This window comes from Schistocerca nitens, chromosome 10 (assembly GCF_023898315.1).
Source record: "Schistocerca nitens isolate TAMUIC-IGC-003100 chromosome 10, iqSchNite1.1, whole genome shotgun sequence".
In the NCBI taxonomy this organism is placed as follows: Eukaryota; Metazoa; Arthropoda; class Insecta; order Orthoptera; family Acrididae; genus Schistocerca; species Schistocerca nitens.
The window spans coordinates 130,319,084-130,391,172 of NC_064623.1; the positions used below are offsets into that span (position 1 = coordinate 130,319,084).

Consider the following 72,089-nt stretch of genomic DNA (forward strand, 5'->3'; position numbering starts at 1 on the left):
ATACTGCATGTGATTCACAAAAGTTCCCATTAGCAACCATCTCTTCTCACAGGTAGGAAAAAATTCAGAATGTAGAATTGGCCATACAAACATCGCAAACAGTCTTGCCAGTCGGACTTTCGTAGTACATTGAAAAGCTGCTACATTCGAAGATGAACAATACGGAATTTGTATTTACTTCATTGGATAATGTATGAAAATGCAGTGGTCAAAATTCGGGTCAGAGAAAAAAGCTCGTCTTCTGCCTTTTTTTTTAAATTTATTTACTGACGCAGAGGTTTTGGCACCAGTATTTATCTTTGTGCCTGCAAAGCATGCCTGAGTAGTGCTACATATATTCGACGGCAGAAGTTAGTTGTGGCGGCACCTACGAACATATTTCAGAACTTCCGCTTACGTTGCACTCGATTCTAAGCCGCAGGTGGTTTTTTGGATTACAAAAACTGGAAAAAAAGTGCAGCTTAGAATCGAGTAAATACGGTATTCAACTGAAAGTGCAATATTTGAATTTCTTAATGAAATCTATACTAAACTGGATGTAAGTGAGTTTTTGACAGGCATATGTCTTGATTTATCTAAAGCTTTTGATGTCATTGGCCATAATGCCCTACTGCAGAAGCTTGACCAATTAGGAATTAGAGGTATATCCAATGAGTGGCTCAAGACATACCTATGTGGTCGCAAACAGGTGGTTGAAGTGCAATATACTGACCATAACAAAATCAGCTACTACTATTCAGGATATGCAAATGTGAAATACGGTGTCCCTCAAGGATCAGTATTAGGACCAATTCTGTTTCTCCTCTATGTCAATGATCTTATGTACAACAGGTATTGCCAAACTACCCTCCTATTCGCAGACGATACAAGCTTCCTTATTAGTGTTAAACCCAGAAGAAAAACTAAAAGACCCTGCTATTCAAACATTGAACAGTGTAGAACAGTGGTTCAGCTATTAACAAGCTAATTATAAACAAAGAAAAGACAGTAGCACTGAACTTCTATAATGTAAAAGGAAGACAGCACCCAAACATAGAAATAGAACTTAGGGACAGAGTTCTTGAAAGTGTCAACAGCACTAAATTTCTGGGACTCTGGCTCCAGAACAACACAAAATGGGAGGTACACATTGAATATTTGCAAAGAAAACTAAGTAAAACCTGTTACATGATACGGATCTTAAAAACTTGTTGCAGCAAAGCCAGCCTCTTACATTTATACTACTCCTATGTGCATTCTGTAATTAAATATGGCATAATCTTCTGGGGCAATACAACAACAAATATTAAACTTTTCAGAATGCAAAAGAGAATACTAAGAATTATTGAAGGGTTAAACAATACAAAATAATGCAGACCCGTATTTCTAAGAGCTGTCAGTTCTTCCTCTTCCTTGCAATTTTATCAATGAAACATCAGTTTTCATCAAACACTATACTGATAAACACCCAGATACCTTATTAAAAAATGAAGATATACATGCACACAATACAAGGCAAAAATCTGATCTTCATATGAAACAGGTGAGAACAACTTTGTACCAAAAAGGCACACTACATACTGGGATAAAGATTTTCAATAATCTACCTAACCGTATTAAATCAATAGGTAAACTCTGTAGTTTTAAGGCTGAAGTAAAGGCATATTTAATTGCTTCTACAGTCTGACAGAATACGTGAACACCAAACAACAAAAATAAAGATGAATTATGAATATGCTACTTTGTATGTTGCCTGTAATGTTTGTTGTATGTATGAATCTCTGCTAAATTACTTCAACATCTAGTCCTTAGGTTTGCAATACAAACGGTATTTTATCTTGTAAATACCTAACCATGGCCAATATCCTTGTATATATTCTATACATGTAGGATTTGGAGGACTAGATAAATAAACTGCTCATCCGTTTTAGTCTTAAAAAAACTACTTTTTGAAGACAGAGCCATTTACTGAATTCTAATGTCTCCCATCCATTGCCTCATTCATATTAATGATGATTATAGGCTTTTCATAAGACACGAGAAACATTGTACATGATATGTTAATGTAACATCACCATGCAGTGTAGGTAAGAAATTATTAATGAAGTACAAAGAGGTAATGTGCACTAAATTTATGAGTCCCACTGGTATGTCAGACAGGTATTGAGGAAGATGGTGGTGCGCGTTGATGTAGTAATAAATCGATCGGTAAACTAAGAGTATTTAGCGTCTACAAAGTACATATCGTGTCATAAGATAGTAAAAAGCGGTATTAGAACTTGCCCAGTGATGCATATGTGGTATCATCCACACTGCTTTGCGAAAGTAAATCTCTAAAACATATCGTGTGCTTGTGGAACAAAGTGCAACGGTTATCTAGATGCGACTGGAATGTATCATGAGAATCGCGAAACCAATGTATTAGAAACACTGCATAAAGAACTTCAAGCCACAAGACAACATGCTCTGCTACTGGAAAGCATGATCAAAAACCTTTCTGAACCGCCACATAAGGAAAAAGTTCAAAATTTGTACAGTGATGTTTTAAATATTTGTACTTACAAAAGTGACGCTCCATTGAAGAAGAGTGAACATGAAAAATGTGAAACAGTAAACAAAGATACCCTACAAAGTGCTTCTGAACACCTCTCGTGTAATTTAAAAATAGTTAAGAAAAATGACCGCAGTAAGTTGAAAACAAACACGAATATGAGTCAGCTTACAAATAACAAAAAACAGGTACTGTTACTTTCAGATAGTCACGGTAGGAACTGTGCAAAAGTACTGAACGAAATTTCAACAACCAGCTATAAATTTACATCTTTGATACAGCCAAATGCTATATTCAAAGGAACAACATGCAATATACAAAACAAAATGTCTAGTCTAGGACAATATGATTGTGTTGTCGTCTTAGCTGGTGCAAACGATATTCATGGATCAAAACGTGGTTTTATGAGATCACTAGATGAAACGATCGCAAAAACTAGGCGCACACAACTAATTCTATGCACAATACCGTATAGATATGACATGCCCAACGAAAACTGCAAAATCTACCAAATGAACAGTTACTTGATGCAAAAAGCATCTTACAGTGAACACATCAGAGTTTTAGATGTAAATGGCTTCCTCCAACGGAAATACTTCACCAGGCATGGGTTTCACTTACATAAAAATGGGAAAAAGAAACTGTGTGTTAATCTGCTGAATGCCATCAAAAGTCCACTGGTAACAAGAACTGCCATAAAACGTGTTACACCAGGACATCAAACATATTTGTGGTCCAATGAAGCTAATTTGGTGGACAATCTCAGAAGAATGAGCAATACTGCAGCTGAACCAACAGCAACACCAGGAGCTGAAGAGCCATCAGTAACAACAACAAAAGTGAATATGGCTCAAATGGTGCAAATGGCTCTGGGCACTATGGGACTCAACTGCTGTGGTCATCAGTCCCCTAGAACTTAGAACTACTTAAACCTAACTAACCTAAGGACATCACACACATCCATGCCCGAGGCAGGATTCGAACCTGCGACCGCAGCAGTCGCACGGTTCCGGACTGCGCGCCTAGAACCGCGAGACCACCGCGGCCGGCAAAAGTGAATATGCAGTCAGAGTCATCAAGGAAAGCACCAGAAACAGTTTTAGAAAAGAAGAAGGTATCCACAGTCAGCACTAAGTCACCACCAATATTCTATGCAAATATCTCGTCAAGTGCCACAAATCAGTCAGCCCACGACATCCAAGTGGAAACAGCAAAAAATGTGCAGCCACACTCCAAATCAGTACCACTGGAAACTGTGACAAGATTTTCAACACGAAAACGCAGACCTCCAGCCTACAGCCACGATTTTTTATGGGCAAGAACACCAGTAGCTCCCTGCTAGCAGCAAACCAAAGGAAAACAGGTGCAGGGCAAAATCTTCATGAACCAAAACTACAAGAAAACCCGGTGAGTGGTGTCAAAAATCATTCCATTGGGAATCAGTTACTATTATCCTTTAAAATATTACACCATAATGTGCAGTCAATGTTTAATAATTTACTAGAAATAGACTTCTTCCTAAAAACAAAGCCACACTTAGATGTTCTCTGTATTACTGAACACTGGTTAACAGAAGACAAAATTAAAAAAAACACCTCGTGGCGAATTTGCTCTAGCTGGTTATTCTTATCGGAACAAAAGTAAGGGAGGTGGTACAGCAATCTATGTCAAAAAATATTTAAGATACAAAAGCCTCACAAAGTACAATAATATGCAAATAGAAACAGACTTTGAATTCTCCTTAATTATCTTAACAGACTATAACCTATTGATACTGAATGTACATAGAGCCCCTGATGGGAACATCCAAACCTTCAAACACTCCCTCGAAGCACTAGTCACAAAAATTCACTCACTAAACAAAAATCTATTAATAAGTGGAGACTTTAATATTGACTTCCTCACACCTGGAAAAAACAAAGATGAATTGTTGAATATTACAGATTCATTCAACCTATCCCCAACTGTAAACACACCAACCAGGATCACAAAAAATTCAAAAACAGCTCTAGATCAGATTTTCATAAACGCAGACAAACTACACCACTCAATCGAAGTCCTCAGCACAGGTTACAGTGACCATGAATCCCAAATACTAACAACGAATTTAAATTACATAGGACAATATCCCACAATAACTAAAATGCAAAGGCAATTTAATGACAATATAAGGCTTTTTAACTATCTGTTAAGGGCTGAAAACTGGGCAGAGGTCTATAAAGAAAATGATGTAAACTACATATTTAATTCCTTCCATGAAACATTTCTCCACCACTTCAATACTGCATTTCCACTGAAATCCAGGAAAATCGGAAACAAACATACAAACTCATGGGTAACAAAAGGGATAAGGATTTCCAGCCAAAAAAAGTGTGACTTAAAAAATCACATGAAACACCATGACATCGATGATCAGTTTAGGTCATATTGTAAGACCTATTTTGCAATCTACAGAAAAGTTATCCAACAAGCAAAAAAATTATACAATGATAAATTTATAAAGGAATATAACAATAAAATGAAAGGCTTGTGGACAGTTGTAAAAAATGAAACAAACAGTAAGCAGCATGTTATAAACAAAACATTAAAACTAAACCTAAATGATGAAGTCACATCAGATCCCCAAAAAATAGTAAATGGTTTTAATGACTATTTTAGTAAAATAGCAGAAAACCTGATAAAGAACAACTGCCACAGACCAAATACTCAACACCAAACACTAATAGAAACCATACCAGTACAGGCATCAATGTTTCTTCACAAAGTGTCCAATACTGAAGTACTTACAGCTATAAAAGGACTAAAGAATAAGTACTCCAGTGGTAGTGACAACATTCCTGATTTAATTGTAAAGAAATGTGGATAATCCATTGTAGAACCCCTAACCCACATAATAAATGCATCCTTTACAAATGGAGTTTTCCCTGACCTACTAAAAACTTCTGAAATTACCCCACTTCACAAAAAGGGCTCTAAAAATGATGTAGTCAATTACAGGCCCATAGCATAACTCAGCTCATTCTCAAAAATATTTGAAAAATTATTTTACACCAGATTGGAAGACTTTACTAATAAACTATCCTTATTGACAAAACACCAGCATGGTTTTAGAAAGCAAAAGACAACTACAACAGCTATTTATGAGTATCTCAACAAAACCTTAAAAGCACTGCATAATAAGGAAATCACTACTGGTATCTTTTTAGATTTATCCAAAGCCTTTGATGTAGTTGACCATACCATACTCCTTAAGAAGTTAGCAAATAAAGGTATAAGAGGAATTGCAAACAAATGGTTAGAATCTTACCTGTCAAACAGATTTCAAAAAGTTGAAATTAATTTTGAAAACAAGAATACAACCACCCATCGATCTACTGTCCACTCCTCTGACACAATGCCCATTAGATATGGTGTGCCACAAGGCTCAATCCTGGGACCCATACTGTTTCTGTTATACATTGATGATATAAGCACAAAGCTTGCTACAGGACATACCACACTATTTGCCGATGACAAGTACACTAATAACGGGTACTGATACAGAGGACCACAACCAAACAATTAAACCGCGTATGTCGTCACTCAGCAAATGGTTCAACGACAACAAACTGATTATAAACATACAGAAAACAACGTACATCAACTTCAGACTCTCATCCCAAAAACAAGAAATGCCTGATGTGATTCTAAATAACCAAGAGCTTATGTGTGTGGACTCTGTCAAGTTTCTTGGCATATGGCTTGAAGGAAATCTTAAGTGGGAGACTCACACAAATTATATCTCAAAAAGCTCTCAACTGTGTGTTACATTTTAAGGATACTCAAAAAAATCAGTCACAAAATCTGTTCTAATACAAGTATTTTATGCTTACTTCGATTCTACATTACAGTATGGAATCATATTTTGGGGGGACTCACCTGGAGGTAAATATATTTTCAAAATGCAAAAAAAAAGGCAATAAGCATAATATGTAATCTAAGACATAATGAATCATGCAGACACCATTTCAAAACAAATGGCATTATGACACTGTCCTCTGGTTACATTTATAACATCGTCTCATTTGTCAAGTCATACCTGTTAAACAATGACTGCACACTAAAATTCAATGGAGATATTCATAACTATGCAACAAGGCAGCAATCTGACCAACATATGATTCAGTCCAGAACTACCTGCTACCAAAAAAGTGTTTTAATTGTTGGGATACAAATGTATAATAATTTACCAAATGAAATCAAAGCAACAAAGAAACCAAGAGCCTTCACACATAAGTTAAAAAAATATCTCTTGGACCATTGCTTTTATGCAGTTGATCTTTTTTTTTTTTTGAAAGGGGTTAAAAATGTAAACAATATGATAAATGTTCAATTAGGTCTGAAAATTATATACTGTGCATGTCTATGAAATATACTGGATTATTATATACTGTGCATGTCTATGAAATACACTGGACTACTTTACTATTACATTTGTATTGGCTGTTTGTATTTTACCATACAACATTTGTATTTACTGTTTTGTTAAAGATAGCTAACTTCCTCATTGCAAAATAATGTAAAATCTATTTATTAAATATTACTTGCAAATATGTTCCCTTGAGCTGTCCAATATCATATGTACAACCTGACAATTCTGTGATTTGTATTAACTGTTTTGTTTAAGATAGATAATTTCCTTGCTACAAAATAATGTAAAAATCAATTTGTAAAAATTAATTGTAAATAGCTCTCTTGACCTATCCAATATCATATGTACAGCTGTACAATACTATGATTGCCTGGATCAATAAAAATACAATACAATACAGATCAGTCTCAAACACTGTCTCACTGTGGTGGAGCGGAATTGGAGGTATGAAGCTACAAAGAATAAGCAGCAACTACTCGTTCAGTTAAACAGCCATATATCAAATAAGGCTAATATAGGTATTGTCAGTGACCAGCGTTGATTTGACAGTCCCACCACCCTCAGTACAGGTTTACAATAGTGCAGCAGAATGATAAAACTGCCCCTCTGTTTCTCGGGTTCCAAGCTCTCAGTTGTACATGCACACACACCCCAACAATAATGGTCATGTATCAAATGGGCCCAGCAAGCTGCAACATCAGCAATATAATCACATCTGCCAGTCACTGACTAGCCTGTCACAACTGTCTCCTTTTGTATCTCGTGTCCCACTTCTGAAATATGGGTTGCTTGTTAAAATGGTCTTTCACATTTACACCTCATCCTGAGTCCCAATGTCTGAATTATCAGTGCCTAACTTGAAATGTCACTTTCTGGTTCAGTTATTTTACTGAAAGAATAGGGGTACTGTTTGACGAGTAACTATCAATGATGCATTGAACACAATTATACTCTACCTGTGGAACACTGGTGCCCATGGATTCAAGGTGGATGTGGGATAAAGGTCCACAGGATGTGGACCTGTCTCGCTGAGTGCACTGTAAAGACATAAAAGTTGCTGATATTAATTTGAGACAGAAAATTCTATTTTCAACAGAAAATTCTATTTGGCAGTTGACACACTACAATTACATTTGAAGACTAGCACAGCATCAAGTATGAGTATTAGGTGGACAAGAAGAGATTTAATTATATCAAACATGAGTATACCGTACCTCACGAAAATTGGGGCCTCTGGATTCAGGAAGTATTTTTGTGTCTCTCTTGCACTGCAATTGAAATATTTGTGTTACATTAGGAAGTATCATTACAGCCAAAAATGGTGAAATGAACATATTTTAACATACAATCAAGCAACTACTTAAATCTGTAATAGGGAAACAAAGATAGCAAAGTCAACATAAATATAATAGCAATTCACACCATTGTCTCACATGCCATAGGATTTCAATAGTTGGACAGATACAGGTAGTTATAAAAATAGATACATGGTCGATGCATGGATATAAACATACAACTTCAGATTGTATGCAGACATTTCCTGCACCATTCATTATGCTGATAAGATAGCTGTAATCATTTCTGAGCATGCAGCTGTGTCATTATTTCTTGGACTTCATTAAGCAATACCTGAACAGAGAAGCATGGCTTCAACTATTACCTTTGATAAGGGGACCTTGAAGAACAACTGCATTGAAATGCCTTTTTGCCATACCCATATTTTGTGGTATCCATCACGTGTAAAATCATTCATTCAAGCTAACCAGCATCTAACAATTCCTTTTATCCAAAATCAGCTGATTTTTTGTCTACACAAGCAATTCCATGATTTGGAAAAATATCTATGCTGAGGTCCACACAAAATTGGACACAAACAAACCATTACATACGTGGGATGATTCCTCATTAACACCCTCAATTGTGCAAACCACAAAGTTAGATTATGCTGAAGCATATGCCATTAATGTATGCCTTTGTGTGGATGGAGTCCCATACCAACAGAAATGACCATCATGTTAGCAAATGTCACAACAGGAATGAAACTACATCAAGAGTGGGCAGACAACAACACACTAGGCTCAGTGCGTGGCACATTGACTAATATGAAATTACACAAATCCACAGTGACCATTCCTTCAGACAAGTTCAGAAGAACACACACACACACACACACACACACACACACACACACACACACACAAAACTGATTTGCCTCAATGGGCAATAGATAAACCACATGCAGTGTGAGATCTCCTTCGGGAATCGGAAAGTAATGAGCATGGAGGAAATGAACAGGGACTGTAGACAGGTGGCAGAAGGTAGGAAGAGGCGTGCCAAGATAGCTGCAATAAACATTGTGTCTGGGTGGCGCTGTGGTTCCCAACTTCGAATCCCAGGCCAGCACTCATATTCACTCATCACCATTGATGCCGCGCAGAGTCCTGATGCAGCACATGTCAATATTCCTCCCCCCCCCCCCCCCCGCCCCCCATTTCTCACCTCTCTCCTTGAATTCACATAATAAACATATAAGACACTGGATGACTCTATAAAATGAAGTTTGCTGATATAAGCACGAGGATTAAGAGAACTAACAGCCACAAAAACAGGCCATTTGTTCAGGGAAAACAGTTTACCTTAATACTGCAATTCAAAACAAATGAAGACCAGTTGAGGACTGTTTTGTACTCATAAAAACCACTATTGTACTATTTTGATCCGATTTTCTACAAAAGCAGCTTATGCATACGACATTGGAAAAGTCTACCGGTAAGTAGTTTACACAAGTGAAAGCAGTTTATGCGTACATTAATACTGCAAATAACACCTCATTCATGATGCGTGCCCACTGTACATTTCATAAAATTAGATATTTTCGAATGGTGTGAAAGCAGCGATGCTGCAAATCTGACGTGAGTGATGTATAATTTTCTTCTTTGCCTGGCAAAGTGGTGGTGATACGTTTTTTGAATATACTGTGCTTCCCTTCTACTTTTATTTTCCTTAATGTAGGTACATGGTAAAAGAGGAATACCAGAAATCTTTCAGTTTTACACAAGAGTAGTTTTTCATCCGAACTTGATTCTAACTGCCTTTGTTTTGCAGTTTGAATGTGCTCATAGCTGCTTTCAAGTTTCACAAAAGTGACCCCATATTAAACGTGAGAATGAAAGTAGGAACTGTATGCATGCTTCACGGTTTTCTCACTACACCAGTATTTTAATAAGCTGAACTGGCAAACACTGTACTATGGCAATCTTCTGAGACGGTGCACCTAAGGTTGAAAAAAAATTTTGGATATCTGCTGTGAAATAGAGTAAGTGTGGAAAAAAATCATGAACGGATGTATTTCATGCAGCATTAGATTTTCTCCCTTATGGATTTGGGAGGCACACTACAAACAATTCATTTTATCGCTACTAATCTGTTAAATTATAAATTAAATCAGCTTTGATTATGTGCTTCCAACAAAGAATGCCGTCATTGTGGTAAGGTGAGATTTCCTTTGACAATGAGTGCTTATGTTATATCTCTCTTACAGTTATACAGTTCAAGACTGTTGAAAACAGTGGACTTTCTCAGAACCTGCTGCTTATTTCCATTTTTATTAGTGTGGCAGCACCTATGGTAAGATCACCGTTACTTTCTGGTTGCTGCATAAGCAATACTGTAGTAGTGTGTGTAGGCCAAAATACTTTATTGTATTTTGTGTTCCAGTGCATCAGAGCCTGCTGTCCTCATCTGCCAACACTTCCTTGGTAAATGTTCTGTATTTTGTTCTTCCCAGACTTCTTTCACATGGCACACCAGATTTTGGGAATGGTTGAAGAGGCAGCAGAATCTGATTTTATGAAGAAATAGAAGCAGATCTGGATGTAAATGAGCAGTACCATACAGCTGTTTGAACAACAGTAAGCATCACTGGAGAGGAAACTCAATATATGTTGGGAAATGTAAAAACAAAATACATTCTTCAGTTGTACCTAATGAAATTCTTGTATATGTTGTGTTGTCGATCTTTACTGGCTATCAAATTATGCAGCAAAAGAAATTATTGGTCTGAGGATGATGACCTTTGTGTTCAAACAGTGAAAGATTCTTTGATTCGTAATAGGTATCTCTAACTAAAACCTGAATTACATTTCAATATGGGAAACATCTTATAAAGCAGTTTATCAGACTCACATCCACACACTTTGGATGCAAACCATGGGCCTTACATCTTACTATAGACTGGGAAGGACCAGAATGATGACAATGAGGATTTATTACTGAGTTCTAAAGTACTTTTGGATATGTTGTCCATTGTCACTAATTATTAGTCATGACCACATCCACCAGTAGGGACTAGGCTTCTGTGCATGTGCAACCATAACAGAAAGCAGAACAATAACGTCAACCTTATCACCAGATAAGGTAATGAAAAAGAAACGTGGGGAGGGGAGGTTCTCAGCTTGAATTTGATAGAGAAGGAAATCTTTGTCACAAAATGGAATGGTAAGAAGTATGTTGTACTAGGAACTGATTTTGACCCTGTACCCCCCCACAGTCAAAGTATAACGTAGAATTTCATCCCAGAAACAAAAGCTCAGTATTCCAAAACAACATGCACTGAACGCACAAGAATATCATGGATGTGCCAATCTTCATAGATGTCTAAAAGAGAAATATATAATTGCAATACATGGTTAATCGCAATACTGGTTCCTTTTTGTTTTTATAACTGTAGATATAATGGTTACAAATGCACAACTGGCTTCTAAGAGATGCAATGAAGGAACTTTTCCCGCTGAAAGGGTTCAGAAAACAAATTCCCAGAACATATCAAATGTCAACTAATGGAACACCTATGAATCCTGTGTCATGTCCCACCATGATACGACCAGAAACTGTGTGCCCAAGAAATGAGAAAAGTGAAGATTATGTCAGTCTGAGTATTGTAAAGGGAAGCCTAGAACATATTGTGGTGAGTGGAATGTTACACTCCCTACCAAATGCTTTACAAACATAGTATTTGGCCTTAAATTTTTGTTTTGGAAAGACGATGGGTTAAATCTTTTATAAACGCAAGTTATTGTAAAATAAACAATAACAGTGAAATGGTATCTGTAGTGTTGGCAGAAGTGCAAACACCGTGTTGCTAGAGGAGGCCGAAATGCACACGTTTAATTACACGCAGACTGGCGTGAGGTCTGGAACAGGACAATGTCTTGAGAATTGCAAATGAAGTACGTAGATGATGTAATACTTAACTTTAATCCATAATTGGAGTACATCGCTCTTGATGATACAAAAGTATAATAAGTTCAATATAACTGGTAATGGCGCCTTGCTAGGTCGTAGCAAATGACGTAGCTGAAGGCTATGTTAACTATCGTCTCGGCAAATGAGAGCGTGATTTGTCAGTGAACCATAGCTACGAACGTCGGCTGTACAACTGGGGCGAGTGCGAGGACGTCTCTAGACCTGCCGTGTGGCGGCGCTCGGTCTGCGATCACTGACAATGGCGACACGCGGGTCCGATGCATACTAATGGACCGCGGCCGATTTAAAGGCTACCACCTAGCAAGTGTGGTGTCTGGCGGTGACACCACAGTATCAGTTTATTATTTTCAATTTCCCTATACTACCCATTTTCCTACAAAGCAGTGTAAGGTGAAAACTGCCAAGCGCTCGTTATACATTACGACAAGGAACAGGTTTGATGTGCTACAAAAGGATGAAAATTGTGAACAACAACGCCCTGGGGTAAATAAAAACTTCATAGTTCAAGAAAACAGCATAAGTAGCAAGAAACATTCGTACAACAGACACAGCACTAACACAAAAAGTTCACCTAAACACAAAAAAAGAATAACAGTGTCTGCAGACAGCCATGGGCGATCAGTTGCTGCTAACTTAATGCATCAAAGTCATAATAATTTCGTAATCCAAGTAAATGCTATACCAGGTGCACCATTAACTTCAATACTTGAAAGCTGTAACAACTTACAAGATCTCACAATGAATGACACAGTTATAATCTGGGGTGGCACAAATGATGTAGCCAAAAAAGAAGCAGACAAGGCATTAAATGCTATAATATTAGCATTAATTAAGCTTCAGCACACAAATGTAATCATAGTAGGGATACCCCATAGATATGATCCTGATAGCTGGTCTTGTGTGAACAATGAAACCAGGCGAACAAATAGGAAAATAGCCAAAATAGGGAAATCTTTCCAAAACAGTTTGTAACAGTCCCTGAGAACAGAGACTGGTACACTTCTCACGGACTACACCTAAATGCTAATGGCAAGGAAGAGATGGCCAGAACTCTACTTGCAGCCATCTCTCCAAAAAATCAACTAAAGCCTGCAATATCACTTGAGTGGAAGGATCCAGATGGAACTGAGCAAATAATACCACAGCAAGAGAAAATTACAGTACCAGAAATCAACCACAATGTTGTCAAGAGGACAGTAACGAACAATGGAGTAGGAAGGTCAGTTTGCAGGAACAGGATATTCAAAAGTCCAGAAACACATTGTGCTCCTAGAAGATCCTCAAGACCAATAAAACCCAGAGTTCAAAGTGACATGTTTTTGTGGGAAAGTAAAGCAACTAACAAATTCCCAGGACTGGGTAAAAACAACTGACCAAGCCAGCTAGTTAAAACAACAGAAGCTGTTGCATCAACTGCAGACTCTTCAGCATCACTTAATCAAATGTGGTGGAGTATACAACTCCAGTTACTGCAACACCAGGCAGCTCGGCAACTCCTCAGACTGTACGGAGCAAGAAGGCACCTCAACAATTACCTTGACAACTAGACAGACAGAAGCCAGGTTGTGTAGTAGATTGAGAAATGCAAGATCGCCAAAGAACAGGAACACTTTTAGTGCCTGGATCCAGAACTTATGTAAGTGAACCAACTCAGTGCATTTTAAAGGAAGATAATCAGAGTGACCAGTTAAAAATACCACTAAGGCTCATGCACCTAAACATACATTACCTTAGAAATAAGCTTAATATATTACAGGTTTTTGTAAGTGAACAGTCACCTCATATAGTAGTGTTAACTGAGCATGGATTAAAATGTGATGAAATTATTTACTGTGAACTAGAGGGCTACTCCTTAGCAAATAGTTATTGTAGACAGCAACATAAGGGTGGTGGTGTGGCAGTTTACATTAGTGAGAATCTCGAGTACAAGAAAATAAACTATCTAGACCAGTACAACAAAGAAGGCTTGATTGAAGTGACAGGCATTGAAGTCCACACTAAAGAGTGTAGAGAGGTTATGAGAAAAAGTTATTGGGATTTACCATCCACCAAAGGCTGATGTAGTTAGCTTCATAGACATATTTAGTAGAGTAGTGGGACGTTGTGGTCCCAGTGACCTAACTATACTTGGTGATCTGAATATTGAGGCAAAATCTTCCAGTTTGTGTAATATGAGGTTAATAGATACTCTTAACTCACAATCTCATAAATGTAGTAAATAGTGATACCAGGGTAACAAAGTCCACATCTAGCAGAATTGATTACGTTATACTATGTAAACATATTAAAGACAGTGTTAGGTGCTGGAATATGGATTTTCACTACTCTGACCACAAATGCCAGCTTGTAGAGTATGTAAACACAAGCATCCCAAAAATGACAAAAGTTATCGAAAATAAAAGAATCCTAAAAGAGGGTAACATCCTTGCCCTAAGAAATAAATTAGCTATAGAGGACTGAGATCTGGTTTACCAGACTGAAGGATCTGAAAAATGGGCCAAATTCTATGATACTATGCTAAGACACTTTGACAGATGCTGCCCTGTTAAGAAAATACAAAGAGTGTTCACCCATAACCAAAGTGCAAAAACCAACAGACTGATACTTCCAGCAAATATGATAAAACTCGGGCAAAACATCCAGGACCTGGATGTGTTACACAAGTCAACAAACCTGCAGGTTTTTAAGGCCAGGTACAACGAAGCCAAGAAAATCTTTAAGAAAGAGCTTTCAAATGTAAGAAAACAGATATACAGCAGTGAAATAGCTCAATCAGACAATATAGCCAAGACCTCATGGAGAATTGTAAATCAATCAGTTGTGAGTAGTGAGGTAAAGCTCTGCCCCTTTGAAGAGCCACCTTTTGAATTCAAACAAGTAAGTGAAGAAGAAATAGGCAGGATAATAAATAACCTAAAGAATAAGTTCTCATCTGGATGGGATGGTTGGAGTAGTATCGTGATTAAAAAATGTAATAAGGAATTTGTTAAAATAATCACCCACCTGGTAAACTGCAGTATCAGAGAATATACATTTCCAAATGCATTGAAATGGAGCACAGTTAAACCAGTGCATAAAAGGAGCCAAGGAAGCGGTTTCAAATTTCAGGCCCATATCATTAGTACCTGTCATCAGCAAAGTATTTGAAGTTGTTCTGCTGACAACTTAGTGACTATGTCTTGAAATATAAGTTCCTAACAGAGACACAACACGGATTCCGAAAAGATTATAGTACTATCACAGCAATTATGGAATTTCTTCACAAAACGTATGGTGCCCTTGATCAAGGAATGCAAACCACTGGCATATTTCTAGACCTTACTAAAGCCTTTGACTCGGTAAACCAGGAGTTACTTTTAAGTAAACTTGAGTCATACAATGTAAATGCTGCATCCATGCAATTGCTGGCTACATATTTATTTAACCACACGCAGTGTACAAAGCTGACTTACAAGATCAATAACCAGATCATTAATTTCCAGTCCAAATATGAGACAGTCACACAAGGTGTACCCCAGGGCTCAATTTTGGGCCCTTTCCTTTTCCTAGTGTACATAAATGATATAGAGCAACCTTTCAACTCCCAATTGGTAACCTATGCAGACGATACCTCAATGCTATTTCTTGGTAAACAAAATGATGAGTTAACGTTGGTAGCAACTGAGGGACTACAGCAAATAACTATTTGTTTCCAAGATCAAGGTTTGAAAGTTAATATCAGTAAATCTCAGTTATTGCCATTTAAACTTACAAACTCTCACCAAACCTCTATCAGTAACATAGGTGGAATTGAAGTAGTGGACTCAGAAGGCTGCAGATTTCTAGGTATTCACCTAGATGAAAATCTAAGATGGGTAAACCATATCAAATTTTTATGCAATAAAATCAGCAGTTCATTACATCTAATCAGCCAGTTATCAAAAGTAGTTCCACATCACACATTAAAAACAATTTATTATGGAACCATTTTTGCACAGATTAATTACGGGATAGAGATATGGGGTTGTGCTGCCAACATACATATGAACAGAATATTAACCCTACAGAAAAGAGCAATCAGAATTATCCATGGATTAGGGTGTAGAGATTCATGCAGGGAAATCTTTGTTCATCATAAATACCTCACAGTCTACTCACTGTATCTTTACAAATTAATTATATTTTTTCTGACACATCAAAACAAAGTGCTCTGATATGCATGCCTATAATACAAGAAATAAAGACTGCTACTATAGACAAAGAACAAAATTAAAAACAACAGACCATAGTCCATGCATTAGTGGTCAATTATGGTACAACAGATTACCGAGCTCCATAAGGTGCCACAAAGGGAACTTATTCAAAGTGAAACTGAAACATTTCTTGATTGAAAAGTGTTTATATTTTTTAAGTGAATATTAATATTAAACTAATATATATATATATATATATATATATATATATATATATATATATATAAACAAAGATGATGTGACTTACCAAACGAAAGCGCTGGAATGTCGATAGACACACAAACATACACACAAAATTCAAGCTTTCGCAACAAACTGTTGCCTCCTCAGGAAAGAGGGAAGGAGAGGGAAAGACAAAAGGATGTGGGTTTTAAGGGAGAGGGTAAGGAGTCATTCCAATCCCGGGAGCGGAAAGACTTACCTTAGGGGGAAAAAAGGACGGGTATACACTCGCGCGCGCACACACACACATATCCATCCACACATATACAGACACAAGCTGACATATTTAAAGACAAAGAGTTGGACTAACAGCTGCAGATATAAAGTATTTATTGAAAACATTGCAGACTTCATTAGGATCTTTAATTGTGTTTCCTTCATGTCTTATAATTAAAATTTCAGTTTCTGGCTTCGGTGTGGCTTTGCGAAATTGATTTACAATTCTCCATGAGGTCTTGGCTATATTGTCTGATTGAGCTATTTCACTGCTGTATATCTGTTTTCTTACATTTGAAAGCTCTTTCTTAAAGATTTTCTTGGCTTCGTTGTACTTGGCCTTAAAAACCTGCAGGTTTGTTGACTTGTGTAACACATCCAGGTCCTGGATGTTTTGCCCGAGTTTTATCATATTTGCTGGAAGTATCAGTCTGTTGGTTTTTGCACTTTGGTTATGGGTGAACACTCTTTGTATTTTCTTAACAGGGCAGCATCTGTCAAAGTGTCTTAGCATAGTATCATAGAATTTGGCCCATTTTTCAGATCCTTCAGTCTGGTAAACCAGATCTCAGTCCTCTATAGCTAATTTATTTCTTAGGGCAAGGATGTTACCCTCTTTTAGGATTCTTTTATTTTCGATAACTTTTGTCATTTTTGGGATGCTTGTGTTTACATACTCTACAAGCTGGCATTTGTGGTCAGAGTAGTGAAAATCCATATTCCAGCACCTAACACTGTCTTTAATATGTTTACATAGTATAACGTAATCAATTCTGCTAGATGTGGACTTTGTTACCCTGGTATCACTATTTACTACATTTATGAGATTGTGAGTTAAGAGTATCTATTAACCTCATAATACACAAACTGGAAGATTTTGCCTCAATATTCAGATCACCAAGTATAGTTAGGTCACTGGGACCACAACGTCCCACTACTCTACTAAATATGTCTATGAAGCTAACTACATCAGCCTTTGGTGGATGGTAAATCCCAATAACTTTTTCTCATAACCTCTCTACACTCTTTGGTGTGGACTTCAATGCCTGTCACTTCAATCAAGCCTTCTTTGTTGTACTGGTCTAGATAGTTTATTTTCTTGTACTCGAGATTCTCACTAATGTAAACTGCCACACCACCACCCTTATGTTGCTGTCTACAATAACTATTTGCTAAGGAGTAGCCCTCTAGTTTACAGTAAATAATTTCATCACATTTTAATCCATGCTCAGTTAACACTACTATATGAGGTGACTGTTCACTTACAAAAACCTGTAATATATTAAGCTTATTTCTAAGGTAATGTATGTTGAGGTGCATGAGCCTTAGTGGTATTTTTAACTCGTCACTCTGATTATCTTCCTTTAAAATGCACTGAGTTGGTTCACTTACATAAGTTCTGGATCCAGGCACTAAAAGTGTTCCTGTTCTTTGGCGATCTTGCATTTCTCGATCTACTACCCAACCTGGCTTCTGTCTGTCTAGTTGTCAAGGTAGCTGTTGAGGTGCCTTCTTGCTCCGTACAGTCTGAGGAGTTGCCAAGCTGCCTGGTGTTGCAGTAACTGGAGTTTTATACTCCACCACATTTGATTAAGTGATGCTGAAGAGTCTGCAGTTGATGCAACAGCTTCTGTTGTTTTAACTAGCTGGCTTGGTCAGTTGTTTTTATCCAGTCCTGGGAATTTGTTAGTTGCTTTACTTTCCCACAAAAACATGTCACTTTGAACTCTGGGTTTTATTGGTCTTGAGGATCTTCTAGGAGCACAATGTGTTTCTGGACTTTTGAATATCCTGTTCCTGCAAACTGACCTTCCTACTCCATTGTTCGTTACTGTCCTCTTGACAACATTGTGGTTGATTTCTGGTACTGTAATTTTCTCTTGCTGTGGTATTATTTGCTCAGTTCCATCTGGATTCTTCCACTCAAGTGATATTGCAGGCTTTAGGTGATTTAGTTGACTTTGTCTTTAAATATGTCTGCTTGTGTCTGTATATGTGTGGATGGATGTGTGTGTGTGTGCGCGCGAGTGTATACCCGTCCTTTTTTCCCCCCTAAGGTAAGTCGTTCCGCTCCCGGGACTGGAATGACTCCTTACCCTCTCCCTTAAAACCCACATCCTTTCGTCTTTCCCTCTCCTTCCCTCTTTCCTGATGAGGCAACAGTTTGTTGCGAAAGCTTGAATTTTGTGTGTATGTTTATGTTTGTTTGTGTGTCTGTCGACCTGCCAGCACTTTCATTTGGTAAGTCACATCATCTTTGTTTTTAGATATATTTTTCCCACGTGGAATGTTTCCTTCTATTATATAAAAAGATGATGTGACTTACCAAACGAAAGCACTGGCAGGTCGATAGACACACAAACAAACACAAACATACACGCAAAATTTAAGCATTCGCAACAAACTGTTTCCTCATCAGGAAAGAGGGAAGGAGAGGGAAAGACGAAAGAATTTGGGTTTTAAGGGAGAGGGTAAGGAGTCATTCCAATCCCGGGAGTGGAAAGACTTACCTTAGGGGGAAACACACACACACACACACACACACACACACACACACACACACACACACACACACAAGAAGACACATACAGAGGCAAAGAGGTTGGACAGAGATGTCAGTCGAGGCGGAAGTGCAGAGGCAAAGATGTTGTTGAATGACAGGTGAGGTATGAGTGGCGGCAACTTGAAATTAGCGGAGATTGAGGCCTGGTGGATAACGGGAAGAGAGGATATATTGAAGAGCAAGTTCCCATCTCCGCAGTTCGGATAGGTTGGTGTTAGTGGGAAGTATCCAGATAACCGGGACAGTGTAACACTGTGCCAAGATGTGCTGGCAGTGCACCAAGGCATGCTTTGCCACAGGGTGGTCCTCATTACCAACAAACACTGTCTGGCTGTGTCCATTCATGCGAATGGACAGTTTGTTGCTGGTCATTCCCACATAGAATGCATCACAGTGTAGGGAGTCCAGTTGGTAGATCACGTGGGTGCTTTCACACGTGGCTCTGCCTTTGATCGTGTACACCTTCCGGGTTACAGGACTGGAGTAGGTGGTGGTGGGAGGGTGCATGGGACAGGTTTTACACCGGGCACGATTACAAGGGTAGGAGCCAGAGGGTAGGGAAGGTGGTTTGGGGATTTCATAGGGATGAACTAAGAGGTTACGAAGGTTAGGAGGACGGCAGAAAGACACTCTTGGTGGAGTGGGGAGGATTTCATGAAGGATGGATCTCATTTCAGGGCAGGATTTGAGGAAGTCGTATCCCTGCTGGAGAGCCACATTCAGAGTCTGATCCAGTCCTGGAAAGTATCCTGTCACAAGTGGGGCACTTTTGTGGTTCTTCTGTGGGAGGTTCTGGGTTTGAGAGGATGAGGAAATGGCTCTGGTTATTTGCTTCTGTACAAGGTCGGGAGGGTAGTTGCGGGATGCGAAAGCTGTTGTCAGGTTGTTTGTGTAATGGTTCATCCCTATGAAATCCCCAAACCACCTTCCCTACCCTCTGGCTCCTACCCTTGTAATCGCGCCCGGTGTAAAACCTGTCCCATGAACCCTCCCACCACCACCTACTCCAGTCCTGTAACCCGGAAGGTTTACACGATCAAAGGCAGAGCCACGTGTGAAAGCACCCACGTGATCTACCAACTGGCCTGCCTACACTGTGACGCATTCTATGTGGGAATGACCAGCAACAAACTGTCCATTCGCATTAATGGACACAGGCAGACAGTGTTTGTTGGTAATGAGGACCACCCTGTGGCTAAGCATGCCTTGGTGCACGGCCAGCACATCTTGGCACAGTGTTACATCATCCGGGTTATCTGGATACTTCCCACTAACACCAACCTATCCGAACTCCGGAGATGGGAACTTGCTCTTCAATATATCCTCTCTTCCCGTTATCCACCAGGCCTCAATCTCCGCTAATTTCAAGTTGCCGCCACTCATACCTCACCTGTCACTCATGATTATATATATATATATATATATATATATATATATATATATATATATATATATATATATATATGTTGTTGTGGTCTTCAGTCCTGAGACTGGTTTGATGCAGCTCTCCATGCTACTCTATCCTGTGCAAGCTTCTTCATCTCCCAGTACCTACTGCAACCTACATCCTTCTGAATCTGCTTAGTGTATTGATCTCTTGGTCTCCCTCTACGATTTTTACCCTCCACGCTGCCCTCCAATGCTAAATTTGTGATCCCTTGATGCCTCAAAACATGTCCTACCAACCGATCCCTTCTTCTAGTCAAGTTGTGCCACAAACTTCTCTTCTCTCCAATCCTATTCAATACCTCCTCATTAGTTACGTGATCTACCCACCTTATCTTCAGCATTCTTCTGTAGCACCACATTTCGAAAGCTTCTATTCTCTTCTTGTCCAAACTAGTTATCGTCCATGTCTCACTTCCATACATGGCTACACTCCATACAAATACTTTCAGAAACGACTTCCTGACACCTAAATCTATACTCGATGTTAACAAATTTCTCTTCTTGAGAAACGCTTTCCTTGCCATTGCCAGTCTACATTTTATATCCTCTCTACTTCGACCATCATCGGTTATTTTACTCCCTAAATAGCAAAACTCCTTTACTACTTTAAGTGTCTCATTTCCTAATCTAATTCCCTCAGCATCACCCGACTTAATTTGACTACATTCCATTATCCTCGTTTTGCTTTTGTTGATGTTCATCCTATATCCTCCTTTCAAGACACTGTCCATTCCGTTCAACTGCTCTTCCAAGTCCTTTGCTGTCTCTGACAGAATTACAATGTCATCGGCGAACCTCAAAGTTTTTACTTCTTCTCCATGAATTTTAATACCTACTCCGAATTTTTCTTTTGTTTCCTTTACTGCTTGCTCAATATACAGATTGAATAACATCGGGGAGAGGCTACAACCCTGTCTCACTCCTTTCCCAACCACTGCTTCCCTTTCATGCCCCTCGACTCTTATAACTGCCATCTGGTTTCTGTACAAATTGTAAATAGCCTTTCGCTCCCTGTATTTTACCCCTGCCACCTTCAGAATTTGAAAGAGAGTATTCCAGTCAACATTGTCAAAAGCTTTCTCTAAGTCTACAAATGCTAGAAACGTAGGTTTGCCTTTCCTTAATCTTTCTTCTAAGATAAGTCGTAAGGTTAGTATTGTCTCACGTGTTCCAACATTTCTACGGAATCCAAACTGATCTTCCCCGAGGTCCGCTTCTACCAGTTTTTCCATTCGTCTGTAAAGAATTCGCGTTAGTATTTTGCAGCTGTGACTTATTAAACTGATAGTTCGGTAATTTTCACATCTGTCAACACCTGCTTTCTTTGGGATTGGAATTATTATATTCTTCTTGAAGTCTGAGGGTATTTCGCCTGTCTCATACATCGTGCTCACCAGATGGTAGAGTTTTGTCATGACTGGCTCTCCCGAGGCCATCAGTAGTTCTAGTGGAATGTTGTCTACTCCCGGGGCCTTGTTTCGACTCAGGTCTTTCAGTGCTCTGTCAAACTCTTCACGCAGTATCTTATCTCCCATTTCGTCTTCATCTACATCCTCTTCCATTTCCATAATATTGTCCTCAAGTACATCTCCCTTGTATAAACCCTCTATATACTCCTTCCACCTTTCTACCTTCCCTTCTTTGCTTAGAACTGGGTTTCCATCTGAGCTCTTGATATTCATACAAGTGGTTCTCTTCTCTCCAAAGGTCTCTTTAATTTTCCTGTAGGCAGTATCTATCTTACCCCTAGTGAGACAAGCCTCTACATCCTTACATTTGTCCTCTAGCCATCCCTGCTTAGCCATTTTGCACTTCCTGTCGATCTCATTTTTGAGACGTTTGTATTCCTTTTTGCCTGCTTCATTTACTGTATTTTTATATTTTCTCCTTTCATCAATTAAATTCAATATTTCTTCTGTTACCCAAGGATTTCTATTAGCCCTCGTCTTTTTACCTACTTGATCGTCTGCTGCCTTCACCACTTCATCCCTCAGAGCTACCCATTCTTCTTCTACTGTATTTCTTTCCCCCATTCCTGTCAATTGTTCCCTTATGCTCTCCCTGAAACTCTCTACAACCTCTGGTTCTTTCAGTTTATCCAGGTCCCATCTCCTTAAATTCCCACGTTTTTGCAGTTTCTTCAGTTTCAATCTGCAGTTCATAACCAATAGATTGTGGTCAGAATCCACATCTGCCCCTGGAAATGTCTTACAATTTAAAACCTGGTTCCTAAATCTCTGTCTTACCATTATATAATCTATCTGAAACCTGTCAGTATCTCCTGGCTTCTTCCATGTATACAGCCTCCTTTCATGATTCTTGAACCAAGTGTTAGCTATGATTAAGTTATGCTCTGTGCAAAATTCTACAAGGCGGCTTCCTCTTTCATTCCTTCCCCCCAATCCATATTCACCTACTATGTTTCCTTCTCTCCCTTTTCCTACTGACGAATTCCAGTCACCCATGACTATTAAATTTTCGTCTCCCTTCACTACCTGAATAGTTTCTTTTATCTCGTCATACATTTCATCTATTTCTTCATCATCTGCAGAGCTAGTTGGCATATAAACTTGTACTACTGTAGTAGGCATGGGCTTTGTGTCTATCTTGGCCACAATAATGCGTTCACTATGCTGTTTGTAGTAGCTAACCCGCACTCCTATTTTTTTATTCATTATTAAACCTACTCCTGCAATACCCCTATTTGATTTTGTATTTATAACCCTGTAATCACCTGACCAAAAGTCTTGTTCCTCCTGCCACCGAACTTCACTAATTCCCACTATATCTAACTTTAACCTATCCATTTCCCTTTTTAAATTTTCTAACCTACCTGCCCGATTAAGTGATCTGACATTCCACGCTCCGATCCGTAGAACGCCAGTTTTCTTTCTCCTGATAACGACGTCCTCTTGAGTAGTCCCCGCCCGGAGATCCGAATGGGGGACTATTTTACCTCCGGAATATTTTACCCAAGAGGACGCCATCATCATTTAATCATACAGTAGAGCTGCATGTCCTCGGGAAAAATTACAGCTGTAGTTTCCCCTTGCTTTCAGCCGTTCGCAGTACCAGCACAGCAAGGCCGTTTTGGTTAATGTTACAAGGCCAGATCAGTCAATCATCCAGACTGTTGCCCCTGCAACTACTGAAAAGGCTGCTGCCCCTCTTCAGGAACCACATGTTTGTCTGGCCTCTCAACAGATACCCCTCCGTTGTGGTTGCACCTACGGTACGGCCATCTGTATCGCTGAGGCACGCAAGCCTCCCCACCAACGGCAAGGTCCATGGTTCATGGTTCATGGTTCATGGTTCATGGTTCATGGTTCATATATATATATATATATACTGCTCTCTTTGCAGACACTTCCACGCAATAAAGACAAGCAAATGCTGGTTACTGTGTAGCACTAAAATTGCAAAACCATGCCAGAAACAGCACAAATTAAGCACAGTATTGCCACATGAATACTCTGAAGGACAGGTGTGGGTTTGAATGTCATTACTTCATCCAATGTTACCCAAACAGCACTTTAACAGAAATAATACTGTGCCAACAGTGTGAGCTTAGAATCACAGCCAGGTCAGGCTACCCCAATGTCTTCCCTCTGCTTTTCAGAACCTAAGGGAAGATGAGGGGGTGAGAGAACTGACCTACACACCACACCACACAGGTTGGCCCCTAGCAGATACCTAGTACATCAACAAATGCCAATGAAAAGTGAATAAAAACCATTTTAAATTCATTTAAACAAGGGCATACCATACATCATGAATGTCAGGTCATCTGGATGCTCAATTGTATGCTCAGTTTTGAAAACTAACAAATTGAGAAGCATCAGAAAGGATTTTTTTACACCTAAACAACAAATGTATACCCACATTAACTGAGCATGTAAAACAGGTAAGTAGCTTTGTACAGCCAACTTCAATTGTTTTCAGTGCCCTTCACACATGGCCAAGGCACCAATTACAAATCCTCTTCTGAAAGACAGTCCCATCTACTGCAATATCCAAAATCAAACCTACCACAAGATTATAAAAATGTAAACCCTTATGGCACGGCCGAGGCAGCGAATAATGCGCCCTGCGAGCCAACGCCGTGAACCTCGATAGTTGCGATAGTATACAACATCGCCTGGATCAAAAGCAGGTGTCTGCCGCTGCACAGGAACCTGATGCGGCGGATGTAGCAAAGACATCAAGGTTCGATGAGGACGACAATATTATCAAATACGGAACTATCCATAACCCAAAAAGCAATCAAAGCCTTATCTTACTTCTTGCAGATAAATGCTACACCATGTTAGTCTTGAATAATAGTGACTCTGTGGCTAAATGTTCTATGTCAACTTTCCAACACCTCTGCATACAAACCTTTAAATCATGATCCGTAGCACTGGAACGATAGTTCTTTCCCAGTACTGCGACAGGAATTCGTCATCGCTCCAGATGCCGCGAGGAGGTGGCACTGGTAATTCTCTGACAAATGTGTAATCATTTGGGAATGGATGCGGCCTGGGCCAGGCAATGTGTCAGGACAGTCGGCATGAATGGCTCGAAGACTTCTTAAGTAATGGAATCAAGTATGTTGTCTTCAACAGCGAGTGTTCGTCAGAGACAAGTTCGTCGTCAGACGTGCTCGAGGAATGTGTGACAGGAGCGATATTATTTTCTGTTCACATAACTGATTTGGTGAACAGAGTGGGCAGCAATCTACGCGTACGTGGAGGAAGTGTTTGCGCAGCAATCTCCGACACAGTGTATCTGAGGCGGAATAAGGGGAACCAGCCCGCATTCGCCGAGGCAAATGGAAAACCACCTTAAAAACCATCCACAGACTGGCCGGCATGCCGCACCTCGACACTACTGGTACTACACAAAGCTACAATTTTCTAAATATACCCTAACAGACTAATCACAAAGGTAATTATGTTACATTTGTTGTACCAATCTTCATTTTTGCATATCACTGACGAAAGTAAATTATCAGGAGCTAGAGCTAAAATCAGTATCTTTGACAAGAGAAGCTAGTGTTGAATGTTTCCTGCCTTTTTATCCAAACACCCTAAGTAGCATTTGATAACAGTTCTCCTAATGTAATATTGTTGTTGCACAGATGAAGTAGACCACTAGAAGATACCAACTTCCCAGAATCCAGTGCAAGTAGAATACAGTGAACAATGCCTTCCTCACAGTACAGCACTTAATACCTGGAGGTCGTAAGTGGCAATTTAACAGTGGGACAATGAAGCACTTGTTTCGGAACTGAAGAGTTCTGACTGTATACTCCGCAGCTAAGAACTCAGTTTCACAAGTGACTGAACAATACACAAACACTAAATAATTACCTCCATGAGTAGAAACAGGTTTTCTTATCCAAGTATACATATCACTCACTGTAGCCATAGAAAAAAACTTACCCATAATAACGAAGCTTTTCTTATTTTTCAGTGCTTCATTAATAGTTATCTCATAATGAAAATAACTTGATATTGCCACATAATATAATTAGCACTGCCTATCAGGCAAACATGAAACAAAGCATCAGAAATAAGCTTAATAAACCAGTCTATTACACAAACCATACCTGACTTCCACCAAGCCCTCTGCAGTACATCCTGGACGTATGGCTTCTAGCCTGCTCTGTAGAGAAGATGGGCTGGTCTGCACACTGCAAAAGCAAAAGCAGATTTTTTTCAGTGCAGCAATAGAAAGAGAAATTTTGTAGTAAAAACTGACAACTCAGTTTAAGGATATCCCAGTTTAAGAAGTGGTAGCATGCAGCTGCAGTTCTTAAGATTTAGTGAGCAATTAAAAAGTACATGCATTAAACTGAAGTAACACGAATATACATGAAAGTTCTGCTGGCAAGTCAGAAATCTCATTACATATTAAAGCTTTATGCAATTTTCTACAGCACTACATTAGCTATGGGAAGGTAGCTCTAATGAAGTGTGAAGATAAAAGGAAAATTTTCTAAAGTTTGGGTGGACCGTGCAGATTCGAGCCATGGCACTGCAGGCGTAAGCAGCATCTAGTCCCTGCAACTGCAATTACTGTTATCCATGTAACTGCCTTGTTGCAAGTGCAGCTTATGCCCTTGTATCACTGCCACTTATGCCGTTACCACCCTGTCATGCATATAAAAGGAAACACGGAAGCGTCCGATCCCACCCGTCTGCTTTGACCCATGACGTCACAAATATGGCGGAAACAAAAACAAACACACACACTTTCCACAAGAAGCTTAATGACACTAACGGGACAAGTGCGGGAAATGGGGTGTTTTGGGTGGCGGGGGGGTGGGGGGGACAAACTAAATATAAACAAATTTAGACGCCTTGCGTAGCTACAACGTGTAAGTGAAGACAGCCATGCATCAATACCCACCCACCTCCCCAGGGGTCATAACCCCTGCAACCCATAGAAGATAAAGATGCTTCAGTAGCTGATTAGTGTTTTTTGTCTTTAAAAAAAAAATCTCACGGGATAGAACGAACAGATCAGAAAGATAAATATAATAAACTAAAACAGAAATTGGAGGAAACATAATTAAAATAAGTAATAAGTGTTTTTAAATTAAAAAAATAAATCTCACGAGATAGAATGAACAGATCAGAAAAGTAAATAAGATAAAACAGAACTGGAGACAGCCACACTCAAACCAAACTCCGCGCCGACATGATGTCACACACGACAACACCCTTACATCACGGGTCAAAGCCGATGCGTGGAATCGGACGCTTCTGTCGACTCATATAAAATTGCCCAACATACAGAGTGTCACTGTTTATGAACTATTCAACAGCTCCACCATGTTTTATTCATACATGAACATTAAATGAGACAGCAGACAATCTGAACATTTCACATACAGAATGTGTGTTAGTAGTTCGTGGAGTCGTGTAAATGTGGACGCCAAAAACTACAGACCAACTGCACTTCACTTCAGGCATATACATGAACAATATGTGGTATTATGGAAAATGAAATTCCTGATGGTTAAATTTCGCTAGACCACGTTCGGATGAACGAGAAAAATATTGTCTTCCCTCAAGGAACAATCCCCACCCCCAAAAATTTATTTTCAAGCTTAAGGTAAATGCTTAAACCTGGCATGCTCGGCATAATTAAGTTCTGGGATATAGGAAAATTAATTATTTTTGTGCATCACATGGATTGGAGGAAACTTTCAAAGCTCCTACTTCATACACAACATAAGCAACTCATGGTAAAATACTGGGATGAACTGAGAAGCAGGGATGCAGTTTTCCATCCTGAGCAGAATCTATGAACGCACTACCACAATATCAATGCTTTGGTTTTTCATTTTATCCAAAAAGTCAGTGCAGATTGTGAATTAGTGCACCAGGTCCACAATGTACAGTGATGTCTATATGAAATATGGAACATTGACAATAAGCAAAGCTCAGTATCAGCAAAAACACTAATACTCTGCCTTAACAATAGTCACACTCAGATTAACTGCACCGACGTTCAACAGCACAACCAATACTGCATTAATATACTACAGAAAGACAACACACAAAATATGGAAAACTGTAACTAACAGATGGAGAATGAAAGCAGACAAATATAAATTCACCATTTCACAGCACAAACAAACTCCCAAAGCAAAAATACGACACTGTACCTTCATTCCACAAGTGGATCCATTTGAGTTGACAGACCAACACAGATTTGGGGTGGCTTGGTCGCAGAGTAATTTAGATTTTGACACAGAGTGTAAAAATCTGAAATGAAAAAATTCTATTACCACCTAAAATGACTTAAGTGGTAACGGTTCCTATGTATGTTACACTAAAATAATATTCCACTATTAACATCCAGTAACTTAATGTTCTCCAGACACAAATTGTCTTAGCACAGTGATCCCCCATTTTGCTAGCTGCAGCATCTTGATGTCAGCCTGTTTCATCAAATATGTTACAGCACAATATTCTGGGGCAAGATGCAAACATCTCACATGCCAGATTGTACCAAAGACATAAGAAATAAACATACTCGCTAAAGGCTAATTTAACGAAGTACTGCCCAATAGCACTTTACAGTATGAAAAGATCTGTACTTTCCCAGTACAATAAAAAAATTGATGTTCAAATTCTACACACTATGAAATATTCCTATCGACTGTCTGTGGCAAACAAAAAAATACTGCTGAATATCCTACTGTTTCTATACACTACTCATCAGACTCATAGCATCTCAATATTACAGTTATTTATACACCAGTACTGACAGTAAGTTGTGACTCATTCCACATACAAGCCAATCGCTTACACAAATGACACTACAAATAAATAACATTACAGGTAATAATATTATTATTCATTCCATTGTTTGGATCTGGAATATCAACTCAAGCAACCCCCCCACATAGTCTAGACCTCAGACTAGATGACATTGTCTCCACTAAAAGAGGAAAAGAGCAAAATAGGTCAACTGATAATTCACCCAACCTAATCCACAACTATGGTTTCAGTACACTGTGTCACAACAACATCCTCAAAAACAAAAAAGGTAAAGAATGTTTTCACTGGTGGTAGGAGAACAGCAAAATGACGACAAATGTAGCAAACATCTCAAATAAATGTATGTGCTTATATCAAACTTCATGAACAACAGACACACTCCCCTCCCCCTTTTAAGAAGATTTAAATGATTCTGTAAAGACAAACAATAGACATCTAGCCATCTATAACGAACTACAGATACTTGCAGGAGCCCACAAAAGGAACTTGAACCACGTCATTTACTACATAAACAAGTACAGCTAAATGGACTGTTCTGCTTATGCATGTAGACGTCACATGCCACGTTATATCACACATCAAATCAGGGGTACAGTACTGTTGGTTGGACTCAAGAACAGGTAACACATTTAAAGCGCAACCTACACTAAGAATAAATGAGTACCGAAAAAATCATTAACTAAGAACTTGTATAGAATATATAGGAAAAGCATACTGTACCGCTCAAAGATCTCCAGCCATTCTGGTAAATTACAGCAGGGACAGTCAATTGCCTGCAGAGAAAGAAAGAACATTAATTTTCGGTGAGACATTGAACAACGTATTTTAAATAATAATTCTTACTTCATTTTGCAAAATTCCAAGAGATTAAAAAACCATCAGTTATGACATGTCTGTAAGTATATGGCAATTAATTTACAGCTATAGCCATATATGGGTCAACAGAAGCGTCCGATCTTACCCGTCGGCTTTGACCCGTGACGTAAGCGTGTTGTGGTGTGTGACGTCATTACGGCGCGGAGTTTGATTTGCGATTGTGGCGTGTTTGTAGATGTCTTGTTTTTCTTTGTCGTGCTCTCTGGTGGTGTGTTCATGGTTTTCGTTTGTTTCGTTTGTTTCGTGTGGTGGGGTCAGTTTTCTGTTGCTCAGGTGTTGGATTTGAAGCGGAATTTCTAATAGTGAGTTAATGGTTAATTTAATGCTCATTGCTGTACGTCGGGTGAGTTTGTTATTAAGTGTATTCGGTTGTGGTTTTTTGTTCAGGAATGGATATGAAAGACCGGATTAATAGTTCTCGGTTGAGGGCTATGATGGGGGAGACAGCTTTAGAGCTGATTAAATTTCTTCAGCTATTTGGCTTAATTGCCGAGGTCGTGAAGTGCGGTGTGTGCCGTGAACCTATGAAATTGGTTAAAGTTCCGGACTCTTGGACCAGGGACGGATACATGTGGTGTTGCCGGAAAGATGGCATATGGCGTTCTGTAAGGCGTGGTACCTGGTTCGAGAAGTCTAGATTGGCCATGCGTGAGATTGTGCTTATTACGTATTATTTTTGTTACAGTTGCGGACAGAGTTTTTGCGCGTTTGAGACTGGTGTGAGTGAGAGGACTGTTTTAGACTGGTATTCCTTTTGCCGCGAGGTGTGTTCCGAATTTATTAAGTACAGGGGTAAGTTGGGTGGGCATGGGGTGCTTGTGGAGGTGGATGAGTCGCAGTTTGGTAAAAGGAAGTATGGGAGGGGGATGTCTGTGGCTGGTCTTTGGGTGTGGGGGGCTGTTGTTCAGGGGGGTGGGGGTACTGAATGTGTTTTTAGGATTGTGGAGGGGAGGTCGAAGCCTGAATTAGTGGGGTTAATTGAGGAGTATGTAGAGCCGGGGTCCACAGTAGTTTCAGATGCGTTTTCTTCATATAGGGGGTTGGGTGAGAGGGGATTTAATCATTTAGTAGTGAACCACAGTCTAGAGTTTAAGAATTATGATACTGGGGCTTGCACTAACACAATTGAGGGGATGTGGGGAGCGGTTAAGTCAGTTCTTGGGAGGGGGAAGAGGCGCTCTTCCAACCTTCAGTCTCATTTAGATGAGTACTGTTGGCGGAAGAGTGTCCCAGAGGGCTATTGCATTCTTCGGGTTTTTTTAAGGGCTGTGGGTAAAATGTATAGACCGAAAGTGGTTAGTTAGGGTGGGCTGGGTAGGTGGGTGGGTGGTTTATTTTGTTGTATAGTGTTTGTGTGTTGTATTTTGGAGTTGTGGGGGAGGGGGTTGACGTTTGGGTGGGTTGGGTTTTTATTTTACTTCAGTATTTTTTCGTTGGTGTGTGTGTGTGTGTTTTTGTATGTGTGTGTGTGTGTGTGTGTGTGTGTCTGTGCGTGCGTGCGTGTGTGCATTTGTGTGTGATTGTGGTGGCCAATCTAGTTTGTGGAGCTGGAACTTTTTTGAGGTAAGTTCCGTTTTTTTTTTTTGGTTATTTATGTATGTTTTGTGTATTGGGTATAGGTTGGAAACATCCGATCTCACGCGTCGGCTTTGACCCCTCACGTAAGGGACCTACACATTGATCTGTAGCGTAGCCCTGAATACGAGGTTAGGTTGGGAGTTTTTTTTTGGAATGCGGCCGCGGCAGCGGCCGCCTATGATTCGAAAATATTGATTTGACACTAATGAACATGTATACGTAATATGAAGCAATTTGATGAACATATTGATCTGTAGCGTAGCCCACTTGAGGTTAGGTTGGGAGTTTTTTTTTTGGAATGCGGCCGCGGCAGCGGCCGCCTATGATTCGAAAATATTGATTTGACACTAATGAACATGTATACGTAATATGAAGCAATTTGATGAACATATTGATCTGTAGCGTAGCCCACTTGAGGTTAGGTTGGGAGTTTTTTTTTGGAATGCGGCCGCGGCAGCGGCAGCGGCCGCCTATGATTCGAAAATATTGATTTGATCAATATGTTCATCAAATTGCTTCATATTACGTATACATGTTCTTTAAACACGTATTGGTATTTGGTCAGTTTTGTGATGTTGATTTACTTCGTTGTTTTGCGTGGTTTTGAATGGCGGTCGGTCGCTACATTTCTGTATATTTAGTTTCTCCGCACCCAAAAACCCCTAATTTCCCACGCTTGTCCCGTTACAGTCATTAGGCTTTTTGTGAAACTTGTGTATTTCAGTGTTTACAATACGTATGCGATGTTTTTATATCCGCCATATTGGAATTGTTTATACTCGTTTCCGCGGTATTTGTGACGTCATGGGTCAAAGCCGACGGGTAAGATCGGACGCTTCTGTATTTCCGCCATATATTTTTACATTAAATTTAGTAACAGTACATAGAGCAGTTTTTTCTGATGCCATTATTTGTTGCAAAATGCTTTCAAAGGAATAGTTACGTTCATTTTACTGCGCACCATATCTATTCATGAAAGTTGTCAGTACGGTTACAGCAGAAAACTGAAGCAAGCTATAGTATATGGAAGAAAATGCCTCTTCTTTGTAAAATCATCTAACGATATACTGTATGAATAACTTGGTAACGAAATTCTATCTGGTATGAAGAAAGGATAGAGTGGCATAGCCAAGTAAATACGTAACATGTGTAGCATAACTACAGCAGAAGTAGACGTTCTAAACTTAAGCATGAAGTTTAGGTAGAACATTGTAGCCTTACACCTGTTTCCGGTGGCTCGATTTAGGATGATAACCATATTACAGATTCAACATGGCGAACATGTGAAAAAGACAGTATACGTAACATGGCTCACGCTATTCATATTAAACGACAAACGAAATGGAAACCTTCATTTTCTCGATCTTTATTTCACTGGGTAACACTTCTTTCCCGCATCGTGCTTAAACTCTTTCGGTCCTGAACACATGTAAGTAGTAGTGCTAGAATTCTATCACTATCCTAAATCGGAAATAAACCAAGTGTATACCTACGCCGCTCTACAGCTAACTTACTGTGCACAAAATGCAGGCGTCTGTTTAGGGAAAAACGCTACTACAACTGACGCTACACAAAATACCAGATGCATACTACTTAAATCGACTAGTAATGCGTTCTGCATCACTGAACAGACTCTGCCGTCTAAACTATTTACAAAATACTATTTGCAAACGCTTACCATCAGCCATTACAAATGCGTTCTTCGATTATCAAGCACACATACAGATCCTACACCTGACACAGCAAGAATAGAACTGCGCTCCTTTCCTCGCCTGAGGTAAGTCACTCATCTTTGCTTCAGCTGTGCCAACATATACGACTTTCTTACGCCATGTTTTGTGGTATAATCGATTACATGCTGGATTATTTTGCACCAGCAGTAGGTAATGAGCATCATAAACAAATTCGACAACAGAGGAAAAAATAACTGATGACAGGAAATCCACAGAACATGAAATTCTGCTTTAAAGACATAAATCCCACAAATATCCGCAGCGGTAACGGAATAATAGTGAAGTATTTTGTCGATTGTTCTACCTGTTTCCGTAATATGGTAAAACTGTCAACATTTCCTTAAAAAACAAAAAAAAAATGGAATGTAACGGAAACAATACCAATAGTAAAACCATTTAAATAATGAGTAGTGTACGATAGATAATATTATGACCTGATTAGATTTTATGTACCGCAGCCACGGCGTAGTGTGATTAGGATTATGTTGTCAGCGACCCTTGAATGCAGGGAAATATGTGGCATTTGTGTTAATTTTTCGTATTCCCGCAAACGATTTCTTAGAAGATGTTTCGTTGACGGAGATAATCAATTTACTGAGATGACGATGGTTTGCCCAATGAGCTATTTGTAAACTAAAGCGAGAGTGGTGATAGATATGACAAAACAAAATTGTGCATTTTCTTTTCTCGAAAGATCAAGAACGCCCAACACGGGTGTAGTCGACAGAGAAGCAACATAGAGGCCACTGACAAATATCTTAAATACAATCTGGCGTGAGTGTCATCAACGCCACCTAGGTGACGTTGGTGTCATACGATAGCCTGAGAAGGAAGCTGTGGGGAGAGATCTTTGTCTAGACAACCGAGTTCGCGAAAATGTTGCTAAGAAATGAGAGTGCTATGATAATCGCAACGTATAAGTTCTCCGGCCCGAAGTACGATATAATTAACTAGTGATGGGCTAAACTGCGATTTTCCGATATCAGTGATTTCTGTGAATGCTACTTTTCAGTATCTGTTATTCTTAACTGCGATTTGTCGCAGTTAAGAGTCGCAGTTAAAGAAGATAGGTCGTGTATCCCTCCGCCACTGCTTTTTCCGCGATTTCTGCTACTTCCGCGATTTCTGCTACTTCTGCGATTTCAGTGATTCCTGCAATTTCTGCGACTTACCACCGTATGAAAAAGTTACATCTGTCAACACAGAAAATTGCATCTCAACAAAACAGTCATTGGCAAGTATGTTTTACCTTTTTTCTTCCGTTGGCTTTAATTTTGTATTAAAGAAACAACTGTGAAAATATTAATAGTGTAATTAATATGTAAGTAGCCGTACAGTACCGTAATAGTTCGTATTTAGAAAATGAATTCTAACATATTGTTATGTTCACAGGTACCTGAACTACATTTCAGTCACTCAGTAAAGTGATAACTCAAAATATCATTGTCAACAGATCTGAAGAAATTGCCACTGCGTCTTTAGACCGTTTTCGTCAGACGAGAGGTTAGTTTCTAAGCGTTTCGATGGACTTAATTACTTAAGTGAGATCGTTCTTGCAAATGTGATATTCATTATAGCAAATATTAGCAATCTACTCTGTCAATTATATTGCTAGTAATTAATGACAGCAACAATTGTTTAATAATCCTTGTATTTTTGCAGACACAGTTCTGACTCTGATTACTGGTTGCTGTACGTATCTCTCCACATCAAGGCTGTTGAGAGAGACTCGTGAAGACTCAAGACAGCTCTTAGAGGATTTGCAGTTTAAAAGTGAAATAAGTGTGTGAATGATTAAACTGTGTTTTATGGAAGTTGTTGTGCGATTTTAAAGGAATAATAAATGTCAAATACAGTGAGTGAATAATAAAAATCTCATTTTCCACATGTTTAAGCCGTCCTATACCCATAATTTTCCGCCACTTACTTATTGGTAAACACTTGTTGGAGAGTGACATAGTTTCCCTCGATCGCCACAAGACAAGACGTATGCCAGCTCCTCAAAAACTACTAAATAAAGTGTGATACAGTATTATATTGTAATGTTGGTTTTTTATTTCAGATTTATATAATTTATAAATTTTATCAGCACGTGTTTCCCACTCAATAAATAACATGGGGTCAACAGAAAGGTCCGATCTTACTCGTCGGCTTTGACCCGTGACGTAAGCGTGTTGTGGTGTGTGACGTCATTACGGCGCGGAAAACCTAATACATGGTTTGATGTACTCCTGTTTAAAGAACATGTATACGTAATATGAAGCAATTTGATGAACATATTGATCTGTAGCGTAGCCCACTTGAGGTTAGGTTGGGAGTTTTTTTTTTTGGAATGCGGCCGCGGCAGCGGCCGCCTATGATTCGAAAATATTGATTTGACACTAATGAAGCCTGTGGGGGGATGGGGGGGCACTGCAGACTCCCCCCACCGCATAACGACATATTTAGTTTCGCCCCACCCAAAAACCCCCAATTTCCCACGCTTGTCCCGTTACAGTCATTAGGCTTTTTGTGAAACTTGTGTATTTCAGTGTTTACAATACGTATTCGATGTTTTTATATCCGCCATATTGGAATTGTTGTTTATGGTCGTTTCCGCGGTATTTGTGACGTCATGGGTCAAAGCCGACGGGTAAGATCGGACGCTTCTGTATTTCCATAACATGCTTTTAGTTTAACATTTCTTACCGCATAATCGTACACGGAGTGGTGTTTTTTACATGGAGTACCAGAGAAGAGGTAAAACGGTAATGGATTGTGAACATGGAATGAATCTGAAAACACAAGAAAAGTAGTTTGATTCGTTGGGACGAAAACGGAGAAATGTGCTTCGCTCTTCGAAGATGATATGCATAGGATAAACTGACTGAACTGTTTCAGGGGTATCCAGTACTTTTAGTGTACTGTCACAAAGCATATCTAGGTCTTTTGTAATCAGATGCCGTAAATCAAGCTCACTAATGAGTGTCTCTGTATAGAGTTTTTTAAAAGAATATTCACATTCTAACGCTAATGCCCTCCCTCAATGTTAGTTATTGGCGTTACAAAAATTATAAGATTTGAGTAAGTCCTAGCAAGGCTGTAAAATTCCAAAAATTTTATCACATACTGGCTGTGTCAGAACATCAGCTTGTTGCTCATTTGTGCTTGTGTGCTAACATACATTAACACAACTTCTTCACAAAAGCTATACCCCTCACAAGCAAAATTTTGACATATGTATGCTTAAGCGTGATGGAGCTGTGTGGTCTTGTCAAAGCTTGTTACGGGCATATTATCTTCATGCAGTACAACAGCTCTTTGACTGCCAGAAACACTATGTTACATAGTACTGTGGCGACAGCCTTCACTATTCGTCATACTTAAGGCTAAAAAATCTGATTCTGTTGACTACAGGGACACTGTAGGCTGTTTCTTAGATGCCCAAGAAACTCTGCAAACCAAAACTTTGAAAAGACAACCACTTGTGGACTTCTATGTCCTCTGTGACCAGCACAGTCAGAGTGAACATAACAAATTATGGTATCAGTACAGTTTTTATCCTTAGCACACAACAAGCTCATTTTATGGTTCACGTAATTTAATGCAGCACAAATTTTAAAATATTCCAGAAACACAGACTAGCTTATGTTTGGTACCTGGTCACAATACTTATTGCTACATGAATATCTGGTATGGAACCTAATGTGACATACATCAATGATCCCATTAACGTTTTACATCAGTTCTCAATGTTTTAATTTTAATATTATTCACTTTTCAACACACTTTACTAAATGGGAATTGAAACAGAATTACTTTAATATACATCAAAAACTTTTAATACTTTTTCAAGACAGGAACCTCCACAATTAGTAACAGTACCCTTCACTAAATTTTGAAAAAAATTCATTTACCAGTAAGTTCCTAATCAGACCTTAATCCTTAATTCTGAAGTTATCACTTAGTAACATCTGTAAGTCATCCATTCCACTTTGGGAAGTTGAAGCTACCAGCAGATCATCAATGTAAACAAGTACATTTTATTGCTCTTTTCAGACTTAAATACAAGCAATCCTCATAACAATTGTTCACAGATCCTAACTCAGCTATTGCTTTGTCAAATTTAACATTCAAAATTTGAGGGAGTGCTTTAAACCATACAGAGTCTTTCTAAGCTTACAAACTTGACCATACATTTTATTGCAACATACAGTAGGTAATTTAAGGCAAGTCTCCACCTATCTCCCCATATCGAAGAGCAATACAAACATCCAGCAGATACCTGGTAGAGTTATTCTCATTTGTAGTGCGTCTACAAAAAGGGTTCACAGAAGTCCCACAAAACAACTTAAAAAAATTTTGATTTACAGAACGTGCAATAGATCCGTCAACTAGTCTTACCTTTAAATAATGTTAGTCACATACATATAATTAACTCTGAAATAAATATGTAAGCTCTACAGTTTCTATATCCTACATATACTACATCAAAACTACTACAAGAATGAAACAGTAAAGTTGAATATCAGTCTTGGAATATATTCTGAATACAAACATAATGAGGTACAATGACCTTCTCTGTGCCAACTAACACCATTTTCGAAACCATCAGTTGTGCAAAATCTGACTTGTGCTTTACTCACATTGCATCTTGAAAGCCATAGATTGAAGCAGCTAAGCCTATATCACAACAGGTTTTTCACCCAGGAAAAGCTAAATTGAAATGGGCATATGTGTTGCCACATCTGAACAAATTTATGTACAATCTTGAATTAAAGTAGCAGGAACTTGAGTTGATTTACATGTATTCCTGAGGTAACTGGAGTAGTTGAGATACATTTATCCTGTAAAATTCGGCTTCTTCTTAACTGTCAGCCAGCCACATCTTGCTGAGTTCTATAACCTTCTACAGGTTATTCTCTCTACATTTTACAACAGAGACCATGTTACAGGTATTGTTATTTCAATGATAATGTATGGGAGAGGGGAGAATAAGATCTCATGTATAAATCCATCATTCAACCATCACTTGAATATTGTTTCTTGTTGTGGGAACTTTTCCTAAGTTAATTAACTGTAGAGACAGAAAAATTCAGAGAAGAGTTGCTGTGCTTGTCTCGTGTTTCCTTGGGCAGCACTTGAGTGTCACAGGAATGCTCAAGAAACTGCAGAGGGAGACTTCACAAGAAAGACATCTAAGCAAAAGAAGCCTTACTCTTAAAATTCCATTAGCCCTACTAAATGTTCCAAAATGAAAACGGACATGTATTATACAACATAAATACAACATAATGAGACTGGCCTCAAAATTAAAATAACTCAGGCTCATACAGTGTTGTAATGACACTCTTTGTATAATACAGTAATATTACTTTTCTGGTTCATTCAGATAAAATGAATGATTTGAGAATATTGCTTACCACTCATGAACATGAGTTACAATGATAACTTTCCACCAGAATTACACAGAAAAGCAATATAACAATATACAACATTTTCATAAGTAAACTTTTATCAGTGACATAAATGTTATCCAATAGTGAATGGTCTCTCTGACCATGATGCACAACTAGCCATACTAAATTGTATCATACAAAACATACGAATAAATGAACAAACAACAGAAACTTTCAATGCAGCCTTACAAAAGATTGATTAGGAGGGTGTATATAATGTGAAAAACTTAAATTCCAGTGAGGTGAATGTATTTACTGGTTTCCATCAAGCTCTAGCAGCTGCTTTCCCAATGAAATGACAGAGTATGGTTCAAATAAGCTCTGGATTATAAAAGGAATCAAAATATGAGCAAGGGAAAGGAAACTGTTTGAAATGATAAAGTGATAAAGTAGGACTGACTTTGTATTGCAAGAAACACTGTGCTGTACTCAAGAAAGTGATCAAAAATCTCTGTATACTGACTGAAATCAACACCTGAGATAATAAAATTAAATCTATATGAGCAATAGCTGAAGGAGAAATCAGTTAAGCAGTGTGGTGACTTTAATAACAAAGAAAGTAGTCCATTAATAAAAGATAAGCAGAGAGGCAATGTTCTTAACAACCACTCCCTTGAAGTACGAGGGTTGATTATTTTCATAGGAATTTACAGTGTTCGAAAGAAGACACTTTTTATCTCTATTTTTCCACATACTTTTTCCATGTATTTTTGTAGATGGTGCTCCAATTTCTGATTCCCCATGCCATAGAACTCTGCCACCAACCCGCTGAGGCCCTTCACCTCTTCTTTCTCTTCATTGTCACTCCAGAAGTGGTGGCCATCCACATGTTCCTTTAACTTAGGGAATAAGTGTTAATCACAAAGTACGTGGTCTGCACTCTAAGATGGGTGGGGCATTACAGTCCAACCAAAGTTTGTATGAAGTTCCTGGGTTTGATGGGAGACATGAGGTCGGGCATTATCGTGAAGCAGCATTACACCCTCTGCCAGTTGTCCTCCCTGGTGGTTCTGCATAGCTTGCCTGAGTTTCCCTACTGTTGAACAAATGGGCCAGCACAGAAAAGTCATATATCCTTGAGTTCTGCTGTCAGTATACATGGAACCCATCAAGGGCAACAATTGTGATACCCCAATTTTTCCATCAAAGCTCTTTCAACTGTACCGTAAGAACTCCCAGGAATCCTAGCAAAATGTTCATGGATAGTGAACCTCCTATTTTGAAGCATTTTGCATTGGACCATTTCGATAACTGCCTCAGAGGCTGAAGCTCTTCCACTTTGTTCTTCATTGTGGACCCTTTCTGACTGGCACTAAACTCCGTGCACTATTTTCAAATGCATTGAATGGATATACACTTGTCACCATACACTTGCGTCAACTGACGATGAATATCCATGCGTGGAGTCCCTTACATGTGCAAAAGCAAATTATGAATGTATATCAGACTTGCAGGAATCAATGGTGGGCACCTCCTTTGCTGATGGCTCCTTAGCCAATACAGCTGCACACAGCAGTGTTGACAGTTTTTCCTAGCACCTTCCAGTGCAGCTGGAGATCTTTGGGACCATTACTTCAGGATCAACCCTCATAGTTCATAAGATCTGCATGGAAAGTTCAATTCCATCTCCAAATTTCTTCTTGCTTCCCCATACCCCTTGCTCAAAGTACAAACTGAACAACATACAAGGTAGGATACAATGCTGTCTCACCCCCCTCTCAACCACTGCTGCTCTTTCATGTCCTATGACTCATAGCTACAGTCAGGTCTCTGTACAAGATATAAATAACTTTTCAGTTTCTGTATCTTATCTCTGTTACATTCAAAATACCGAAGAGTGTATTGAAGTCAACATTGTCAAAAGCTTTCTCAAACTCCACAAATGCTATAAATGTATATTTGCCTTTCTCTATCCTGTCTTTTTAGACAATTTGTAGAGTTGGTATGGTCTCACATGGTTCCTACACTTCTCCAAAACCCACACTGATCTTGGTGAAGGTCTGCTTCCATCAGTTTTTCTATTCTTCTGTAAATAACCCACATCAATATTTTGCAATAATTACTTATTAAATTCTTAGTTCAGTAATATTAACACTTGTCAGCATCTGAATTCTTTAGAATTGAAATTATTGTAATCTTCTTGAAGTCTGTCTTGTATATGTTTCGCACCAGGGAAATGAATATTCAAAGCCATTGTCATCACAGTATAATTTCATATTGTGACAGTACATTACACCTACATCTACATCTACTCTCTGCAAACCACAATGATGTCCACAGTGGAGGATATGCCCAATGTACCAGTTATTACCATATTTTCCTGTTCCATTAACATGTGGAGTGTGGGAAGAATGACTATTTGAATGCCTCTGTGTTTGCAGAATCTCATCTTCACAATCCCTATGTGAGCAATATTTAGGAGTTTGTAATATGTCCCTGGAGTAATAATTTAAAGCCAGTTTTTGAAATTTTGTAGCAGACTTTCTGATGATAATTTACATCTGTCTTCAAGAGTCTTCCAGTTCAGTTCCTTCAGTGCCTCTGCAAGACTCTCCCACAGATTAAATAAACCTGTCACCAGTCATGCTGCCCTTCTGTGTATATGTCCTATCTGGTATGGGTCCCACACACTCAAGCAATATTCTAGAACAAATCACACGAGTGATTTGTAAGAAATTTTCTTTGTAGATTGATTGAACTTGCACAGTATTCTACCATAAACTGAAGTCTCCACTGCTTTATCCATGACCAAACCAATGTGATCATTGCATTTCATATCCCTACAAAGTGTTACACTCAGGCATTTGTATGAGTAGGCTGACACCAGCACTGAATCATTGATATTATGGTCATAGGATACTACATTTTTTTCGTTTTATGAAGTGCAAAATTTTACATTTCTGGACATTTAAAGCAAGTTTCCAATCTTTGCACCACTTTTAAATCATATCAGGATCTTCTATCACATAGACCTTCATTACAAACAATTGCATCTTCTGCAAAAACCTGATTTTACTATTAATATTGTCTGCAAGTTCACTAATATAGAAAATGAACAGCAAGGTTCCCATCACATGTCCCTGAGTCACACCCAAAGTTATTTCTACATCTGAAAATGACTCTCCACCCAAACCAGCATGCTGCGTCCTCCCTACCAAAAAGTCATCAATCCAGTCGCAAATTTCACTTTATACCCCATATGATCATAATTTTGGCAATAAGTATAGACGTGGTACTGAGGGAAATGCTTTTAAAAAGTCAACAAATACTGCATCTACCTGATTGCCTTGATAGAAAGCTTTCAGTATGTCATTGGGGAAAGTGTGAGTAGGGTCTCACATGATTAATATTTCAGGAATACTTGCTGGTTACCTTGAGGGGATCATCCTGTTCAAGATATTACGTTTGAGCTTCAAATATATTCAAAGATTCTACAACAAATCGATGTTAAGGATACTGGATGGTAGTTTTGTAGATCACTTTTACCTCCCTTCTTGTACATGGGTGTGCCCAGTGCATTTTTCAAGAAACTGGGCACTGTTTCGTGTTCAAGTGATCTACAATAGATTATAGTTTGAAGAAAGGTGTGGTGGTGGTCATGGTGGTGGTGGTGGAGGGGGGAAATCATCTGAAAATTCTGTAAAGAATCCAACAGGGATTCCATCGAGCCCAGGATCCTTGTTCATTCTTAATGATATCAGCTTTTTGTCAACATCACTGACACTAATACTTATTTCACTCCTCTTTTCATTGGTACTAGGATTATATTGGGGTAATTCAGCTGGGATTTCCTTTGTAAAGGAACATTTGCAAACTGAGTTAAGTGTTTCTTCCCTCGGTTTCAGTTCCTGTCTCATTCACTAGCGACTCGACACTAACTTTGGTGCCACTAACAGCCTTTACATATGACCAGAATTTCTTTGGGTTCTGTGAAAGATCACAGGTCAGTATTCTGCTATGGCACTGTAGGCTTCACACATTGCCCTCGACACAGCCAAATACTTTTCGTTCCGTATCTCACTATCTATAGCCATATGATATGTTTTACACATATTATGCATTAATCTCTGTTTCCTACTGATTTTTTATGTAGTTTACAGGACATACATAAATCTTTCTGCTTGTTTTAGTTGTTCTTTGGTAATCATTGTTGCCACAAGTGCATCATGGTCACTGATACAATTTTTGATGTGAATATCATCAAAGGGGTCAGATCTACTTGTTGCCATTAGATCCAATATATTGGCATGATGAGTGGGGTTCCAAACCATCTTTTCTCGGTAGGTTTCAGAGAAGGCATTTAGTAAAATTTCACAGGACATCTTATCATGCACACCACTAATTAAACTGTAATTTTCTCAATTAATTGTTGGGTCTTTAAAGTATCTGCCAATGATTACAGTATGATTGGTGAACTCATACATATATAAACATACAACATAACTAACACAACATTAGTACTCAAGTATTACTCATTAGTATTTTGTGGACCAATATTAAGTTCTTGCATTGAATAAAATGTGTGCTGTCTAAGCCAGTTATTTGTGGTGTTTTGAGTACAGTGTCAGACCTCACACATGTGCTGGCAGCCTGTTAAGTATTAGTGACTGTAAACCTAAGTGTATGTAACCAAGTGTGGCAGCTGGGATGTCTGTCTGCTACTTTTGGTTCCTCTGATGTTGATGAACTGTCATTGTTCATGATGCTGTTCCCTCCCTATGTGTGTCTTGAACAATTTAGAATAAAGAGGGACATTACTATTTGTACTCTTTTTTTTTTTTTGTAGTATGGTGTACAATTCTTCAATTTTCAGTCTAGAATTGTATCTGATTGCCTTCTTTTGCCAACTAAGAATTGTTTTCTAGTTTGTCGTGAATTATTTATTACAATATTACACAATTTAGATGAAAGAGGACAGCAGAAAAAGGCACTTGGGTATTGATCAATGCACTGCATGCGAGCACCATTATTGTCATCTTTACTACACAAGACAAGAGAATACTACCAGTGTCTTCATAACTAACTGTGTACTGAATGCTCAAAGGTGATTTTCAGTTTGATACTTGAGTGTGGCTAAGTCTTTTCCAGCTATAACATATATCGTGGCATATGGATATAGAGTGGACACATACAAAATACCACTTGACAATGAAGAAGCTTTGCACTACACCCCTTGTGACATCCAGAACATTTGGCCTCCTATTGTTGTACCATATTTTTTTCTATCCCCCTTTTATGAACTGATCAAATAGAATTATGTGCAACAGAGTTACTGTACTTTATCAGAACCATCGGATAGCTTTCTAGGATCCACTACCACAACAATAACAAATGACTGTGATTCAAATAAGCAAATACACAGAGATTACCTGTAAATACAACAAAAGCTTTCAAAATTCTGAATAAAAATTTAAAAATCCATGAAAGCTGATAATCTATCAACACATGTAATAAAAGTAAAAATGGCATGTCCTCATATTTCACTATAGCTGCGCACCACATTCGTGTAGCACCGTAGGGGTTAGATGGTATGGTAGCCCTTCATCCCACATCCATGAAAGTGGTTTTGTTTTGGAACTGCATGAATAGGTTTCAAAGATATAGATACCAAATGGGAGCTTCATATCAATGTGCTTATTACAGAACTGTGCGAAGCAGCTGGGAATCGAGTGCTGAAGTTTCTGTGACTGGCCAGAGTGTTGCACAATGGCTTACAATGTTCTGAAATGTGGTAAAGACTTCCAGAAGGTTTGAAAATCTTCCAGAGTGTTTCAGTAAATTGTAGAGCATTATCGAACATTTCATTACCCTGCTTTGTGTTGTTAGTGATCGCCAGATCACACCCAAAGCTCAAGATGTCAGACTCTCAGATCAGTACCAAACATTGTGTGTCAATAGAATATCAACCAAACAACTGACTTAGTTTGTGCTGTGTGCTGCCGTCCAGCAGAAGATGGGTAAACAGTCTAGGCAAACAGTATCTATAAGCTCTAACTGTGAATATCTCTGGTAGGTGAGTTGGTAAAGTGTCAGATCATTCTACTAAAGGTCATGAGTTCAAAACCCTCTGCTGGCAATTTATTTTAACAGATGACATGTAAAATTGTTATATGGGAGAACATTTTTCTGCTATGTAAAAGGATTTTTCAGAGTATGTAGCAGTGCTCTTTGGGTAGCCTGCTTTTGCTTCGTTAGTTGAAAGTAGAAAACCTACAGTGTACATCTGTATAAATAGGTGTGGTTATCTATACAAATATACGCTATAGGTTTGGTAGTTTGAACTAATGAAGCGAAAGCAGATTGTCAAAAGGTCATTGCTACAAACTCGGAAATGTCCTTTCCCTATCCCTTACACGGTTATGTTTTCCCTATACTCTGTACTTCTGATTTTACTATTAATTACTCTTCATGCATCTTCTATTGGATGACAGCATACATGACAAACTAAATCAGTGTTTTGGTTGATACTCTATCAACACATGATGTTTAGTACCAGAGTGTCTGACATCTGGAGGTTTAGGTGTGTCAGAAGTGTATACGTAGGCAATGATGAGACAACTGCTGCATGAGTTCCCATCTGTCAAATGCTTTTGGATTCAGTAAAAGTTATGGACTCTGACCAGACACTAATTATGTATTCATTACAGTAGTTAGCAGCCTTACCAAGGGAGTATTCTGTCAACTCGAGAATAAAAGCACATTTTCACCTTCTCTTCTGCATCACGCAGTGACAGACTTGTACTGTCACATACTAGTGATCAAAATAAACATCATACAAATAACCATCAATGCAGATGACATTACTTTCCATTCGATGTTCGTGTCGTCGATATTCCTTTGAGCAGTGTACGATGTGGTGCACTTGTGGTGATGCCAGATGCAGCTCAACTACACTCAGTGCTGCACAAAGCTCAAAAGGAATACCACAGACAATCAGAATGACAGGTTATAATCCAAAGAAACCATCATTTCATGTAGAAGTAACTTTATTTCTCAAGACGATGATGATACCCCTCTTCTCACAAACATGAAGTTTGTCATGGTTCATTTATATTTTATGATCTATGATGGGGAGGGACTTTCTGATCCGTCCAGTAACTCAGGATTATTACTGATAACACCACAGAAAATCTTGTATCCTCTCACTGTGTTACTGTATTTTTGGAAATCTATTACGGTCAATCAAGGGAAAGTGAAAATGAAATAATGTTAAGTGGAAGTGGATTGTTTAAGATAGTGAACTGTGTGGAAAGTGGCATTTCAGTGTGTTATGCAAGATTAACATTTATCCGGATGCTGTTATGTAACAGTAGAGAAGATACTGCCTGTGGTGAAATGACAAGAAAGGAACAGAGCAGTGAAGAAATGAAACAAAACAGGAGTGAGAAGCGTGTTTAGCTTCAAAACCTAAGAGAATGAACAAACTGAGAGAAAACAAAAAAAATGAAATTAGGAAAGAGGATCAAATGAGACACTCAGCAAGCCAACATGGAGAAACTGCTGAACAAACAACATTATGAAACAGAATACATATGGTTACAATTAGTTAAGTTCATGAAACACATCGATCACAAGCACAGGAGCAGAATATTAGAGTATGAGAAATCAAAAGGAGATGTGGAGATTATAGTTTGGCAGATGGATCATTCCATTATGATACCACTTAAGACTACAAACACATCATCACTTGCAAAATGGATCAAGTGCTTCAGGTCTGTGGCACTTTAGTGAAACACCAGGAATGTGTTCCTTGAGCAGAAATTTTCAATTAATACCACTGAAGGTATCTCTACAATAATTATATGATATCTGGGGAAAATCCCAAGTCAGAACATTTTCTACAAAATATGAGAGCAAGCAATACCTCCTTTGAAATAGCATCATTTTGTGCTACTTACATGATCAGTGAACAACATCAGTTCATCGCTCTGTTTTCAATTAATGGGGAAGTGTCATGGAGTGAGATCATACCATTGCCAAACAAATATTATACATTTTTGCAAGTATATTCCATTGGCAATGAGCAAATGGAAATTACACTGCTCACTCTATTTCACATTTTTACCATTATACGTATGAACGTTTTGAAATGTTCCTAAATGTTTTAGGATGATCTAAATTATTTTGCAATATTCTTGTTGTTCTATAAAGAAATGTGTAGTAACCAAGTAATACACAAAAACAATTCAAGTAACACAAATATGGTTTTATTCATAACCTCCTAACAATAACAGAAATAAGCCTCTCAATCCACATGTAACAAGACACAGAACAAATGATGTGAGTGGTACAACTAGAAGAACAGAGAGGATCACTCAGTGTTGCTCTGCGCATTTATATGCACAAGTCCCCGGCAGACGGCTTACTGGAGACTGCATGGTGCCCAAACCTCCCGGAGGGGGCCTCCAGTGGCTGGCCTGAGCTGATACAGTTGGCGGCCAATTCAAGCACACATGCGCAGTGACATGATCTCGCCGTAGTCACGCTAACTAGTAGCAGCTTACAGAATACTTTGTTTCAAATTAGGTTACTGTAATTTAATTAAGTGGATTTAACAGTACTTAGAAACAGTTTCAAGCATTCAAGAGTATACCTGAGTGTGAAATACTGACATTTTTATGATATTTGAATTTTTATTTAAATTAGACCAAGCAAACTCTACTGGCAGTGAGCCAGATGCCTCTCGTGGTGGCTGCCTCAGTTTCTGCAGACAACAAATCGGCCTCTGTGGTCATTGTCTGGTATGTGTACTTAAGATACGAGGTGAGTGCATGCCAGGTTTAGCTAGAAGGTATTTGTGCTAGCTGTGACAGACAGCATGGCCACCCACTGGATGTTGATATATGGCTGGTTGGCGGGTGGCTGAGACAGAACTGTTTTCATGAACTCTAGAGACAGGATCTCACCACCTGCCATGCTAACATCTCAACAACCTCCCCAATATAATATACATTAGCAAATTCCACTCCTGCTTTTTTCTTCACTATACCCCCTTTTCACTCACCATCAATTATTGTTGTCCTCATACACTCTCAGGTGGCTACCCCTTCACATGTGCCTATCCTAACTATAACCACACATGGGCGTCTCTCACACTAGGTCTGCCTTTCCTTTTTTTTCCAGTCTATCCTCCTCTCCTCTTTAGGTAAGGAACTACTTGTTCCTAAAGCAAGAACAGTGTCATCACTTCTACTTTTGTGTGTTTCTATTCACAATGTAAACATTTGACCTCTTGAAGTAAGTGCTGGCTGTGCATGATGTTACAGAGATGCTTAGCTTGAATCAGTAGATAATAGCAGCAGACAGATAATCTTAGAAGCACAGAGGCTTTTTCCAGAGATAATACTTCTCACCTACTATGGTTTGTTATTAGTATAATTACAGAGCAGCTCGCAATGGCTCTTTCTGCTAGTTAATGTGTAACTGATAATTATCAATTTTTTAATGTCACATCTGCACACCCCCAATGCCTTTCCTAAGGGTGATTCAGGTATGTTACCTGGACAGTATTTTTATACACATCATGACTCATAAATATACAAAATTTGACTGAAACTGCTGGAAATTTTGCTGAGCTAAGCCTCTGTATCACCCGCTCTTCGCTCCTATCTCAATGGCTGGCTGGTTTTTTTTTTTTGTGGTTTTCGGGCGCACAACTTCAATGGTCATTAGCGCCCTGACTACTCTAAGAATGCACCGCGAGGCACAAGTTGACAACAACAACTAAAAGGGAAAACACAATAAAAGACAGACTGACAGGCATAGGATTAAAAAACATCATCAAATATCCTTAGCGAGGTTTGTCAAATTGATAAAACAAAGAACACGAGCAGCTGCTCGTGGGTCATCCGCTAAAATGGCATCTAAAGTAGTAGGCAGGTTAAGATCGAGGCGCAGTGTTTTAAGATCGGGACAGGACATTAAAATGTGACGAACCGTCAGCAAGTGCCCACATGGGCAGAACGGCGCCGGCGCAGCCGTCAGCAGATGGCGATGGCTGAACCGGCAGTGTCCAATTCTTAACCTTGCTAAAACGACCTCCTCCCGCCGAGAAGGGCGTGAGGAGGACGTCCAAGCCACGGGAAGAGGTTTTAAGGCCCGAAGCTTGTCGGTAAGTGCAGCCCAATCGGCATGCCACAGCGACACAACGCGCCGACAAATGACCCTGCTAAAATCGGACGAAGGGACACAACAAGAAGCTGTCCGAGGCTGGAGGACCGCAGCCTTGGCCGCGGCATCTGCAGCTTCGTTCCCAGGGATACCGACATGGCCAGGAACCCACATAAAGCTAACCGGCGTACCGACGTCCACCAGCTGCTGAAGAGAGCGTTGGATCCGGTGTACGAAAGGGTGAACCGGGTACGGATCACTGAGGCTCTGGATGGCGCTCAGGGAATCTGAGCAGATGACATAAGCAGAATGTCGGTGGCGGCAGATGTACAGAACAGCCTGGTAGAGGGCAAAGAGCTCAGCTGTGAAGACCGAACAATGGCCATGGAGCCGGTATTGGAAACTTTGTGCCCCGACAATAAAGGAACACCCGACCCCGTCATTGGTCTTAGAGCCATCTGTATAAATGAAAGTCATGTTGTTGAACTTCGAACGAAGTTCCAAAAAACGGGAGTGGTAGACCGAACCGGGGGTGACCTCTTTTGGGAGCGAGCTGAGGTCGAGGTGAACGCGGACCTGAGCCTGGAGCCAAGGTGGCGTGCGGCTCTCGCCCACTCGAAAGGTTGCAGGGAGTGAAAAATGAAGGTGTTGAAGGAGGCGACGAAAGCGAACTCCAGGGGGTAGCAAGGCAGAGACATACAACCCGTATTGAAGGTCAAGAGAGTCGTCAAAAAAGGAACGATAAGAAGGATGGTCGGGCATTGACAGTAGCCGACAGGCATACCGACAAAGCAGTATATCGCGCCGGTAGGTGAGTGGCAATTCGCCAGCGTCAGCATGAAGACTCTCTACGGGACTGGTATAAAATGCTCCGATCGCAAGTCGTAAACCCCAATGTTGTATGGAGTTGAGGCGGCGTAAGATGGATGGCCGTGCAGAGGAGTATACGAAGCTCCCGTAATCCAGCTTGGAGCGGACGATCGACCGATATAGACGAAGTAGGACGGTGCGATCCGCTCCCCACGACATACCACTGAGAACACGGAGGACATTTAAAGAACGGGTACAACGGGCGGCCAAATATGACACATGTGGAGACCAGCTAAGTTTCCTGTCAAAGGTAAGGCCTAAAAATTTGATTGTCTCCACGAGTGGGAGAGCAACGGGACTGAGTCGTAAGGACGGTGGGAGAAACTCTTTGTAGCGCCAGAAGTTAATACAGACCGTCTTCTCGGCAGAAAAACGGAAGCCATTGGCGACACTCCAGGAGTAAAGACGGTCAAGAGAACGCTGAAGACAGCGCTCCAAGACACGTGGACACTGCGCGCTGCAATAGATGGTAAAATCGTCCACGAAAAGGGAGCCTGATACATCAGCTGGGAGGCAATCCATTATTGGATTGATCGCGATGGCGAAGAGAGCGACACTCAAAACTGAGCCCTGTGGCACCCCATTCTCCTGGTGAAAGGTGTCGGACAGGACAGAACCCACACGTACCCGAAACTGTCGATCCATTAAAAAGGAACGAATAAAAAGAGGGAGGCGACCGCGAAAGCCCCACGTATGCATGGTGCGGAGAATGCCCGCCCTCCAACAGGTGTCGTAAGCCTTCTCCAAATCAAAGAACACAGCCGCGGTCGGGCGCTTCCGCAAGAAGTTATTCATGATGAAGGTCGACAAGGTAACCAGATGGTCGACAGCAGAGCGGCGCCTTCGAAATCCACATTGTACATTGGTAAGTAGGCGGCGAGACTCGAGCAGCCAAACCAATCGAGAGTTAACCATTCGCTCCATCACTTTACAGACACAGCTGGTAAGCGAGATAGGTCGATAACTGGAAGGCAAGTGCTTGTCCTTCCCCGGCTTAGGAATCGGGACAACAATAGACTCGCGCCAGCATGCGGGAACATGTCCCTCAATCCAGATGCGATTGTATGTACGAAGAAGAAAACCTTTACCCGCAGGAGAAAGGTTCTTCAGCATCTGAATATGAATAGAATCAGGCCCTGGAGCGGAGGACCGTGATCGGCCAAGTGCGGTTTCGAGTTCCCGCATGGTGAATGGGGCATTATAACTTTCACAATTCGAGGAGCGGAAGTCACGTGGCCTAGCCTCCTCGGCCTGTTTGCGGGGGAGGAAGGCAGGGTGGTAATGAGCGGAGCTCGAAACCTCGGCGAAAAAGCGGCCGAAGGCATTGGAGACAGCCTCAGGGGCCACAAGGACTTCATTCGCGACCTTCAAGCCAGAAATTGGGGAGTGGACCTTAGTGCCAGATAGCCGGCGCAGGCTACCCCAGACAACAGAAGAAGGAGTAGAACTGTTGAAGGTGCTGGTGAAAGCAGCCCAGCTGGCTTTCTTGCTTTCTTTAATAATACGACGACACTGAGCACGTAATCGTTTATAATTAATACAATTCGCCACTGTAGGGTGGCGTTTAAAGGTGCGTAAAGCACGTCGACGAGCACGTATAGCGTCCCTACATGCTGCGGTCCACCAGGGGACCGGTACGCGACGTGGAGAAGAAGTAGGGTGAGGGATGGAATATTCAGCAGCAGCGAGAATGACTTCCGTGAGGTGTGCGACCTGACGATCGCAGCATGTGAAGGTTTGATCCTGAAAGGTCGCCCTGGAAGAGAAGAGCCCCCAGTCTGCCTTGGAGATGGTCCAACGAGAGGAGCACGGAGAGGGAGTATGCTGCAGGAGATGGATAACACACGGGAAGTGGTCGCTCGAATATGTATCAGCAAGTGCATACCACTCAAACCAGCGTGCAAGTTGGGGAGTACATATAGAGAGGTCTAAATGGGAATAGGTATGAGATGTGTCCGAAAGAAAAGTAGGGGCGCCAGTATTGAGGCAGACAAGATTGAGCTGGTTGAAAAGGTCTGCTAACATGGAGCCCCTCGGGCAGGATGCTGGAGAGCCCCAAAGAGGATGGTGGGCATTGAAGTCTCCAGTTAACAAAAATGGTGCAGGTAGCTGAGCAATAAGTTGCGTCATGTCTGCCCTGGTAACGGCAGATGACGATGGAGCGTAAACGGTACAAAAGGAAAACGTAAAAGTGGGGAGAGTAATGCGGATGGCAACTGCCTGCAGGCCGGTGTGCAACGTGATGGGATCGTAGTAAATATCATCCCGGACCAGCAACATAACCCCTCCATGAGCTGGGATACCTACCACAGGGGGTAGGTCAAAACGCACAGAGCTGTAGTGTGCCAAGGCAATTTGATCGCATGGGCGTAGCTTCGTTTCCTGGAGGGCTACGATGAGCGGACGATGCGAGCGGAGCAGCAACTTCAAGTCCTCTCGGTTGGATCGAACGCTGCGAATATTCCAGTTAATAAGTGCCATCGTAAGAAAAGGAAGATGAGAGAAGGGGTCACCTCGAAGGCCGCTTAGGGCCTGGCTTCGAGCGAGCACTGCCGCCGCTAGCAGGAGGCGGACAGTCATCGTCCATGGGGTCTATAGGGTCATCGGCCATCTCAGGAGGATGGCCGGGAGGGGGAGCTTCCTCTGCCGGTGAACAGCCAGATGTTTGGCTACCAGCAGTGCGGCCAGGCGAAACGGATGACGGCCTGGGGCGGCAACCGCTGGGTGGCGCAGGAGAAGAAAGGCGCCACGGCGGAGAAGGAGAACTGTGCTTCCTATGCGCCTTTTTAGAAGGACGTTTGGTGGAAGTACCGGTCGAAGGCTGGGAGGTCGAGGGACGGAGGAAGTCTGCACGGGATGGTTCCTTCTTGAAGGCCCGTGCATCTGACTTCGGGGTCTTCGACTGAGCAGAAGCTGAGGAAGTGGCTGGTGTCTGTGGGGTGATGGGAGGAAGAGGAGATGTCGACCGCGCGACCTTAGCACTGGCCGAACGGACGACCGTGGTGCTGAAGGTCAGATCGCATGTCTGGGTTGCTACCTCCCGGGTAGTCCGAGGAGAGGCGAGGACAGTGCTGTATTTCCCCGCTGGGAGCAGCGTGGGCTTCCTACTAGCCAATAGCTTGCGAGCAGCCGAGGTGGACACTTTCTCTTTGACTCGAATTTCCTGGATACAGCGTTCTTCCTTATAGACAGGACAGTCGCGGGAGGATGCGGCATGGTCACCCTGACAGTTCACACAACGAGGAGACGGAGGTGGACAGTCACCCTCATGGGCATCCCTGCCACAAGTGACACATTTAGCCGCATTGGAACAAGACTGTCGAGTGTGATTGAAATGCTGACACTGGTAGCAGCGCGTAGGTGTCGGGACATAGGGGCGAACAGAAATAACCTTGTAGCCCGCCTTGATGCGCGATGGCAGCTTAACACTATCGAAGGTTAAGAAAAGTGTCCGGGTCGGTAGAAGGTCATTGTTGACCTTTTTCATGACCCGATGGACAGCCGTCACGCCCTGCTCAGCGAGGAAAGATTGAAGCTCCTCGTCAGTCAATCCGTCGAGAGAGCTACTATAGACTACACCACGAGACGAATTCAAAGTGCGGTGGGCCTCCACCCGGACAGGGAACGTGTACAAGAGTGTGGCCCGAAGCAGTTTTTGTGCCTGAAAGGCACTCTCAGTTTCTAGTAATAAGGTACCATTACGCAACCTGGTACAAGATTTGACAGATCCGGCTATGGCATCTACGCCCTTCTGGATAACGAAAGGGTTGACAGAGGAAAAATCCTTTCCGTCCTCAGATCGAGAAACTACGAGGAACTGTGGGGCAGGCGGTAGTATTTTTGTCACTGTTGGCTGGTCACGTTTCCGTTTGTGGGTCGAAGTTGAAAGCGATGGAGTAGAATCCATTGCGGAGGAATCCCCCATGATTGCCAGCGTCTCCGATGGCGCGCTCCTTCCTTGTGGGGACCCTCTCAGAGGGCACTCCCGCCTTAGGTGAATGTTTACACCTCAGGTCACACCTCCCGAGAAACAGACGGAGGGACCAATCGGCATGGTCAGAAGGTATCAGCTCAGGCAATCACCCCTCCCCGGGCCTGGCCTTTACCAGGGGGTACGCGCGTGCCTTACATGTCTACCCAGGGCGGGGACTTACGCGTTACCCCGTCACTGGCTACGCGTGCGAACGCGTGGGTCGGCCTTCAGACACGCACAGGGAGGAAGGAAGAAGAGGAAAAAGAAGAGAGAGGGAGAAAGAGGACAGACTGTCTCAAACGCCGAGGCGGAGACCAGAGAAGGCAAGGAGAAGAAGGCAATGAGAAAGCAAGGAGAAGGAGGCAAGGAGAAGGCAAGGAGAAGAAGGCAATGAGAAGGCAAGGAGAAAAAGGCAATGAGAAGGCAAGGAGGAGTCAAGGGAAAGAGTAAGGAAGACAGTGAAGTGGAGAAGAGCAAAGAAAGGAACCAACAAAAGGAAGGAAGAAACGAGAAGTGAAAAACCAAAAAGACCACGATTATAGGCCGTGAAACCGTCCGTCTCCGGACGCAGGCGCTAACTACCCCCGTGAGGGGGATGGACTCCTTTTAGTCGCCTCTTACGGCAGGCAGGAATACCTCGGGCCCATTCTAATCCCCGGACCCGCAGGGGGGGCTGGCTGGTTGTTATCCTCACAGGCTGAGCACAACTCATTACTGCTTAATTGTAATCAGTTGAATAGTATGAAAACAAACAGAAGACAAACAGGTATTCATTTTTATAGATGTTGTATTTCTGAATGCATAAAGTCAAAAAATAAACTTACTCACAACACTGTAATACAAGACAACTAACCACGCAAACTGATCCTTCACACAATCTGCTCTCTTCACATCAAAGTTTACAGCATTCATACTAAAGCAGTCTGTTCTGTAGCAATGCTCCAAGAAGAGGCAGATTAAAAAGGATTGTCGCTGTTTTTTTAAAGTTTTCACCTTTGTTTCCCTGCTACCTTTTAATTGCATGCCTGGTGTGTATTTTTTATTACAGCAGTTTTTAATAACAAATTTGTCACAAGTCATCAGACTCAGTTTTCAAAGAGGGAGACTGATATTCCGGGGGCACCAGGAGGGGTGCTTGTCCTGGGACTTACATCTCTTTTTCTTCTCTTTCGGAGGTGGAGGAGGGTAGGGCATGGAGGGAGTCTAGGATTGTGAAAGATCCAGAACCGAAAGAGAGCAAGATATCTCAGTATGCACAGATAGATGGTGTGTCTCATGGCTGAGGTATGGTAGTTGCTTTCCAGTCCAAGAGACACTGCGGAGAGGGGCTCCAGGGAAAGGGGGGGGGGGGGGGGGGGTGAGTGCGATGACCGCCAGGTGGCACAGAATGGGGCCACTTCGTCAGCAGGGGAGGAAAAATGGCTCCTCAAGGGAGGGCATGGGAAGTGGAGCGGACAGGAAGGGGAGAGGGGATTAGGGCTGTTGTAAGGAAGAGGTACGAATGGGAATGGATGTTGTTGTTGTTGTCGTCGTTGACTTCAGTGCAAAAATTGTTTTGATGCAGCTCTCCATGCTACTCTATCTTGTGCAAGCTTCTTCATCTCCGAGTAACTAGTGCAACCTACATCCCTCAGTCTGCTCACTGTGATTATCTCTTCATCTCCCTCTACGATTCTTAACTCACATACTTTCTTGCAGTACTAAATTGGTGATCCCTTGACTCAGAGAATGTCCCCTACCAACCAATATCTTCTTTTGGACAGGTTGTACCACAATCTTCCCTTCTCCCCAATTCTATTCCATACCTCCTCATTAGTCATGTGCTCTAGCCATCTAATCTTCAACATTCTTCTGTAGCACCACATTTCAAATGCTTCTATTCTCTTCTTGTCTAAAGTGCTTATCATCCATGTTTCACTTCCATACATGGCTACATTCCATACATGTACTATCAGAAAGGACTTCCTGACACTTAAATCCTAACTCAACATTAACAAATTTCTCTTCTTGAGAAATGCATTTCTGGCCATTGCCAGTCTTCATTTTATAGCCTCCCTACTTTTTTTTTTTTTTTTTTTTAATGAAACAAGCTAACAAGATAAAATTAATAACCAAAAAGGGGTAGTGATGTCGCCACTCAGCCTTAAGGGCCTGAATATCAGTAGTAATAAATATTTGAGAATGGTTGAAATTAGTGAGTTAGCACTTCAAAAACCAGCCTGTGCTCCTCACCACTAGGAAACATTTACAATCAGCTGTGCTAGGACTGCCTGCTTTAGCAATATGGCACAGACCAGCAGAACAATTAGAAACTTCACCAACGTTTTTTATAGAGGTGGAGCCCCTCCACGCCCACACCGGCATGATGGCCAACACAAAAGGTCTACTGCCATCTCTGCATAAGGGTTAGTATTCACTAAAGTGAGGTGTCGCAGGATGTGGGTACTGCGATGTTTGCGTACGTCTGGTTAGGATTAACCATTAATACGCGCTCATCTGGAGATAGATTGGTCAAAATCTGACGAAGGGTAGCGGTTTGAAGGGCAGACGAAAAAAAGTGCCAAGGCAAGAGCTAAGGGAAAAAAACCTCTGCGAAAGTTAGGTCGGGCGGCAAGAGCAGTAGCGGTTGTCTTGCTGCCTGCGATAGGTTGTACAAGGATAGGCTTTGTTAGTAGTGGGTATCATGCATGTCGATACCTTGATGTCGTGCGTTTGTGCTGCTCGGCGGCTGGCGCTGGTACAGAGTCCTCGTTCAGCGTCCTGCAACCTGCAACAGTTAGTTTTGTTATCGGTCTTGTGTCCGATGGTCATATACCGGAGGCACAGTGTGAGGGAGTGTTGGGAGATTGTTCGTGCGTCTGTGGGCGAGCTCGTCGGTGTCCCTGCTGTGGCCTGTTGGTCGGCTCTAATAGCAGCTGGTAGTTGCCAGTCAGTGTTGCTGATATGCAGGGGCTTACCGACGTTTGTCGCTGTTTGCGTATGTTAGTTTACCATAGGTGGTTATGCCCTAGCAAGCAGTGTCTTTGGCCGCTTGTGTTTCCACCTGTGGTTGTGATCGTAGTTTCCCAGAGTGAGGATGAACGGATTGTTCGAGTGTCTCGAGTTCCTGTATAGTCGTGTGGCGTGTTTCTTGAATACTTCCTTGAGGGTATCAAGGCGGTATTCACGGTGAAGATCCACGGTGCGTGTGTAGCGTGGAGCATTGCTAATGATTCGTAGCACCTTGTTCTGTATGATCTGCAGGCGGCGCAGTCGTGTGGGAGCTGCATATCCCCAGACGGGAGCTGCGTACGTCATCAGAGGTCTAATCAGTGTCGTGTATAAGGACCTCGACACCCTCCTATTCAGTGTGCTTTCCCTGTTGAGCATTGGGTAGAGGTGTTTGAGCCTCGCGTGCGCTCGGTTGGCAACGTATTCAATGTGGTCCCCCCATGTAAGTTTCCGGTCCAGCCAGACACCAAGGTATCTGACTTTCTCTCGGAAACGTATTGGGCGTGTATGTAGTGTTATCGGTCTACAGTGTTGGTGTTTGCGCAGTAGTTTCGGTCTGCGTGTGAACAGAACTGCTTCGCACTTGTCGACGTTTACATTATACGCCATCGCTCCAGCCAAGGCTCAGCTGTTCTGAGTGCTGTCTGTATTCGTGAGTTGATGTTCGACGGTTTCCAGTCTTGCGCGAGGATGGCTGTGTCATCCGCGTAGACGGCTAACGTCGTGTTTCGTGTCGCTGGGAAGTCATTAATGTACAGGTTAAACAAGATGGGCCCTAGGATGCTTCCTTGGGGTACTCCAGCTTGGATACCGTGTTGTGTTGATTGTTTATCCTGCACGTTAGTGTTGAAACATCTGTTCGTGAGATATGAGTGTATGAGACGTACGAGTCCGTCCGGGAAACCAGCTTCGCTTAGTTTGCGTATGAGTCCGTTGTGCCAGAGACGATCGAAAGCCTTTTCGATGTCTAGGAACACGGCCCCTGTGGCTTTGTTTATGTTGTAGCCGTGTGTTATATGTTCGACTACGCGGAGGAGTTGTTGTGTTGACGAGTGGTGATTCCTAAAGCCGAATTGCTCCGGTCTTAGGGTGTCGTTGGCGATGCAATGCCTAGTGATACGTTTTAGTATTACCTTCTCAACAATCTTGCTGAGCGAGCACAGCAGACTGATGGGTCGGTAATTTTGTGGGAGGGAGTGGTCTTTCCCTGGCTTCCTGAACATCAGGACCTTGGCCGCCTTCCAAAAGTCAGGGAAGTGTTGATGTGTCAGGATGGCATTCGTTAAGTGTGCGAGGTACTCTACGGCTTTATCCGTGAACTCCTGGAGGACACTGTTTTGAATGCCATCAGGTCCAGGGGCTTTTCTAGTGGTGGTGTGCTTGATAGCCCATGTAACTTCATTTGTGCTAGTACGTCTTATTTCGTTGCGCGAGGGCTGGGCTACAAGTCGTGTAACCTCCTGGTCCGTTTCAAGTGTGAATGCTGGGTCTGAAGGAACCAGATTCGGCATGAAAGACGCTGCAAGTGTTGAGGCCATAAGCTCTGCCTTCTCCGTCGCGGAGTAGGCTGGGCCGTCTGGTCCTTGTAACGTGGGAATGTAATGTTTCTCCCTGGTGAAGTGTCTGGCCAGCTGCCACACGCCAGGACGTGTGGTATCCAGCCCTGCGAGTTTCTGTCCCCATTGTTCGTTTCTGAATGTTTGAATTTTATTTCGTATCATGCCCTGGAGTCTGTTGACGTGCAGTTTATAGAACGGGCGCCTGGTACGCTGCCAGTATCTCCTGAGGCGGTTCCTCATTGAGATAAGGCCCAGGATTTCCTGGGGCAGGGCCGTCGGGTGTTGTCTTGGTGTTGTAAATGGAATGGCGTCAGTCATTGCGTCTTGGACGGCAGTTGTGAGAGCCTCCACAGCCTCATCGATTTGCTGTGTGTTATTAATTTCGTGGGTGTCAGGAATGCGACTATCAAGCGTTTCCTTGAACAGTGTCCAATTCGCACGCTTGTAGTTAAGCATCCTGCGTGGTACGATGTCCTGCAGTGTCTCTTCCATGTGCAGTATTACAGGCATGTGGTCTGAGTCCAGATCGTTTTCAACCGTTAGGTTGAGTGTGCATGTGATGCCCTTTATGAGGGCTATGTCTAACACGTCTGGCCTATGTCGGGCCTGTGTGGGCACGAACGTGGGAACGTCCGGTTCAAGTATAATGTAGTTTCGGCCTAGTGCGTGTTCGTACAGTTTCTTGCCGTTGGAGGTTCGTATTCGTGAGTTCCAATCGGGGTGTTTTGCGTTGAGGTCTCCAGCGGCTATTACCCGCGGTGCTATGTTGAGTACTGTGCTGATATCGCGTGTTACTATGTTTTTAGGAGGATTGTATAGCGATACCAGTGTGGTGTTGGCTCCGTTGAACTTGACCCTGACGGCCGTAGCCTCTAGTCTTTCAAGTGCTGGGAGCTCGATGTTCGTGTGGTCGATGTCTCTGTGTATGATGATTGCCGTGCCGCCTCCCCTCCTGCCATCCGCTCAGTCGGTACGATAGACGCAATAACCTGGGAAGTTTAGTTGTTTGCGAGGCGTAAGCAGTGTTTCGTTCACAAGAGCGATTCGGATACCCTTTCGCTCCATGAACGCGGCCATCTCGGCTTTTTTGCTTGCGATCCCGTTTGCATTCCAAAACAGGATCTGTGTGATAGTGTTTAAGTCTGCGTTTCGGGGCTGGTGTGGTGTATTATCCATGTAGAAGTGTAAAAAGCGGTGTGATAGTGGCTTGGGCGCTAGTCCAGTTGAGCGTACCCGACATGAACTGCATGAAGAGTTGTGAGACACACCCCATAATCTTCGTGACTATTTCGGTGGTCGTGCGTCCGGGTAATAATGTTTCCATTATTCTCTGGAATGTTGTAGTGATGTTGGTCATGTCGGCCTGCGAGTTATTGGTCGTGTTAACGGCCGCTTGTTCCAGTGTTGGCGTTTGGTGAGGGCTGGCCTGCGAGTCGGTTGTTCGTGTGGCAGTTGTTGGCGCCTGTGTGCTTTCTGTGGTGAGTGGGTGTGTTATGTGGGTTGTTGAGTTGGTGTCCGGGATGTGTTCGTGGGTGTTGGTGTTCTGTTGCCTGTTTACTTGTTGTGGTGCGGTCGTGTTCCTCGTGCTACGGCTGTTTCTCCTTCTCCTCCTCCTCTGGCGCTGGGGTTGTCCCTGTGTAGGTGCGTTTTCTGTAGCCTGTGGTGGGCTGCAGTTCGCGATCTCAGGGGGTAGTGTGTTGTTGTTGCTTGTTTCGTGTGGTGTGCCCGGTGCGGGTGTGGTGTCAGGTGTTGTGCTTGTCTGTTGTGTGTCTGTTGCTGGGGGTGTTTGGTGAGCGTGTTCTGAGCTCTGGGGCTCCTCTGACCGTCCCGCGCTGCTGGGGCTGCCAGCGACCACTCCAGCGAAGGAAATTCCACTTCTTACTGGGCGCGGGGGCGGCTTTGGGACTGTTATGGCGGTAGGTTTCGCATGTTTCGCGATTTTGCGCCTCAGAGCTGCTTTGTAAGCAATGCACCCTCTGTAGTTAGCCGGATGGGCAGCACCACAGTTGGCGCACTTGTGAGGTGCTGTATGGGGGAGTTTGCAGCATTGGGTTGTGTGACCGCCAGCGCAACGTGGTGAATCGTCCACATAGGGCATGACAGCAACTCTCTATAACACATAAAATAAAAATTACTTAACATTGAAACACATGGTTCAAAATATAATGCCTCTCTAGATAGGAACTGTTAATGACGCCCACTGGCCTTCGTAAATCTTCGACTTAGTAAATGTGACAGCCAGTACTAAATAATGCCACTCAAGGAATTGTAAAATACAAGATCGTTATTGCACTTGGGTCAGAATAAAATTTCAACCACAGATAATATTTTAAGTTCAGTTATTAAGGCACAGAGAGTAAACACACTTTCTAGTGATAGTTACACTTGACAATATAACATCAGATCATTGAATCGGGATTTTGGGCATGCCTGAGCCTACTAAAATTGTGAAACACCATGGCACACGACCTTAGAGCAAAACACACCCTTCGACACGGTCGGAAATTGAGTGAGACATCAAGTCAAGAAATTCTCACTGTTAGTCCAGAAGGCAGACAAGCATTTGGTGACAGGTTGCAACCAGGACCAACTTGAGTTACGTCAATCGCCCCAGTTCTGCCATAGCAACGCAGACACGCCACGTCAACAGTTTCCACGCTGAGCTTTCTTATCACACAGCCCATCCAGAACGACTGCCGCTGTCCCGAGTGCACATGTTCGTAGCAATCAAGTGCGTTTACATGAAGTTATATCACCTTTCCTGCAACATTGCGCTGCCACACAACTGGAAACTAAACTCCCCGTCTCACTCCGGCAGCAGCACTATACTCTCATTGTCAGCAGGTCTCCACAGAACGCAGCACCCTCAGAAATTTAAAAGCAAATGGACCAATCGCAGCAAGGCTCCGGAAGACGACACACCACACCTAGGCAAACATGAAGATGATACGGTTCAATCACTTTATACAGAAACTTTCAAAAAGATTACTTCAACTGTTTCACTTTATTATTGCAGGTGGCAGAATGAAAGCACCAACAGGTGATCCATCACCTCCAGAAAGCTACCGGCAGCATCCATGCAGTACTGTAAATACGTATTCCATCTTGTTATGCAAGTATTCACTTAGGCAGATGAAAAACCATTTACACAGGCTGAAATCTTATTAACTTTATCAGTGTGTAAGAAATAGCTTTTGGACCAAGTTACCGGAGAATGGTGAAAGTTTTATGAATAAATTTAACAGCTTGTGAGGTGGTACTGAATCTAGTTGAGGAGAATGGCGGTACTGAATCTAGTTGAGGAGAATGGCATCATCTGACTAAAAGATGAGATCAATTTATAGAACAATGTTGCAGTACAGAGTATAGACCTGAAATGATGATGAACAATGTATTACAGTGTTCACAATACACCTTTTTGTGGGACTTAAGTGGATAATGACACGTGTGAACAGCAGTGAAGCCACTGTCACAAGAAAATACTCAGTCCATTTAATAATGCAAATTAGCTATGTATTTCAGCTGAGGCTTGTTTGTTCACATCTTTATCCTATTATGTGTAATTATGAAGGTGAAGAGAAACATGTACACAAATTATTTACCTTATTAACAACACTTTGATTTCCACATCACCATAGAGGTACCAAGAATGATGCGTTACTCTATATTTTACATGGTGAGTTCCCCAGTAGGCCTATGAACCATGATAAGCACACAATCAAGAAAATGTGTGTTTTGAAGATACAAGAAAATACCATGTATCTGCAAAATGCATCACCAAATATGAATAAGAAGGGACAAAATTAAATATTTTCAGATATCTATGTAAGAAGCTCTGCAAATGTTATGGCTACATTGAAAATCAAATACAAAGTAACTGGCATTAACAAGCTTGGTGTCCCTCTACAGGAAGCACTATAACATGTGAGGCAGGGATGAAAAGGATTCAATGATCATTAATGGTGGGGAAAAAAGGTGTCTATAAAAATCCAAACAACAATGCAAACAGGGTTCTAAAAGGAACTTCAGAAAGAATTCCACATGCAGCAAGTGTTTCTTCTTGTAAGCATTCAACATGGGCATGGTCTAAATGAAGCCTGAAAGTAGACTGAAAGAACAAACAGAAAGGTCAAGAAAATATGTAGCTATGTTCTTTCCTGGAGCTACAAGCTCAGAAAAGGAGCATTGCATGGAACATATCCCGCACAGGAATGATTTGAAAAACCATTCTGTGCAAAGAAATGCCAGATAGCTGTCCAAGAAAAGAAAAACAGATCAATCCCACTGTCAACAATGAAAGAAACATTAATCAATATCCCAATGACAACCATCACTGTCTTAGGAAAATGAAGGAGAAACATCAGGCCTGCAGAAGAATGAATCACTGAACCCACCGGAAAAAGCACTGTCATCCACATAGCACATGGCAGGAAATTGGGGGAGGATGAGAAAGAACCAAGAAACACAAAAATCTAAATTACCAGGTTTTCCGCACCGGCCTCAGGAGGGGTGGGGGTAACCAAAATATAGATAGAAATACAAATGTTCTACTGTTGACGTTTTACACTACAGTATACATGGAGTGAAATAGATGAAACAGAAGCAGTAGTAGTAGCAGAACTAACAAATTTCACTATTATAGTACATGGATATTATTTTCTAATGAACAGAACTATAAAAAGGTGGCTGATTTCTGTAGATATGAATAGAAGTGTGGAGGAGCTGCAGCACATAAAAGGAGGAATTGCATTCCATGATCAGTGGACAAGTGAAAAGAAATGTAATTTGAATTAGCGGCAATACTGGCAATGCTGAAAAGAGGAAAGTGTTTGACATCAGGGCTAGAGTTTCTGAAGGAGCTAGAACTGTTTTCACACAGGACTGTCAGTGAATTGTCTTGCATAATGGCAGCAGGTGATCTAAACATGAATTCATTGAAAGACAACTGTTATACTGAAACAGCCCTACAAAGTGCAGTGAAATTACAGAGACACAGATCATGTAATTATCAATTTACCACTTTACAGCCTAGTTACAGGTTTTAAATAGAGCTGTTGTAACTGCAACCAGGACGGTCGCAGGGGTAGTAATGACGGAAGGTGCGGCAGGACCCGCAGAGAGGCCGACAAACAACACAATGGAAGAGGATGGACACGACCAACGAAGGACAGAACGAATACAACAAGAGTGGACAACAGAGTCGCAAGGAAACAAACACGTCCAATCGTACACGAACCAGGAAGTAAGCAGTCTAGTGCAAAGCCAGGTGTAAACAGACGCAATCGAGATTAGACTGACTAAACAATATGTCTAATCAACTATTTAAATGCTGTGGCTAGCAAAGCCTACAGCTCTTCTTAACTTAGCTGTGGAAGAAGGAATATTCACATTACGTTTAAGAGGACAATGTTAAGTGATATTAGTACACAAAGACGACAGTCAGGAAGGGACAGGAAATTACAGACCAGTAACTATTACACCAACATTATCTAAAACAGCAGAATGTAACTAAAGCCAGTAGTTAATTTTATAGAACAACAACAACAGCTTGTAGTGTCCCCAGAATTTTACGAAAGTCTGGAGTCACTTGTGTTCCAGCTGCTTCGAACACACATTATTTTGTAGTGGGTTGCAGCATAAATAGATACACACTGCTGCAGAATGTTATTTGTGCAGGCTAACCAAGAAAGAAGAGCAAAAGCGGGCCAACAAATGACGCGCTCGGTTGCAGCAAAGAGAAAAGAAAAACTTCCCGCCCAGAATTCCCTGGACGAATAACATTGGTGATCGTTATGTGTTGTGGAGAGACACCGGAAGAAAAAAAAATTATTATTTTAGTGACTTGGTCTCGAGCAGACGGACATGTATATTAGTACTGTATCGTTGAGAAAAAATGTTATTTAATTTGGTTGAATTCAGTCATGTGCAAATGCCCTAAGAAAGTGTGGGCTTACTGTTTAATGGGGAAATGAAATAGTGTATTGAATTTTGAATATAGAATATGTTAACAACAACTGAATTTTGAAAGAGTCTTTATTAGGACTAGATAATAGGATTTCGGAATAGCAGATGAATGTTCACCTTCTTCAAAATATAGGATCTTCGGAGAAGAGTTTAATGCAAGCAGAAGACGCCAGAGCTGAGACTGTATCCAGCATTCAAGTAGTTCACACTGATAGTCCAAAGAGTGCGGCTCTGTTTTAGAGAAGATACAACGGGGCACCACAACTGTCTGTTTAGTTTTTGTAACTAAGGCACTAGGTTAACAGAAGTTTGTGGCATATTTCTTGACTATTCAGAGGCCTTTGTGTGTGCCACAACATATACTACTAGATATTCTCCTTGACTTTGTACTGGGGAAAGGGGCTGGTATAAATTATCCATGGAAAATGAACATGTGTGGAAAGAAAAGTGAACAGCATTAATACAAGTATCTATTCAAATTTTTAATTTATTTTAAAAACCATTGAGATCCAGATAGACATGATGGAAAGAATGACGTATCAGCTTTCAGCCACAACCTTCTTCAGGAAAGACACACTCTCAAGTCCCTATTCCACAATATGCCTAAACCATAAATCTGTCCATCAGCATCCCAAGTGTGCATATCTGTAACTACAGGCAGCTTCATGTAGACCTATTACACCATCGACGTGGGATATACCTGGCGTGCATGGGCAGTAAATAGTGGTAATGCGCAAAATGCGATCAGAACTGTCTGATCTCTTGTAGTCGTTCGTTCTACTGCACGAAACAAAGGTGGACTGTGCGACATATTGGAATGTCATCTGTTTGAATTATTCATAAGACAATGAATATCATTATTTATCAAGTAACTTTTGTTCTCTTATGTAGGTTATTACTATTCTGAATTAAAGACTAAACAGTTAGTTTTATATTACGACACTCGGTTGCACAGGTATATGTATTTTTATAACAGTTTGCACATCGAGTACCAATCTGTGTTTGAAGCTATTGCCCTGGTAGTAACAGTAAATCTTCAGATTAGGGCAGAACGATGATGAAAATAAAAAGCCAGACGTCATAAAGTTGGAACCTGGCTGAATAGAAGGGACAATGGCAGGGGATTATATTCACTGCTTATGAAAGAACTGAGGGTCTAAGATCTGCACAAATTTTGGGGCATCGTGAGGATGGACATGGCCTGTTTCGAGAAGCTGCTGTCTATAATAGAAGATGGAATTAGCAAGTGTTACAGTCACGAGGAAGGCTGTCTCACATTCTCGAAAATAAGAAATAAATCCTATGTTTATAAATTTTGTGATTATACCAGCCTATCATGAATAAAATACTGGTAAATGCCCTTTTATGTTGCAGGCTGGATTTAACATTATGTTTACTGGCAACTGGGGAATCTTAAGAGTCTGGCTTTTGGCCACAGAATAGCACAGCACACTATTTCAAAAGTTGTTGTGGATATATGCACTACAGATTGCAACACTTTAAAGAACCAGTACTTAAAGGTGTACTTGTGCTACTCTTCCACATTTGAACTATATATGTGTGTGTGCTACTCAGTTTTGCAGACATCTGTCACACTAGGTAAAACTGCAAGGACTTTCTCCCTTTCACTGCCAGTTTCTCTGTTCTGGTATGCTGAAATACGGGACAAGATGCAATCAAATCAAATATGAGCTTTCATAAGACAAGGTATTACAATACAAATCGAAAATCACCATGTAACATTACACACATATTACTCAGAAGGAAATGATTTTCTACTACCTTATTAGGATACAGTGGGTCATGCATACATACACCTTTCCTCACTGTATGCCTGCTTTCGGACACTTAAAGCCTCTTTGCTCCATTTCATTTCTAGAATACGAAGCTATTAGTAGAAATAATCCTTTCGCAAACAGCTAGTATAAAAGAGTCTACTGCAAAGAAAAGTTCAGACGTAGCAATCATGTGTACACACGTCTGCTTTGGTGAACGAGTGCACATTTCTCATTCCAGATGAATGCTTTGACTGAAAGCTTATATATAATAGTCTTTTCATTGTGCCTGCCTGGAAATCAGTTTGTCATCTTTATAGTGAATAGTAACCTATCCTTTCCATAATAATTTTAAATTTCTTTCATTCCTCGTCTTACACATCTGGTTCTGTAGGACGAAAAGGAAGAGCGAATCTCCAAGTTGCGGAGTGAGTCAGTACATCAAACTGACATCTGGAAATTAATGACGGACAATTAAAATGTACACCAATTATATCCAAGCAACATTCTGCTTGTGTATATTAGCACAATCATCATTGTGACAAAAGAATCAGTTTAATCATTTTTCAGTAATTTCCCAAGAATTTGTGCGAGTACTTGACCTACTATCTTTGTTTTTTACATGCAAATGATGTGCCTCAAAGTAGGTGGAAATGCTTCACTTCTAGTAATTTCAGTTTATCAGTCGACTTACAAACAAAACATTCTCGAAGTATGAAACTGGGAACAGTCACTTCAATAATATTTAACTTCTATAAAATATTAACAAATCCACACGTAAGCAAATAAATTCTAGCAAAACAATTCCAGGGTGTGGTTATGGATATGTACTCAGATGGAACAACAATAAATAACATCTGCCACAAATTGAGTTCAACAACAATTCTGATGAAAAAATGTCACTACAGCATACACATGGACGCTATTAACAGCTAACTTTACTGACAAACTATTAAATATAGGTATGAGCATTCAGGTTGGCTACTGACAACTAACTCCTGACTCAACAGATTCAGTTCACATTGTTTGTCATGAGAGTTGTTACTAACATCAGTACACAATGCTAAAGCCACCAACAACCTAAGTGCAATTTTACTGAACACTAAACAGTATGTTCCTTGCACTTTAAGGCTATATATGTGTGGATGGATATGTGTGTGTGTGCGCGAGTGTATACCCGTCCTTTTTTCCCCCTAAGGTAAGTCTTTCCGCTCCCGGGATTGGAATGACTCCTTACCCTCTCCCTTAAAACCCACATCCTTTCGTCTTTCCCTCTCCTTCCCTCTTTCCTGATGAGGCAACAGTTTGTTGCGAAAGCTTGAATTTTGTGTGTATGTTTGTGTTTGTTTGTGTGTCTATCGACCTGCCAGCACTTTCGTTTGGTAAGTCACATCATCTTTGTTTTTAGATATATTTTTCCCATGTGGAATGTTTCCCTCTATTATATTAATAAAAGTAATAGTATTAATCACACACAAATATCAAGGTCATATTGATATACTTCTTACCGTATGTGTTCAGGATTAACATCCTTTGTCAGTACTTCCCTTTCACATGCGCACTAGAGAAGATGGCAAAATCCCTCATGACGTAGAGATTCAGTCACATCCCCTCTGCTTCAGTGTGGGTGGAGAATCCAAAATCCTTTTTACACCGACAGATGCCACATTTTACCCGCAATATTACACTTGTTAGTTCAACTGCCATCAAATCAGTAACTACCAATAACTATACCTTACCTTTCACTTTTTATATAATTCCATCATCCTGGGGGACAGGATATGGCTGAAGCAAATTAAAGACTAATTTTTGGTATGTCTAACATGTGGAAAAGATAGCACTAATATGTTTGGGTGAGTATTCTGTGCCATTTGAATTTGGAGGATATACACTAAGCTAATTCTATTTACTGTGGCACAGTTACTGGCAACAGTCTTGTGCAGTACACAGTCTGCCATAGCAGCACACTATTTAGAGCAGAATATGATAGCAGGTGATCACAAGACTATTACTAGGCTACAGGCTGTCTAAAATAAAACCATCCTTGCGAAAGTTTTGTGATACTAGTTTGGTAGCTTATTTAAAACAGTGCCAATTTCTGGCATGTTCTATGTAACATTCACTGACTAGGTCAATGTATTTCATTTCAACATGATTTAGTTTCCAGTCCACATTTATTTTGGCCACCCTGTGTATCCTCACATACTGCACAAGCATCAGTACTAAAACAATTTATTAGCCATCCATCACGCTATCTGTAACGACGCAGGACCCATTTTAAGAATGGTCTGACCTTTTTTAGTACATGTTTTATCTCACTTACAATTTTTTGATAAAACTAGCAACCGCTCATCAGTTATTTGAAGACAGAGCAATTTACTGAATGCTAATGTCTCCCATCCATTAACTCATTCACGTTAATGATGATTATACACTTTTCATCTGACATGAGAAACATTGTACATGATACATTAATGTACCATCACCATGCAGTGTAGGTAAGAAATTATTAATAAAGTGCAAAGAGGTAACGTGCACTAAATTTATGAGTCCCACTGGTATCTCAGAGAGATCAGTCTCAAACACTGTCTCACTGTGGTGGAGCAGAAGTGGAGGTATGAAACTACAAAGGGGAAGCAACAAATACTTGTCCAGTTAAACAGCTACATAACAAGCAAGGCTAAATTAGATATTGTCAGTGACCAGCGATGTGTTGACAGCCCGCCACCCTCAGTACAGGTTTACAACAGTGCGGCAGAATCGTAAAACTGCCCCTCTGTTTCTTAGGTTCAAAGCTCTCAGTTGTACATGCACACACACCAACAATAATGGTCATGTATCGCCTGGGCCCAGCAAGCTGCAACGTCAGCACTATAATAAAATCTGCCAGTCACTGACTAGCCTGTCACAACTGTCTCCTTTTGTATCTCGCACCCCACTTCTGAAATATGGATTGCTTGTTAAAATGGTCTTTCACATTTACACCTCATCCTTAGTCTCAATGTGTGAATGATCAGTACCTAACTTGACATGTCACTTTCTGGTTCAGTTATTTTACTGAAAGAATAGGAGTAATGTTTGACGAGCAACTATCAATGATGCATTGAACACAATTATACTCTACCTGTGGAAAACTGGTGCCCATGGATTCAAGCTGGACATGGGATAAAGGTCCACAGGATGTGCATCTGTCTCGCTGAGTGCACTGTAAAGACATAAAAGTTGCTGATATTAATTTGAGACAGTTTATCAACAGAAAATTCTATTTGGCAGTTGACACAGTACAACTACATTTGAAGACTAGGGCAGCATCAAGTAAGTAGTAGGTGGACAAGAAGAGATTTAATTATTTCAAACATTAGTATACCGTACCTCACGAAAATTGGCACCTCTGGATTCAGGACGTGTTTTTTTTTTTTTCTCTCTTGCACTGAAATTGAATTGTTTGTGTTACATTAGAAATCATCATTACAGCCAAAATGGTGAAATGAACATATTTTAACATACAATCAAGCAACTACTTAAATCTGTAATAGGGAAATAAAGATCGCAAAGCCAACATAAATATAATAGCAATTCACACCATTGTCTCACATGCCATAGGATTTCAATAGTTGGATTGATACAGGTAGTTATAAAAAAGGATACATGGTTGATGCATGGATATAGACAAATACAACTTCAGGTTGTATGCAGACATTTCCTGCACCATACATTATGCTGATAAGATAGCTGTAATCATTTCTGAGCATGCAGCTGTGTCATTAGTTCTTGGATTTGAATAAGCAATACTTGAACAGAGAAGCATAAAATCAATTATTATCTTTGATATGGGACCTTGACGAACAGCTGCAATCAAATGCCTTTTTGCCGTACCCATATATTGTCCTATCCATCAAGTGTAAAATCATTCACTCAAGCTAACTACCGTCCAACAATTCCTTTTATCCAAAAACAGCTGATATTTTGTTTACACAAGCAATTCCATGATTTGGAAAAATATCTATGCTGAGGGCCACACAAAATTGGATACAAATAACCTATTACATATGTGGGATCATTCCTTGTTAATACCCTAAATTGTGCAGACCACAATAGGAATGAAATTAAATTAAGTGTGGGCAGACAGCATCACTCTAGGCTCAGTACGTGGCACATTGACTAATAAAAATATAAAATTACACAAATCCACAGTGTCTATTCCTTCAGACATGTTCAATAGAACACACACCACACACTCCATAACTGATTCGCCTCAAAGGGCAATAGATCCACCAGACTCAGTGTCCGATCTCCTTCAGGAATCGGAAAGTAGTGAGCATGGAGGAAATGAACAGGGACTGTAGACAGGTGGCACAAGGTAGGAAGAGGCGTGCCAAGATAGCTGCGATAAACATTTTGTCTGGGTGGCGCTGATCTGTTACATTAAAAGTAAATCAGCTTTGATTATGTGAATGTTTAGCATTCTTTAGATTTTCACATCAATATTAACCTTGGTACAAAACCAGGGTCTTCAACAAACGTGACAGCAACACAGGCTGTGTATGTACAATGGTCTGTCAGCCAGATATTTACATATTTTTTGGGAAGAGAGGAAAGAAATGACAACAGGAAAGGCTTTCAGGAGAGGAATGAACAATGTTTAACCCTTCTGTGGGCATTGCCCTCAATTACAGTGTACGCTGCTTCCAACAAAGGCTTCTGTGCATGTGCCACCTTAAGAGAAAGCAGAACAACGATGCCACCCTTATCACCAGATAAGGTAATGAAAAAGAAAGGTGAGGAGGGGAGGTTTTGAGTTCAGATTTGATAGAGAGAAGGAAATCTTTGTCACAAAATGGAATGATAGGAAGTATGTTGTACTATCAACTGATTTTGACCCTGTACCCCCACAGTCAAAGTCTAACATTGGAATTCATCCCGGAAACAAAAGCTCAGTATTCCACAACAACATGCACTGAACACACAAGAATTTCATGGAGGTGCCAATCTTCATGGATGTCTAAAAGAGAAATATACAATTGCAATTCATGGTTAATAGCAATACTGGTTCCTGTTTGTTTTTACAACAACTGTAGATATGATGGTTACAAATGCACAACTGGCTTCCAAGAGGTGCAATGAAGGAACTTCTCACAGTGAAAGGGTTCAGAAAACAAATTGCCAGAACATATCAAATGTCAACTAATGGAACACCTATGAATCCTGTGTCATGTCCCAGCACGATACGACCAGAAACTGTGTGTCAGAGAAATGAGAAAAGCAATGATTATGTCAGTCTGAGAATTGTAAAGGAAAGCCTAGAACATATTGTGGTGAGTGGAATGTTACGCTCCCTACCAAATGCTTTCCAAACATAGTATCAAATTTTCTTTTTGGAAAGATGATGGGTTAAATCTATTATAAACCTGAGTTATTTTAAAATGAACAATAATAGTGAAATGTTATCCGTTCATTATTATCAATTTCCTTATACTATCCCTTTTCCTACAAAGCAGTGTTAGGTGAAAACTACCAAGCACTCAGCATTCTCAAATGAAAATGGCCCAAAATTTTTTCTTTTATGCCCTAAGTAAATTAAATTTCCTCATATTTCCATAAATCGAGTCACCAGGATACGGTTTTCCAGAAGTTAACACTACACGTCAATTAATAATAAATTGAATGCTAATGGGTTAATACAATTTATTGTTGTTCAATTGTCCTTTAGGAAGTTTCTACTGTTTTTGTGGATGATAACTGGTGTTATCCATAATAACACAATTCTCTTATGAACCACATAAACTTCGAAACCCATGTTCCTATACATCACTATTCCCTTCATGATAACTGGATTTCCAGGATGCAAGAATTAGCCTAAAGTGATATTCAGATTACCCCACTGAAGTTTTCTTTGCCAGACAGTGCTTTCATCCAGCCATTGCCTTCTGAATTCTGTGAAATGTGTCTTCTGGCATAATCTTTTTGACTGAGCCAGGGCTCATTGGGATAAGTAAAGTGAAGGTCCTCCTTCATGTTTTGTCTTTCCTGAAAACTAGCCCTAGCTACTATAACATCA

The 72,089-nt window shown here is 40.8% G+C and overlaps 1 protein-coding gene across 1 annotated transcript; it reads right to left on the minus strand.

Moving 5' to 3' along the window:
• Window positions 1-8,134: 8,134 nt before the first annotated feature.
• LOC126209930 (uncharacterized) lies at window positions 8,135-30,095 on the minus strand. Its single transcript, XM_049939048.1, has 5 exons — window positions 30,084-30,095; window positions 29,885-29,937; window positions 28,546-28,645; window positions 26,479-26,562; window positions 8,135-8,209 (listed from the first exon to the last, which is right to left on the minus strand). Exons 1-5 carry the CDS (start codon window positions 30,093-30,095, stop codon window positions 8,135-8,137), a joined length of 324 nt encoding a protein of 107 aa, XP_049795005.1.
• Window positions 30,096-72,089: the final 41,994 nt, after the last annotated feature.

Bases quoted from the DNA above. Each gene is read 5' to 3' on its own strand.
- LOC126209930 (XM_049939048.1), bottom strand. The intron at 28,646-29,884 runs GTACAGTATGCT...TTTTCATTTCAG, and splicing joins TGGCTGGAGATCTTTGAGCG to ATTTTTACACTCTGTGTCAA. The intron at 26,563-28,545 runs GTACAGTGTCGT...TTGCTTTTGCAG, and splicing joins GATCCACTTGTGGAATGAAG to TGTGCAGACCAGCCCATCTT.